The sequence below is a fragment of the Urocitellus parryii genome, chromosome 9 (genome assembly GCF_045843805.1).
Source record: "Urocitellus parryii isolate mUroPar1 chromosome 9, mUroPar1.hap1, whole genome shotgun sequence".
Classification (NCBI taxonomy): Eukaryota; Metazoa; Chordata; class Mammalia; order Rodentia; family Sciuridae; genus Urocitellus; species Urocitellus parryii.
The window spans coordinates 31,088,884-31,160,972 of NC_135539.1; the positions used below are offsets into that span (position 1 = coordinate 31,088,884).

At 37.3% G+C, this 72,089-nt stretch overlaps 3 protein-coding genes across 3 annotated transcripts in view; 1 reads left to right on the forward strand and 2 right to left on the reverse strand.

Annotated features, from left to right (window-relative positions):
- The first annotated feature begins 15,206 nt into the window (after nucleotides 1-15,206).
- LOC144256842 (cytochrome P450 3A9-like) lies at nucleotides 15,207-43,062 on the forward strand. Its single transcript, XM_077802454.1, has 13 exons — nucleotides 15,207-15,309; nucleotides 17,813-17,906; nucleotides 20,627-20,679; nucleotides 22,273-22,372; nucleotides 26,304-26,417; nucleotides 26,865-26,953; nucleotides 28,310-28,458; nucleotides 33,360-33,487; nucleotides 34,624-34,690; nucleotides 37,434-37,594; nucleotides 37,820-38,046; nucleotides 40,086-40,248; nucleotides 42,547-43,062. The coding sequence occupies exons 1-13, from the start codon at nucleotides 15,239-15,241 to the stop codon at nucleotides 42,634-42,636; spliced, it is 1,506 nt and encodes a 501-aa protein (XP_077658580.1). The 5' UTR covers nucleotides 15,207-15,238; the 3' UTR covers nucleotides 42,637-43,062.
- Nucleotides 43,063-43,413: 351 nt separating this feature from the next.
- LOC144256839 (olfactory receptor 2AE1-like) lies at nucleotides 43,414-44,352 on the reverse strand. The gene has a single exon (XM_077802452.1). It carries the CDS (start codon nucleotides 44,350-44,352, stop codon nucleotides 43,414-43,416), a length of 939 nt encoding a protein of 312 aa, XP_077658578.1.
- Nucleotides 44,353-62,753: 18,401 nt separating this feature from the next.
- The window catches only part of LOC144256841 (cytochrome P450 3A21-like), a 13,720-nt gene continuing 4,384 nt past the window's right edge, over nucleotides 62,754-72,089 (reverse strand). The window contains exons 3-7 of the mRNA XM_077802453.1: nucleotides 71,003-71,055; nucleotides 69,310-69,409; nucleotides 65,249-65,362; nucleotides 64,712-64,800; nucleotides 62,754-63,355 (exon numbers count right to left, since the gene is read on the reverse strand). Coding sequence (XP_077658579.1) covers nucleotides 63,169-63,355; nucleotides 64,712-64,800; nucleotides 65,249-65,362; nucleotides 69,310-69,409; nucleotides 71,003-71,055 — 543 coding nt within the window. The 3' untranslated portion in view covers nucleotides 62,754-63,168. The remainder of the gene's footprint in view (nucleotides 63,356-64,711; nucleotides 64,801-65,248; nucleotides 65,363-69,309; nucleotides 69,410-71,002; nucleotides 71,056-72,089) is intronic.

A 72,089-nucleotide genomic window follows, 5' to 3' on the forward strand; every position in this document is an offset into this window, starting at 1 on the left:
ATGTAGATGGGACAGTACACCCACCGGTGCACCCACACAAAGCAAACAGACAAACAAAAGCCTTGTAACTTATTTTTTAAAACCGATTAGATTGAGAGTTAACTCTTGTAAATTTGCCTTAGAATAAAGCAGAGTGTAATCAGAAAAACATATTAATCTAGGCATATTGGATCAAAATTATCAATTTGACAAATATAGAATTTTAAAAGTTTTTCTGACCTTTTCCTTGAGGAGGTCCTATTCATCAAAGCTGAAAAAGTTAAGGGAATATAGACAAATGAAAGGGTCTTATTTTTTTCCTGAAGGAACTTCCCAAAGATGCAGCTCCACTGGTCTCCTAGGGAGAGTCCCCAGGTGGGGGACACATTCTAAACTGGTTTTTCTGGTTTCTTAAATTGTGGCCACCAAATTTTAGCCTGACATGGAAAAATCTTTGGACCACTTTTTTAATAGTTGGGAGTTATTCATGCTTGCAAATACTGAGAGACAAAAGCCAAACTTCCTAGACAAAATTATGCTTTTTGTTATACAATTTAGGAATAATAACTTTATAAAACACTTTAGTTTTAATCTGTCCTCTATAGGAACTGACATGATTTACCCAGTTGGTCACCTGGTCTAGTTCCTAAGTGAAGGCAATCTCCAGAATGCTTTTTTTTTTTTTTTTTTTTTTTTTTTTTTTTTACCTTTAGCTTTTACTATTGACAATTCTTTTAGTCCTGTTGGCAGCACTTTACATTTTAATGAAAACTGTAGTGAGCACACTTAAAACCATTTTAACCATTTTTTTTCTCATTTGAAACAAATTGAGGTAGAAATTAACATAGAACACAAAGGGAACAAACAAAAACAAACCAACAAAAAAAGTTCTGAAAATTGTTAAGAAAATAAGTTAAAGGGGTCCAGGTAGAGATCTCTATAGAGCTTCCTTGTCCCATGATGATGGTGAAGAGAAGGAGTCCTGATGAGAGAAGAGCAGTTGTGAGAACAAAAAAAAGGGCCTATGCACAACACAGGGACAGATAAATACAAGACAGATGGCTGGCAAACAGACACTGGACAAATGACAAATAGGAAGGCAGAAGCTGGGGAAATGACAAACAGCAGAACAGATGCAGGACAAGCAACAATCGGTAAGGTCACACAGGGAGACCACTAATGGGGCAGAAACCACATTTCATTATGCCCCCAGGAACAGATGAGGCCCCACAGGGAGGCATCCAGGGGGACAGAGACAATGTCTCCTCATGCCCCCAGATACAGACAGATGAGGTCACACAGGGAGTCCTCCAATGGGGCAGAGTCATGACTCATCCTGCCCCAGGCAAAGGTAAGAGCCCACTAGGAGGCCTCCAGGGAGACAGTGACAACATCTCCTCCTGTCCCAGGAAAGGTGTAAGCAACTGCATCCAATCTGGCCTTTTCCCCAGAGGAGTCCACTCACCATATCTGACAGGCCAGCAGGAGGAGCATCCTAGAATGCTATAGCCCCCAGATGTTATAGTTAAAGCTTCATCCTGGGGTTACACAAACTGACTTCCAGACCACTCTTGTATAATCGAATCGAGCCTTTATTGCAGCACACTAGTGGCCACTGAACAGAATATAAAGCTGTTTCCTTCATCAGCCCTGAACAATTGCAAGGGTGCTCCTTATTACCCTGAAAACCACAAAAGGGATGTTTGGGGGTCCAGCCAATGCAAGCAAGCCAGGTTTCAGAAGCAGAAGAGTGCAGTCAAGTGGTAGGAAGCCTAACCAATCACAGTTGGCTCAGTCACCCCGGTTACAGAAACAGAGCCCTGTTACCCTAGTTATAGAAACCATGCCCCATTAGGTAGTTACATGTCCTTAAAGGTTTTGATATCAAAAGGAAAAGAACATCTTGACCCAGTCATGACCCTTCTACTTGGCATGGTCATTTTATAGAATGGAGGCACAAAACAAAATGGAGTCACATTTGATTTTACTATCACAGTATTTAATGGCAGGATTTGTAAGAATATATGAAACCTACACTGCCTTAAAGATTCTCCTCTAAAAAGCAGCAGCAAGATCTTATTGCAACTGTCTGGAACACATTATGGGTTCTTATTTTACATTGCATATTTTCTTCTCATTCAACAGGACAGTTCCTGAACTTTGGAGGGTCCCCCTCCATGTAGATGAGAGGAATTACAGAGCATGCTGGGCCATTTATCCATGCCACAGTTTTCTCCTCTGCCACTATGGGGCCACTTTTGCAGAACTAGCTGTTTCATGGTTAAAAAAAGCTGCTAGGACTCTCTTGTACACCATTTCTTTTTTTCGTGTTTCTCTCATTTTTTGGGATGGTGGGGCAGGGGTTGTATGACATAGAACACTCTGGCATGGGGCTGTGAGTATGACACACCTGAGTTGCTGGCCAGCCAGGCCAAAGGAGCACCACCCTTTCTGGATTTTCATACAAAGGGAGTTGATGCATGGGGGCAATAAACAAAGTGTGCTGTGACTGGCCACCTTGATGAACATGAGCATGCCTGGCTCTGTGCTGCCATCTGAGCATCACAGTTGGAGGAACAGACTTAATGAGAGGGAGAATGGCCTGGAGATGATTCCTCAGTCATTCATTCCTCGCTGTAGCACTCAGAGGACATAGGGAACTCAGTCTTCCCTCTGGCTCAAGGCAACCAGATTGTCTGACTACAGATTTGGGTGACACTCAACATGGCTCACATTTGTGTGAGGTAGAGGGAAGTCTCATTGTTTCAAAATGGTGCATTTGCCATTCAACAGAAGGATATTATTACTGCTTCCAAGGATCCATATAAAGTCAATTTTAAAGAAGGGCTGGATGCTGAACTGGGAGCATTGCAGAGAGAGAAGGAAAAGCCCCAAAGTTTTATGACCAAGTTGTAAAAGAAAAAAATGTCACCAGAAGCTCTCAATGGGCCCTCTGTGATTGAATAGACTGTGTTAAGCAAAATCTCTTCATCAAAGTAACTTCAAAATATCACCCCCCTTTTTAGACTGGGAAATACTACATTAAGGAAGGGCCAATATACCAAAGAGACATGCAAATGAAATGCCCTGGCAGAATGCCAGGCTGGACCTTGCAGGAGCACTCAAGTCTGGGAATGTGCGCTGAGTATAAACCTAATAATTGGGGCATAAAATCTCAACTTCTCTTAGCTCATCATTATGACTTTGGTGTAAGGAGGGGCTTTCTAAATGGAGTTGGGAAAGAGCGAATGTGCCCACTTTCTCTCACTGTGAGTTGGAGTTGTTGTTATATATCACCTACATGTTACCTCCCTCATTGCCTGGTCCAGTTTCTGAGTCAGAGACTGCTCAGCCTCTTTTGTCTCTCACTTTATAGATGTAGAACCTATTCACATGTGCTGTTTGAGAAGCTGGGAATTTCTGAGCCAACACCTTTGTCTTTCTTTGGAATGTTTCTGCACTACTGCAAGGCGAGTATGGTTGAGTTCCCTCTTTTTTATTTGGCAAAAAGAAAATACCAGTTTAATGTCATTGGTAAATATGCACTTCTTTTGGAGGAAGTTCCCAGCTCTCATCCTTTTTGAAACAGTGTGCAAGCTCCACCCTGAGCATGGCCAGATTTTTCCCTGGGGCTCTGCTGTCAACTTTTCAAGAGCCTCAGTGAAACAGCTCAGATATCTAGTTCATCTGCATTATATGCTCATGATGTTGTTCAGACTTGTACATATCATAAAGGGGATGTTTAATTTGCCTTTGCACATTTCCAGGAAATTTATATTGTATTTAATATTTGATCAAAAATCTGTGAAAGAGAAGACATCAAGCACATTCAAACACTCCTATTCATAACTAGATCTCATGAGTAGCTATTTAAAAAATGTTCATGGATAGATTTGAAACTACAATTTCTTGGGCAATGCAAGTATTCATAGTTTGATAATTTGCACATACATAATTTCTTAATGTCTAAATTTGTGATTATTTCTAAGGAACTACTCAAGTTTTACTACTGAAGTTACATTTAGAGGATTTGAGAGATGAAACAAAAGCATTCTGCATTTTTATTATCCTCCAAAGATAATACCCTGTCTGTAAGTCTTAGAAGGAAAAAATTATGAATGAGATCAGACAGTTCTTATCTATGGACTTCACATAATTAAACACAAGATGAGTATTGTTTTTTCAACAAAGACACATTTAGTGATTTCAAATGAGCAGAAATTGGGTGATTTAAAAATTATTAAAATTTAAGACAACTGAATGGAATGTTCCAAAAGAAATGTGAAATTGTGGCTTGCATTTGGGACTAACCTGGTTAGGTATTTGACTACTGGACAGAAGTTAAGTCTTGACTACTGGACAGAAATTCATGAGCTCAAAACCAGAGGCCAGAAAAAAAGGCTACACTCTGCTCAGATTATCTCTCCCAAACACTGAGGCTTGTTTATCATATTCTAATTCTAAAATTCTGAGACCTAATGACCATCTGAGAATTCCATACTGCTATTCCTGCTGAAAAGGCATTATTTGTCTATTCACATTTTTCCGTTCAACAGTATACTAGACAGGCTGTAAGATCCACATAATTGGGGGTCTCCCTGTGCATCATAAAAATATCACCCCTGAAACATAGAAACAGGAAGATTTATTTTTAAGGGTTAGAAGCAAAAACTTAGAGTACTTAATTTGCTGACTCCCATGGGTAGAGTGGCATCTCCCCATCTTTTCCACATTGAGCTGGAAAACTGGAAGGTTACCCCATTTTGTCAATCCTCACTTATTCTTTCTCACTCCACAACATACATGAGAATCACTGTTATGGTGTTGGTGTCCTTCAGAAGATCATGTGTGAGGCAATGCAAGAAAGTTCAGAAATAAAGTGATTGGATCGTGAAAGCCTTAATCTACTCAGTACACTATTTCCTCAGTAAGAATTAACTGGGTTCAACTGTAGGCAGGTAGGATATTGGTGGAAGAGGTGGGTCTCTGAGGGCCTGGCTTCAGGGCATACATTTTGTCCCTGGTTAGTGGAGTTTCTGTCGGCTTTCTAGTGCCATTTCCTAAACTTCTTTATTCCTTTACACTCTTCTGCCATGTTACTCTGCCTCACTGCAGACCACAGCAACAGAGTAAGCCGTGTATGAATTGAGATCTCTGAAACTGTGAGTCCAGTGGTTCTTGTCAGGGTCACAGTAATGAAGAAGCCAACTAAACTAATCACATCAACATGGTTAACTAAAGAGGTGATTTGTGCCTTTAATTTCCTAATTTCCCCATGATTCTAGAAGGATTCATGAAAGAAATGAAAAAGATCGGGGGAAAATATGAGTGAAGTGTCCTTGAGAATGTCCCTGGGAAACTCACTCACTTTCTCTCAGCTTTGATTTTTTCACATCCAGGTGGAGGGAATGATTCAAAGTTGGCAGGATTTCAAAAACAGTTCATGCACATGAGAAAATGATACAGAAAACTAGACTTGCTTCATATTCCAACTCAAGGACAACTAGCGAAACTGTGGCACCAACTGTAGTCCCAACCACTCTGGAGGCTGAGGCAGGAGAATTGCAAATCCAGGAGTCATTCTTAGGACCTTTAAGAAGATATATCTGCCATTTGTCCCAGATATCCCACTCCTCGGTCTATACGCAACATAGAGAACATGGCAAAATCTTATCTCAAAGAAAAAAGAGAATAATTACTTCATTATATACAATACTTCAAGAAAATTCAAGATTGACTCTAAATTCCCTTTTCTAATATCTCTTTTCTTTTTTATTTTTTGCTTTTAGATGTCTTAGAATAAGATCTTCCCTCTAATCTTCCCTTTTTAGCAAGAAAGTAAAGAAGGTGGCATCACCATATTAGAACTTAAACCATAATACAGAGCAATAGTAACAAAAACAGCATGGTATTGGCACCAAGATAGACTGGTAGACCAATGATACAGAATGGAGGACACAGAAACTAACCCACATAATTGCAGTCACCTTACATTAGACAAAGGCACCAAAACAAACATTGGAGAAAAAAAAAAAAAAACCTTTTCCACAAATGGTGCTGGAGAAACTGGCAATCTATATGCATCAAAATGAAATTAAAACCCTATTTCTCACCATGCACAAAACTCAACTCAAAGTAAATAAAGGACGTAGGAATTAAATCAGAGTCACCGTGCGTATTATAAGAAAAAGAAGGCCAAAATCTCCATCATGCCAGATTAGACCCCAACTTCCTTAATTACACTCCTATAGCACAAGAATTAAAACCAAGAATCAATAAGTGGGGTGGATTCAAACTAAAAAGTTTCTTCTCAGCAAAAGAAACAGTGAGGTGAATAGAGAGTCTACATCTTGGTAGCAAAGTTTTACCTGTCACACATCAGATAGAGCACTAATCTCTAGGGTGTATAAAGAACGCAAAAAGCTAAAGACCAAAAAAACTAATATCTCAACCAATAAATGGGCCAAGGAACTGAAGAGGCACCTCTCAGAAGATGATTTATAATCAACTAACAAATATATATAAATGTTCAACATGCCTAGCAATTAGAGAAATACAAATCAAAACTACTCTAAGATTTCATCTCACTCCATTCAGAATGCAACTATTAAGAATACAAACAACAATAAGTGTTGGTGAGGATGTGGGGAAAAAGGTACATTCATACATTGCTTATAGGGCTGTAAATTGGTACAGCCAATATAAACAATAGTATGGAGATTCCTTGGAAATCTGGGAATATAATCACCATTTGATCCAGCTATTGCTCTCCTTGGTCTATACCCAAAGGACTTAAAAACAGCATACTTCAGGGACACAGCCACATCAAAGTGTATAGCAGCACAACTTACAATAGCCAAACTGTGGAACCAACATAGACGCCTTTTAGTAGGTGAATGGATAAAGAAAATGTGATATATATATACACAATGGAATATTAGTCAGCAATAAAAGAGAATAAAATCATGACATTTTCAGGTAAATGTATAGAGTTTGAGAAGATAATGCTCAGTAAAGTTAGCTAATCCCAGAAAAACAAATGTCAAATGTTTTCTCTGATATAAAGAGGGTGATTCATAATGGGGCTTGGGGGGAGCATGGGAGAATTTAGACAAACTCTAGATAGAACAAAGGGGTGGGAGTGCTAAGGAGGGGGCATGGAGGAATAAAAAGATGGCGGAATGAGATGAATATCATAACCTTAAATACATATATGAAGACCTTAAAGGTGTAAATATACTTTCTATAAAACCAGAGATATGAAAAAATGTGCTTTATATGTGTACTATGAATTGTAACTCATTCTTCTGTCATATATAACAAGTTAAAATAAAAATAAATAAAACAGAGGATTCAGAGTGGGAGTAATAAACCAACTTTGTCTTGCAGTAGAGTGCACTGGGACCTGGACTTCATGTATGAGAAGATGCATTGCACCAAACAAGAGAGAGACCACAGTGAGGTGGGAGCTGCAAGTGGCAAAGGAATTTGTCTTACAATGTGCAGGATGAAGCCATAGGATGTAGAAATCAGGATGATATTGTATTTATCCTGAGACCCTGGGGAAATAAGGAGTGGAGACCAAATGAGATGCCAGAAATATGGGATAATGTGTTCATAGTGATAAGAAACTTTTGATCCAAGAAAACAAATTGTAAGAAAATTTTTTTCTGTCTCTAATGATCTAGCAGCTAAAATTATTGAAATATGCTTTTTTCAAAACAAGAGAAATCTAAAATCTGCCTTCATGATCATGATCACTCTGAAATTGCAAAATTTCTGGACTTTATTAAAGACCAAAATTTATGTCTCCTCTCAGTAAAAAAAAATGCATAAGTATATGTGTGTATATGTATACATATTGTGTGTGTGTGTGTATGTGTGAGTCTGTATATGTGGGGTTGTTATGTGTGTGAGCATGTGTGTGATTTATATGGTTTGCTTGGGTTTGTTGCTCACTTTATGAGTCTGAGTTTAAGAAAAGGAGCTTAGCAACTAATATGTGTGTGTGTGTGTGTGTGTGTGTGTGTGTGTGTGCATGTGTGTGTTCTAGATTATGTTACAGAATTTTGGTCAAATACTGCTGCCCACAACCAGTGCGGACAGCTAAACTTAAGGTCACTCGTGGTAATTTCCAGGGATACCAAATAAAACACAGACACACACTTTACCTTTGAATCAAGCTTCAAGATGGCTCCCCTGCTCTCGGCCTCAAGCTCCCCAAATGGGAGAGTGAGGAAAGTCACCAGAGGCTGGCAAGAGAGAGAGCTAGCCTGTTCAGAAGTGAGCTTCTATTGGGGGGAGGGAGGGACCCTCATTGTTTAAAAAGTTTCATCCAAGAAAGGTAAAGAGGGGCAGGGTTACACGTGAGAAATTCAACCCCTGGGGCTGTGGGAAGGAACACCTACCTATGAAGACACATTTGGCTACTTCAAGGATTCAGGCAATATCTAGGTCCCTACAAAAGTAACCGACAGAATCTCTTCCAATCACAAGAAGGAGAATGCCGGTCATTCAGCCCAACAGCCCCCCTAATATTCCCACTTTTTTCTTTGAAAAAGCAGGCGATGGGTCACTTTTTTGAATCCCTGAATCCTTATTTTGAAGGCTCACCATCCAACTATTACAATAGAGAATTAGTAGAGAGAATTAGTAGCAAAGAGAACAACACAAGAATATAACATGCAGAATGTTTAAGAATGTTTCCAGGGTTTTTTGATCAGCTAAAAAGTAGGATCTTTTAGTAGAGAGAATTAGTAGCAAAGAGAACAATACAAGAATATAACATGCAGAATGTTTAAGAATGTTTCCAGGGTTGTTTATTTGATCAGCTAAAAAGTAGGATCCGAAAAATCAATTTTACTATTTTTTACATCTTGAATATAATGATGGAGCTCCAAAAGATCCAAGCTGTTATTATTATTTTGCCAAATACCCAACAAATGGTTTTTAACCTTCTTCCAATCCCATTGGGAAGCATTGTATTTGGTTAGCATGACATTTAAGTCTTTCCTTGAATTTCAAATCTGAAAGTTCATTACTAATATTGATGACAGTAGCCTCTAAAGCATTTACTTAGTCTCAATCTTTCATCAATATTTATTTGATTATGAAGAGCCTTGGAAGTATTCTGAGCCAAATTATTAAGAAAATTTGCATGTTGAATATTTTGAGATATGGCCACTGAAGCTGTGACCATTGAAGCAATAAAAGAAACCAAGGCAACAACTCCCACTATTATGAGCACATTTAGATCTCACTAGCTGGGCATGTATTTGTTGTAAGACTTGAAAACCAGCTTCAGTGTACCATGGCTCTGAAATATTAGCTGGTAATAAGATAAAAGAAGGCTGATGGAGTATTCCTTTTCCTCTAATATATCTGGTGATACAGTTAGTTAAATTACATTTACTACATGTTACAAGATATCTATAATCTTTCCATTTAATTTTTACATTCCAGTAATTAAGACATAAGGAGATTGAACACAGGCTCATAAGCCATAGCAAGAACCTTCCTTACAGTTCTTGCCTACAAAGTCTGGTAAAGGCTTGTCAATAAAATGTAAGAATTATGAGGCAGCAATTAAGTACCAAACATCTTTCTGAATGCCATCTTTGCTGAAAGTCAAGATGTTGCTAACAAATCCTCCAGGAGTTGGCAGTACTCTTGCATGACTGCATTTTATCAATTTTAGGAGACCAGTACAAAATATACCCACCATTTTTTGACACTTTATGTTGTAGTGGAAAAGTATTTATACAATCTATCCACTTAGGAAAACTGCCAATTTCTATTGCAGAACCGTTAGGACAATGAGGTATTATTCATGGACGTTCTGGTGAGATGACTGGTTTGTTATGGAAAAGTCCCATTTTAATAACTCATCTAATATAAGGTTTTAAGTCTCCAATAACAATACAATTAGTTGGTCTAAGTCTCCTAATTCTGTCTTTCCCTCAAATAACACTTTTAGACAGTCAGCATGTTTATCATGGAACCAACACAACATAGCCAGAATAATTAAATCCAGTCACATCATTGAGAGTAATATGAGTATCTGTAAGTCCTCCCATCATATGTGAGTCATTAGTAAATACTGGGATGGATTCTCCAGTCCACACAGCTGGGTGTACTAGAGGTGGATCTGGAAAATATGTACAATAAGTTTCTCTCTGATTCCCTTTCACCCAACACCTCAATAGAGCTGTTACTGCAGCAAGCATCACCATTGGAGTTTTAGCTTTCCCTTGCTGTCAAATCATTCCTGTAGCCCATATTGTCAATTTCTTCAGGTCCTTCCATGAGATTAGCTTCCTTGTTTGGTTTCTCAGGGTCCCTCTTCTTCTCCTTTCGAGTATTTTTTAAAATTGTTTTTAGTTGTAGATGGACACAATATCATGTTTTCTAACTTTTGAGTGAAGGCTTCTCTGGGTTGATCTTCAGTCATTTGAATCTAGGTTCTAAGTCCTCCATGCCTGATGGTGTGTTCAGGTACCCAAATAGGACAAAAAGCACCTTCTGGAAAAATACAAGCATGACCTCTGCCCCACATAATCACTGGGTCTTGTCCTTTCCATTGATCAGTCTGTAAGTCCTAAAGGGCCTGTTGCTGTGGAAGACATGTGTCACTCAGTGCAGTGTGACCTTCTGAGTCATAATTTAGAAAATTTAAAACAAATAGAGCATTATTGAGATTATGTTGGGGAGTCATAGTCCTATACCCCCCTTTTAGTTTTTGTAATTGTAGCTTAATAGATAAATGAGCTCATTCTACAATGGCTTGACCTTGAGGGAATATGGAATATTCCTTATGGAATAACTGCTTTATGGTAAATCCAAAACTCTTGGTGAAATTGTTGAAAAGAAGAGCTTACATAAGCCAGTGGATTATCAGTTTTAATCTGTATCATAGTGAGGTACTAAGCAACTTAGCAAGACTCTGTTTCAAAATCAAAAGAACCGGGTAACAAAATCAGTAAGAAATGTTAAAAGATCCATTTTACAGGGATCTGCATGGGGGTGAGCAGGTGATTACCTGGATAAGGCCAGCCTGCAGTCCCACCAGGCAAGTTAGAAAGTCACTGGCCCACATAGAGGGGCAGTGTGCAGGCTTTTCAGGCTTTTTCAACATAACCCCATGATGCACATTTTGTCCTCACTGATTAATTCTCTCAGTTCTCTTTGATTTATTGGTTTTGACCTCTTTTCCTTCTTGTTTTCCTGACTATTGGAATGATTCTGATTGCAAAATGGCTGAACTCCTTTTACCTCTGACTGTCTGCTGACTCATAGAATTCAGTGACTTCACATTTAGTAATAAATTTTAAAAAAGGTCGTCTGTGGATTTGTGTTTACAAGCAGTTCTGCAGCATTTTGTAACTGTGTTGGGAGTGTTCTGGGAGATGTGGAAAGAAATATGTAACCCATGTGAGGTTGAAACATCAACCAGGTTTTTTAGAAGGTCTCTTGAACTTTCAATAGAAAATGAAATTACAAGATTTTGCTCCAGGGCCCTGCTTTTTGATGGTAGTAATTAGCTATGTAACTGTATACAGTGAGTTAAAAATTCTGGGGCTTAGTTGCTCTTTCATAAAATGATAATTATAGCCATACATATCTCATAGAATTGTTGGATGGGTTGTGCCAGTTAATGAAGGAGAAGTCCTTACAACAACAACAACAACAAAATATTAGAAAAGAAAGTAGAAGGAATTGGATGCCACTTTCCTATGTTCATATATGAATACATGACCAGTAAAATTCCACATCATGTACAACCACAAAAATGGTATCCTGATTTGAATAAGATATACTCCATGTATGTATAATGTCAAAATACAATCTTCTTTCATATATATCAAAAAAACCCAAATAAAAATTTAAAGAGTTAAAAAATAAACACTAGCTATTTTTCTTGAGGTAAGGGGTGTGTGGGGGTGTGGTGTACTTCTCTCTCTGCACTCCCAATTGAGAAACCTCTGTAGACTTTAGGGCTCAGAGCTTCCATGGCAGGTGTGTCTTCTTTGAGATCCTGCCTATTCCACTTTTGTGCATCATGATCATAGGATCTCTTGGTTCCTGACTGGACTGCAGGAACTTGTGGACTTTAATATACAAAATAAGTAGAATAATGAGGAAGGGGTGTGTTTTATATCAATCCTGAGAGAGGCAGGAAGTCCTGAGCAAGTCCTGTGATTCAGATAATAAGACCCGGGGACATCTTAAGTCAATTCTAGGCAATATCCACCACCTACATGAGGAAAGAAGTCTAGGCACACCCAACAGCTCACACTTCCCTTCTCTTTAGTTTTGTTGATTCTGCTGTTTTTATATTTTTTGAAAAAGGAGTAAGTTTAAAAAAGGAAAGAATAAGTGAGTCAAATACTGCTACAAGTTTCAGTAAAGTATTCTTTAACTTCACAGAACTCATCCAAATTTATAATTCAAAATCTATATGTGTGGGTCTTTTTCATCTTGCTGTTTAGTGTTTCATTCTCCCAACAAAGGTTAAAATTCATGAAAGCCAAGTTTCTGGATAGTTCATGTGTAATGCTTGACACAGGTCCTGAACACAGTGGGCATACATCTCATTCAACCTGCAGTGACTATGGTGTGAGGAGCATTCCTCCTTCAGTCCAAGAGGATGTGTTCCTGGACCTGACAGTCTTCACACGACTCCAAACACAAGGCCCAGAATACTTGGCTATTCCCTCTCCCCGCCACAAAGCTTAGATACTTCTGCCTCCCAAAGTTGGCAAGATGAAAATAGTCCCTACTTAAAAGAAAGAGCATTTGAGAGCTGAGTTTAAAAAATCATCTTTCTTTTTTTTCTTTCATTCCATTCTTTTTTTCTTTTTGCATACTTAATATGTGAGTTAAACCTGTGAGTTTTGAATGTAAAACAAAAGCCAGAACCATGAGCAATTTATTTGCCAGTAAAAGTAATAACAGGCTTCTCAAAAGAGATATTATGTGGGCTGACGATGCACAAGAGAATGGACTGTCCCATGCCAAGAAAGAAGCTCCACCTTTAAAATTGATAAGAATGTTTTTTCTCATACCTCTATGATTACTTTATTTGGCATCCTACAATTGCCTGTTCATGTGTGCCCCTCTCAAATCAGCATGGTATCTGGGGCTGAGTCTCTATATAACCATGTACTTAGAGCAGATATTTATACTTAAACTATGGAACAAATGTAGGTGTCTTTCAACACATGAATATATAAAGAAAATGTGATAGATAGATACACACACACACACACAATGAAATATGACTCAGCCTTAAAGAAGAATAAAATGGCATTTACTGGTAAATGGATTTACCAGTAAATTTTTTTTACCAGCAATATTATGTTAAGCAAAATAAGACAATGCCCCCCAAACCAAATTTCAAATGTTTTCTCTGATATCTGGATGCTAATTCACAATAGAGGGGGGTATAGACAAGAATAGAACTACTTTGGATTAAGTAGAAGTGTGTGAAGGGAACAAAGGGGGTTTATGAGTAGGAAGTATAGTAGAATGAATCTCTTGGTTGTATATGATGTAGAGTTACCTGGATTGTGTAATTATATATGCACATAAAGTAATACTGCCTGATTCATTTTATTATCCTTCCCTTTTTGTATTTTATTTTGAGAGAGGGTCTATCTAAGTGGCATAGGGCTCAATGAATTTCTGAGGCTGGTTTTAAACTTGCAATTCTCCTTCCTCAGCTTCCAGAGTCTTGGAGATCACAGCAAGGAATAAGTTGTCCTACTGCTCAAGATAAATTAGGAAAGACTATACCAAAGTAGGTGCTGTGGGACCTGGGTTTTGAAGGGTAAGCTGAAGTCTTTGTGAGGCACAAAAACATTCTAGGTGCAGGAACCTGTATAGCCAGATATTTATGGATATAGCTTGTTTTGATGAAGGTCTCATGTATTATCATGTCAGCAGCTATGATGCCATGAACGCTTAAGGCAATTAAATGCTAATGGCTTTGCTTGAGTTCTCATAATATAAAATAACGTTTGACATTATTGATTACACAGTGATGTATTGATTTTTCCACCAAATATGAACTAAGCATACTACAGAAGTTCCAGGCCAGATACAAAATCTAGGTCTGGCCACTCACCCCCAAAATCAAACGCAAAGGGTAATTGTAAAAAGCAAGTAAAGTACTTTAATCTGTGTAGCCACCCCAGGAAGACATATTTTTAGGCATGTCTTCAGGGTGCTGACTTGACCTGAAGGCTTTAATAGAATAAGAATTAGGGCAGTGGGGAAGAAGTATGCATTGTTAAGCAATCTTGCCCAAACTGTAGTCTCATGGATCACTATCTCAGTTCTAGCACTGTGAGGTGGCTCCTGAGAAGTCCTAATCACTTGAAAGGGCTAAATTTTTACTGCTCAGGATGTTCATCTACCAGACCTGGAATCCTAGAAGAGGCAATGTAGATGTCATGATATGATTCCTTTTATTGAGGGGACAGTCTCTTCATAGTGATCTGTCTACAAGGCTCTGCCATTCCTGGAAGGAATTGAAAAAAAAATAAGAAATTCTAGGCACCACTCTGGGGCTCTGAAAAAAGCTACTGTAAAAGCTGACAATCAGGGCTGGGGCTATAGCTCAGTTGGTAGAGTGCTTGCCTTGCATGCACAAGGCCCTGGGTTTGATCCTCAGCACCAAAACAAACAAACAAAAAACAAACAAAACAAGACAAAACAAAACAAAAAAATCCCCCAAAAGGTGACAATCAAATGTCCCTTCAATCTTGCTTCAATCTCCAAGATGGTATCAGATTAGGTATATTTGGGGCTAAAAATTCTTATTTTGCTAGTTTTTATATAAGCACTCCTTAAATGATTAACATGTCTTGTGCAAAGCTGTGTAGTCACAAATATTAGGTTAGTAAAGGATACCTAATGAAGGCAGAATGCCAAGATTTATTCTGCTTTTAGTTACCCATTGGAAAGCTGCTGGCTTCAAAGTTAATGAAATTACCAAAGGAAGTTTGTTTAAGTCAATGGTTTAAAAGATCAAAGGAGGAGAGTGCATGATTCTTTGTCAACTGCAAAGAGGACACCTGACCCTCCAATTCCAGGAGATGCATAGGTGCCCTTTTCACTGGCTGCATGCCTGGCCCCACCTCCTTTCCTAGCACATAAATTGGCTTCACTGAATTACAGCTTGACACATTTTGGCAAAAAAAAGCCCACATAGCAGAAAAAACAATTCAGAAGACAGAACTGCTGAAGAAAAGTGGTGATGGACCTGATCCCCAATTCTTCCATAGAGACCTGGGTCCTCCTGGCTATCTTCCTGGTGCTCCTATATCTGTGAGTAGTTGTCCAGTCTCCTCTCCTCTGTAACCCTGGAGGTGGGGACCTAATCATGTTCCTCTTTCCCTTGTCTATTTGAAGATCAAAAGAGATGATGGAAATGAAATTTCTATAAACACTTAAAAAGATCCTATTGAGCTTAAGCAGACCACTTGAGCTCCCTGCCCTCAAATCCATATTCCTGTGGATAGGGCAACTGGTGTTGAGATTTGTTTCTGGGTTTATCTGATTGGCTCTGTGTTTGCATCTAGAGGAATAAACCAGAATTCAGCATATACAGCTAAATAATAACTATTATAATATGCAGTGGGAACCTCACTCCCTTTCAAACTTAGGGAATTCTGGGAACAACCAGTTTACTTGGTTTTTGTCCCTTTATCTTCTTGGATTTCTGCCTATTGCAGAAGACATGCAAGAGGACTATCCCCTGTGCATGTGGTGACTCCTGCCCCCTCTAGCCCCCAGCACCATCTATACAACACACCAATTTCCCCACAGACTCCCTGGAAGGTTGACTGCATAATTCCCTCTTTTTATCCTGGCACTTCCCTCCCTTGTAAAACTCAATTATTTCACCCTGAAATCCACAGAACTGTTTCATTCTAAATGATAAGTGTCTAGAGCAGAGAATACCTGACAGAAATTTTAAGAAGTTTTATTCTTTCCTTTTGTATTATTTTTGCTCTCTCTGAGATATTAGCCTCATAAAGAGACTTATTTCCCCTCAATATGGAATCTTCTGGCAACCTGAACAACATCACAAAGCCAATTTGGCTTTACTTTTTTTCCTCTACACGCCAACATGAACGCATGAATGAATATCATCTAGTAGGGAAATTGCTTTTACTAATGGGATCCTGACATCATGAAGCAGAGGAAAAAAGGTTATTTTGATTGTGGGTAGGAGAGATTCCACACAGGTCACGTCTGACATTTGTCTCAATTTCACTCTTAAAAGTAACTAATCAAAATAGCATGAAATGAAAATATAGATCTGGCTTTTATTCTCTGAAAGAAAAGGTAATAATTCAGGGTGTTGTGGCAGCATAATCCTCTCTCTGCAGACATTTTCTAGTGAATCAATGTAGTTTAATTTTACTGTATGTAATGACAGGATTTGTACAGAGTATGTGAAAACTATACTGCCTTAAACATTCTCCTCCAAAGAAGCAGCAAGTGCTTATTCAACTGTATGGAACACATTATGGGTTCTTATTTTATGTTGCATATTGTCTGCTCTGTCATCAGGACTGTAACTGAAATTTGAAAGGTCACCTTCCATGTATCTAAAAGGAATTGCTGGTCATGTTAAGCTATTTAAACATGCCAGACTTTTCTCTTCTGTGCTACTATGGGGCAATCTTTGCAAAACTGGTTGTTTCGTGATTGAAATAGCTGCCAGGAATCTCTTGTTCACCATTTTTCCTTTACCTAGTCTTTCATCTATTATCAATGCTGATAGGGGTGAAGATTTTAGGATCCAGAACCCTCAGGCATGGGGCTGTGAACATGACACATCTGTGTTACAGGTTGGCCAGCCCAAGGAAGCACCAGCCTTTGTGGGTTTTCATACAAGGAGAGTTGATGCGTAGAAGCAATAAACAAAACTATTTTGTGATTGACTGCCTTGGTAACATGAATATGCCTGACTCTGTGCTGCCATCTGAGCATCACCAGTTGGAGGATCAGACTCAATGAGAGGAGGAATGGCCTGGAGATGATTCCTCAGTCATTTATTCCTCACAGTAGCACTCAGAGTATAAGGGAACTCAGTCTTCCTTCTTGCTCAAGTCACTTAGATTGTCTGGCAATGGACTTGGGTGGCACTCAACATGGCTCACATTGGTATGAAGCCAATGGAAGTCTCAGTTTTCTTAAATGTCACATTTGTCATTCAACAGAAATAAGAATACTATGACTGCTTCCAAATATCCATTTGAAGTCAAATTTAAAGAAGGGCTGAATGCTGAACCAGAGACATGGCATAGAAAGAAGGAAAAGTATGAAAGGTTTATGTCCAAATTGCAAGAAACAATGTTACCATAGGTTCTCAGTGGACACTCTGTGCTTCAATGGATTTGGTTGCCCAAAATCTCATAATGAAAATCATGTCAAAGCATTGGCCCTTTTTTACTAGGAATCTCTACGTTAAGGAAAGGTTAACATACCAAATACACATAGCAACTGCGATGCCCTGGCAGAATGCCAGCCTGAACTTCTCAGGCGCATTCAAGGCTGGGAATATTTATTAAGAACAAACCCAATTATTGGGGCCATGAAGACTCAAGTTCATTTACCTAATCATTGTGCCTCTTGTGGCAGGAAGTTATCTCTAAGTGGTGTTGGAATACAGAATGTGCCAGTTGGAGTTTTTGTTGGTCTGTATCACCTACATGTTACCTATCTCATTGCCTGGTCCAGTTTCTGAGTCAGAGACTGGTCAGGCCCTTATCTATACAATGACAATCAGGGTGACCTGGCTTTCTATTTCACTTTATAGATATGGAACCTATTCTCATGGGCTATTTAAGACGCTGGGAATACCTGGGCCAACACCTCTGCCTTTATTTGGAACTCTTCTGTACTACTGCAAGGTGAGTGTGCTTGAGCTCCCTCTATTTTTTCTCCTGAGTACAAATGCCAGTTAAGTGCCATCAGTAAAAATGTTCATCTTCAGGAGAAATTTAGTAGTTTTTATCCTTTGAGAAACAATGTTCAGGCCCCTCCTGGAGCATGGCCAGGTGTTCCCTGGAGCTCTGATGTCAACTCTTCAAGAGCCTCAGTGGAACAGCTTGGATCTCTGGTACATCTGCATTTGATCTTCATGATGTTGTTCAGACTTTGAATTCGTCATAAAAAAGATGCTTAACTTGCTGGGTGCACATTTCCAGGACGATTATATTGTGCTTGGTATTTGAGCAAAAAGTCTGTGAAAGAGGGCATGGTAAACAACTTCAAACACTCCTATTCTTTGCAAGATCTCATGAGTCCCTTTGTAAATAAAAAATCCTCATTAATGTCTTTGAAACTACAGTATCTGAAGTACCCCAAGCATTCGTAAGTTGATAATTTGCACATACTTAATTTTTGAATGTGCAAATACCCTGTGGTCATTTCCATGGCTTCACCCAAGTTTTACTTCCTGTGACATATTTGGGGGATTTACCAGATGAAACGACAGCATTCTGCATTTCTTCTTATCATTCAAAGAGAGCACCCTAGCAGTGAGTCTTAGCAACGAATAAGTATGAATGGGATAAGGTAGCCCTTATCTATGGATTTCACATAATTAAACACAAGATGTGTATTGTTTTTTAACAAAGGCAGTATCACATATAAAATGAGCAGTAATCACATGATTTAAAAAAAATTAAAACAAGTTAACTGAATGGAATGTAACATGTTCCACAAGAAATGTGAATTTTCATCAAGCTTTTGTCATTAACCCATTTAGATATCTGACTCTGGGCCAGAAAAATAGGCTACACTCTGCTCAGATTATCTCTTCCAAACACTGAGGCTTATTTATCATACTCTAATTCTATAATTCTGAGCAGAATTATAGACCCCCCTGAGAATTATAGACCCCCTGACCCCCTGAGAATTCCATTCTGCTATTCCTGCTGAAAAGGCATTATTTCCTATTCACGCTTTCCAGATCAACAGTATACTAGACAGGCTGTAAGATCCACATAATTGGGGGTCTCCCTGTGCATCATGGAAACATCATCCCTGAAACATAGCAATAGGAAGATTACATTTTATGTGTTAGAAGAAAAAACTTAGAGAAAGTACTTAATTTGTTGACTCCCATGGGTAGGAGTGGCATCTCTCCATCTTTTCCACGTTGAGCTGGAAAAACGGAAGGTGATGCCATTTTTGACAATCCTTACTTATCCTTTCTCACTCCACAAAATGCATGAGAATCACTGTTATGGTCATGGTATCCCTCAGAAGCTCATGTGTGAGGCAATGTAAAAAAGTTCAGAAATAAAGTGATTGAATTGTGAAAGCCTTAATCTACTCTACACTATTTCCTCAGTAAGGATTAACTGGGGGCAACTGTAAGCAGGTAGGGTGTTGGTGGAAGAGGTGGGTCACTGGGGGCCTGGCTTCAGGGCATACATTTTGTCCCTGGTTAGTGGAGTTTCTGTCTGCTTCCTGATGCCACGTCCTGAGCTGCTTTATTCCTTCACACTCTTCTGCCATGTTATTCTGCCTCACCTCAGACCACAGCAACAGAGGAAGCGATGTATTAACTGAGACCTCTGAAAATGTGAGCCCAGTAAATCTTAGTTTTCTACATGGTTCTTATCAGGGTCACAGTAGTGAAATAGCCAGCTAAACTACTCACATCAACATGGTCAACTTAGAGGTGACTAGTGCCTTGAACTTCCTCATTTCCCCAGTATTCTAGGGAGATTCATGAGAGAAATGAAAAAAGATCTGGGGAAAAATGAGTGAAGTGGCCTTGAAAATGTCCCTGGGAAACTCACTCACTTTCACTCAGCTTTGATTTTTTCACATCCAGGTAGAGGGAATGATTCAAAGTTGACAGGATTTCAGAAATACTCCATGCACATGAGAAAAGGATACAGAGAACTAGACTTGCTTCATATACATACTCAAGGACAACTAGTGAAACTGTGGCACACACCTGTAGTCCCAACCACTCTGGAGGCTGAGGCAGGAGAATCACAAATTCAAGGTCATTATAGGAAACAACAACAAAAAAAAAAGAGGATAATTTCTTCAATATGTACAATACTTCAAGAAAATTCAAGATGGACTCTAAATTCCCTTTTCTAATATGCCACAGTCTGGCTGGGCACAAATTAACCAAGAAGCCACAAAGCCTTGTAGGTTCAAACAGCAACTCTTTATTCCGGAACTCTCACCAGCACTCTACACACACTTCCTAGGAACACACTCCCTCTACAGGGCTCCATGCAGCCAATTCACTCTGAACCCTGAGAAAACTCAATGGGAACTCCAAAGTAGCCAGCGTCAGAGGCAGTAGGATCCGCCCTAATCGCAGAGGCACCCTAATCCCAGAGCAGGGTCACCTTTCAACCATTCCCTCTAGCAAAATGCCAGGCATCATTCCGACTAAACTGTGGCTCTCAACACTAATATCCCATTTATTTTCTCTTCTTTGCCTTTGGATGTCTTAGAATAAGAGCTTCCCTCTAACTGCCAGTGATGAATATATTTCAATCTGATTTCAAGGGATTCTAATCATTGGTTCCTGAATTAGAAGCAGGGTTCAATATTTTCAAAATAACAATATAAATTCCCTTGTTTCTCCACCCAGGGTTTTTGGCAGTATGATGTCCAATGTCATGAAAAGTATGGGAAAATGTGGGGGTGAGTATTTTGGAAACTTCCCTTGGGTAGACTTGTTGCATGAGGCACCCCAGGGCAAGAGGACAATGCCAGCCCAGAGCTATTACTGGTAATTAATTACATAAAGCTTTTAGAGGCTCCTCCTCCTGCCAAGAGTCCCATATTTCACCAGGTGTCAAGGTTCATGGCCAAGAATGTCATACTTTTGACTTTTCTCAGTCTCTGATGACCCCAAAACTCTTGGCCTCACCTTCTCTCCAGTGCCCAGCCTCTACCCCCTTTTCCATTTTGTCTTCATTAGGAGCCTTTAATACTGCATAGGAGGCATTAAGTCAGACCTTTCTAAAATGTGCATGGCTTTATCTTCTTTCAAGATTGCCACATTGAATAAAAGCGACCTTTATATAAATTTGGGGGTTATTATGTACATTTGAAAGAAAATCTGAGAGAGAGATGAACAGATTGGGAAATGATTTGACCTCTGCTTTCTTTTATTTTAACGTTCTCTGCAAGTGTAAAGTCTTGGGGATTTCATTTGTTTTACCATGTCAATTAGGAGTTTTCAATAGAAGTGTACACAGGGATTTCTCTGCCTACCTCATTCTACTGACTTTGAAGAATGGATGGCCAGTACATTTTAAACCACTATGTTCCCATGACCTTGTGTACTTCATAATCTGCTAGGTTGACATCAGCTAATTTCAGCAGCCATTTTCTTAATAATGCTTGGTGAAAGTAGCTCCAGAGGTATTATTGTAGTTCTTGTGTTCTATAAGCAAGTGGGAGATGGCTTTGCCTCTTCCTCCCTCTTCATCTTCTCTCATGAAGTCCTCAAAACTGCAAAGCTGGCCACATCATCCTGCCTAACTGGTGTGGCCCATAAAGGCCATTTTTTTGAGTGGAAAGAGCATACAGGGCTGAGTCCCCACTGATACAACCCCAGCTGTCTCTTGCATATTAAGCACTTGTAAGAACTTAATAATTTACTTGTCTATTTTTCTCTAATTTAATATCCTTTCACATCAGAAGAAACAATTAAAGCATAAAAAGAGAACCTTCAGAAGTGGATAAAATCTTTGCCTTCTGCACTTCATTTATGGTGTTAATATTCAAAATATAAAAACAATCCAATAAGCTTAACACCAAAAAATCAAATAACCCAATCAATAAATGGGCAAAAGAACTTAGCAGACCCTTCTCAAAAGAAGAAATACAAACGATCAATGAATATATGAAAAATGTTCAACATATCTAGCAATTAGAGAAGTGCAGATTAAAACTGCACTGATTATGAAATATTTTTAAATACAAAAATTATTGGAGAATGAGATAGAAAACATGTACGCACCATTTAGACATCTCTGACCAGGCTCTTCTTATAAAGAATTTTTTTCATTTTTAAATATCTCTTCCCTGCTTAAGTTACATGACCTTCATTTTATATGGCCAGAATCTTGTTGTGTGTCATCACCTACCTTGAACTTATATCTAGTGTCACTGTGCATTCTACAGTCAGGCATATGGATTATGGAATATCAGTTTGGATTTCTGGGTGTTGCTCCAACTGAAAAATATGGCTTAGTAGGTTTAATGAGCTCTTCTTTCCCAACACAGATTGTATCATGGTCAACAGCCTGTGTTGGTTATTACGGATCCAGAGATGATCAAAACAGTGCTGGTGAAAGAACATTATTCTGTTTTTACAAATCGGCCGGTAAGCATTCACTTTTTTAAATTTCTTTTCTCTTTTTTTATTGATTTTAAAAAAATAAATGACAGCAGAATGCGTTACAATTCTTATTACACATATGTAACACAATTTTTCATATCTATGGTTGTATATAAAGTATGTTGACACCAATTCATGTCTTCATGCATGTACTTTGGATAATGATGTGTATCGCATTGCATCATTTTTGCTAACCCCGCCCCTTTCCTTTCCCTGCAACCCCTCTGCCCTATCTAGAGTTCATCCATTTCTCCCATGCTCACCTTCCCTAACCCACTATGAATCAGCTTCCTTACATCAGAGAAAACATTCGAGCATTTGTTTTTTGGGGGATTGGTTAACTTCACTTAGCATTATCTTCTCCAATGCTAACCATTTACCTACAAATGCCATGATTTCATTCTCTTTTATTGTGGAGTAAAATTCCATTGTGTATATATTCCCACCCCTTTTTTTATCCTTTCATCCACTGAAAAGCATCTAGGTTGATTCTACAGTTTAGCTATTGTGAATTGTGCTGCTATAAACACTGATGTGGCTGTGTCCCTGTACCATGCTGATTTTAAGTCCTTTGGGTATAGACCAAGGAGAGGGATAGCTGGGTCAAATGGTGGTTCCATTTCCAGATTTCCAAGAAATCTCCATACTACTTTCCATATTGGCTACACCAATTTGCAATCCCACCAACAATGTATGACTGTGCCTTTTTCTCCCAACATTCATTGTTCTTTATCTTCATAATAATTGCCATTCTGACTGGAGTGACATGATAGTGGTTTTGATTTGCATTTCTCTGATTGCTAGAGATGATGAATAGTTTTTCATATATTTGTTGATTGAGTGTATGTCATTCTCTGTGAAGTGTATGCTCAGGTTATTTTAAAAAATACAAATATTTATTGATTAAATTTGTGTCTTGGAGTAATCACAGCTTCACAGACATTTGCTCCAAAACTGTTCAGGGAAGTTTCATATAACTTTTCTTCTGTTTTTCCCAATTGACATGCTTTGAATATCATATTACTTATCTCTGAATGTAGTCTATTCCTGTTACTAGAGCAACCAGAAATTGACATGGATACAATCCACAGGACTTATTTAGATTTCATCAGTTTTATGTGCCTGTGTATGTGTGTGCCTATGTACATTTGGGCAAAATTGCTGCTGTGGATAAATCCATATAATCATCAGCTTTCTTGAGATATAGTGATCTCCAAGGCTCCCTCTTGCTAGTCTTTTAAAGTCCTGATGGGTCACTTGTCATTTCCTCTTAACAGGGTCTCCATAAGAGCAAGTATTGTCTTTTATGGGGAAGGCTAATACATGAAAAGCTTTGCCTCTGACTTCTATATTGTTCTTGTTTCTCTCCTAAAAGTTATAGACTTTACAATTTACATAAAAACCTATGATCTATGTCATGCTCATTGTAAAACACGGTGAGGGTTCATTTGTTGTTGTTGTCTTGTTTTGTTGGCCTGTGGCTGTCCAGTTGTTTCAGTACCATCTTTAGAAAGACTGTCCTCCCTCTGATCATTCTGTTTTCACCATTGTCAAGCATCCATTTGGGCTGATAGGGTGTGTCTATTTCTCACTCTGTTTTATTTTAGTTGTGCCTGTGCTCTTCTCTCCATTGTGTTTTTTCTTGCAATGAGTCTCATTACCATTTTAAGTACCTACCTTGGAGGATGGTGACTATGTTAATAAAGCAAAGGAAAAAAATATGTTATCATCCTGGAACCAGGGTTGTGTGGCTCAGTGGTAGAGTGCTTGCCTAACATGTGTAAATTGCTGGGTTCAGTCCCCTGCACCACATAAAAAAAAAAAAACAAATAAAATAAAGGTATTGTGTCCATCTACAAATATGTATATATTCTAACCAAAAAGTTACCATCTTCACTTTTCTATGCATGCATTTGCCCCTTAGTTCAAAAAGATGTGACACCTCATCTGGGGGAGTCCCTAGTATTATTATCAGAACAGGGCAGACTAGTGGCCTCTCTCAGTGGGTTTTATTGAAATGACCTGGTCTTTGCCTCTGGCTTGTTGGTTTTTCTGATGACTTCATAGCCTCAGAATGCTGAGCTGACTTCTCAAACTCCTGTCTCCTAGTGTGTTAAGTTAGCATTAGAGACTATCATACTGTTTAACTCCTAATTTTCTGTTATGTTTGTTAACCTGCTAAGACTGACTCAATTTGTCTGTTTCACTCCCACTTAATTAATTAATTAATTAATTAATTTATTTATTTATTTTGAGAGGGAGAGAGACAGACAGAGAGAGAGAGAGACAGACAGAGAGAGAGAGAGAGAGAGAGAGAGAGAGAGAGAGAGATTTTTAATACTTATTTTTTTTAGTTTTTGGCAGACACAACATCTTTGTGTGTATGTGGTGCTGAGGATGGAACTTGGGCCGCATACATGCCAGGCGAGTGCGCTACCGCTTGAGCCACATCCCCAGCCCTCCCACTTTATTTATGTTGGTCCTTTAATTTTTCATACAAATTCAGAATAAGCTTGTCTGCAAAAACCCACTTGTTGAGATTTTAATAAGAATTCAATAAAATCTATAGATTAATTTGGAGAAAATCTGTATCTTTTCTGGGTTGAATCTTTCAATCCATGTTATGCTTCTCCATTTCTTGAGGTTTTCTTTAATATCTTTGATCAACATTTCATAGTTTTCACCATAGCAATCCTGTACTTGTTTTTATATCTGTTCCTAATGTGTTTCATTTTCTTTGGAGTGACAGTGAATACTATTGTGTTTTTAATGTTTTTTTTTCACATTTCCCTTGTTGTTATATAGAAATGTAGCTTGTTTTTGCATTTTAATACTGTATCTTACAACCTTGGTGAACTTATTTATTAGTTCTAGAAGTCTTAAAATATTCTTTGAGATTTTCCACATTGATAATTTTGTCCTCTGAAGACAGGGTCACTTCAGGTTCTTTCATTTCCAATTTTCATGCCTTTTGAAAAACATTCTCCAATTGCTCCAGTAAGTATTTACAGTATGATAATATTGGACAAGAATGATAAAAGTAGAAAACTTTAAATTGTTACTGATCTTAGGAGAATAGATTCACCATTGACCAGTAAATGTTATGTTAGCTGAAGGTCTTTGTTGTTGCTGTTGGGTTTTTTAGTATATAGAGTCTCTTTCAGATTGAAGAAGTTTTTTTTTTTCTTCCTAGTGTTTTGAGCTTTCATCATGAATGAGCACTGGATGTATACCTTTATAAACAAAACACAGTGTTGGAAGCTGAATGACAGCTTCAAGCAGGTTGGATTGACAGGCCAGTCTCAAGCTGGGAAACATAATTATCTTTCCTTTTCCTTCTGTCCCTCCATGTGTGTGTAGTGGGGGATGATTCAAAAAAAGTACTTCCATATAATTGCATTATTTTTTTTTCAGAATTGAGAAGAAGTTCCTAATCTTTTAAGTTATTAGCTACTATTTTTAAGTGGCTATATCCTAGCATCCCTTGCAAGATATTCATGCTGTACATATATGGAAAAGCATAACTGGTCTGGGCAACCTAGTTTTCCAAGGTTATCTGGATGACTGTCATCAATCAGTTTTTTCTTGTGCTGCCTGTATAGGATGCCCTAAGTCATAATGCTCTCTGTCCCCTGGGAGAACAGTTTACCTACCATGAGGGGCCTTTGTATTTACACAGCAGCTGTAATATAAATACTGAACATGCATCTGGTGGCTGGGTACCCCCTCTACCCTCACAAGAGAAGAGGAATTTCAGATAAAAGTTTATGGAGCATCTAGCACAGGGCCTGCCCCCTAGTAGACACTCAGTAAATAACTGATTAAAAAAACTGATGCCTGCTTAACAAGTTCTCTACAATGTGGAGACTTCCAAAACATACCTCATACAAAATGTCTTTTTCTTTGTGAACTTCAGGTAGTTTTGCCATTGGGATTTGTGCAAAAATCTCTCTTTGCAGCAAGGGATGAAGAGTGGAAGAGACTTCGAGTCTTGCTGTCGCCAGTGTTCTCCAGTGGGAAACTCAAGGAGGTAATAAACTAAGAGGACTTTAGTTCGAAACTTAAATAAGGATTTGGGGATGAGACAAACGTGAGAACATCATCGTTTTCCAAAGAATATTCAACTAAGTTTGAAATTCCAAATTAAAAAAAAAAACTAAAAGTAAATATCAGAAAGATCAATAGAGTAGAAGGAAGGGAACAGTGGGAAGGAAGAGAGGAGAGAAAGGGGAAGTATTGGGACTGAGTTAGAACAAATTATTTTTCTATGCTTTTATAATTATTTCAAAAGGAAACATTGTTGTGTATAAATAAAAAGAACTAATTAAAAATTTCAGATCACCTTTTGTCTTTATGTTCTAGAAGAGATATTATTTGATACATTATAAATATCTCATACTTTATAATCCTGAGAAAATCAGAGCCTTGGGGCCTCAATTCTCCTGTAACTGTGGGTGGAGTTGTGTTTTGTGCTTAGATGATCCCCATCATTAACCAATATGGAGACGCATTGGTGAAGTACCTGAGCCAGGAAGTGAAGAAAGGCGAGCCTGTCACTGTGAAAGAGTAAGTAGCAGGCAGCTCTGGGGTTGTGAGCTGTTTTAAGACCTTCCAGCAGCCTGCCAGGGAACTGAAATTACCACTGTTGAGCTACTCCCCTGACCAGACAAAAGTAAGTATGTGCTGTCACAACCAAAATGGGCCACCCAAGGAAAAGAGGCTCCCAGGATGAGGCAGGGTGCTGGGACATCTGTGTACAAAAACAGAATTAGTTTATCTGCTTGATCGTCAATGTGGATATTATGTAAGTCAAAACACATGTTTTACAATGAAGAACATGATCACTCAGAAGTTGAGGGTAGAGCCTAGGGAATGTTGGATGGGGGGAAGTTTCTGGTACCTACTGAGCAGGGATAGAAAGATATAACACAGGGCTAGGGTTGTAGCTCAGTGGCAGAACACTTGCCTAGCATGTGTAAGGCACTGAGTTTGATCCTCAGCACCACATAAAAATAAACTGATAAAATAAAGGCATGCTGTCCTCTACAACTAAAAAAAATTATTTAAAATTTTAAAAAAGAAAGATACAAAACAGGCTATGGAACAACAAATCTCTTCATGGTTGCACTGAGAATATCAGCAAAATATGAAATATTCTCACCACTTCTTCCTCCAGTCTCAACAGAGATAAGGTCCTGAAAGGATATGGATTACAACTACCATATCATTTGTTGTATAAAATGGGTTATTTTGACCCATGAACAACCACTGATACTGTCTTGGGAAATCTGAGAGAATATGTTCACCAAGTTGTGAGCTCATCCAAGTACATTTTGAGGAAATTTTCAATGTTTTAACTGAGGATATTCTTACTCATTCCCTTTTGTGAGATTCTGCCCTTGGGGCCACCTTGGGTCCTGGAGTGCAGGACCTCTCAGGAGCTGTAGCAGTGGGTGCAGAGACGGGGGGGACAATGTTTCTGCCTCTCAGAACAGGGTATTGCTTTTATGTGATGTGCTAGAGAGGAATCAGCTCTGGGCACAGACTGTGCTTAGGCAGGACCTAGGTCAAGGTCACCTATCTTGGATCCCCTACCAGGAGTCAATTATAACACCCTGGTCCTGCTGAAGATCCATACTTAATCATCTTTTATCATCTACAGTCCACTCACTGATGTAATTTATCTGATTATGGGTGTCTGTCTCTCTGTGACTGAACTCCTTGAGCTCACTACCCTAGTGTCCCTAACTCCCCTGGCACAGGGGCAGCTGCCTCATGGCATTTGATAGGAGCATGGACTAGTCATTTGATCAACAGATATTTCTGACAGTGTGTGAATGTGCTCATATCACTTCTTCCAGAATGTGTAGTAGGAGAGTAAAGCAGTGCAGATTAAAATTTTACATTTCTTTCTCTACTCAGAATTTTGGGGAGCTACAGCATGGACGTGATTGTTAGCACATCTTTTGGAGTTAATGTCAATTCCCTCAACAATCCACAAGATCCATTTGTGAAAAAAGCCAAGAAGGCCCTTGGTTCAGGTGACTTCCATCCAATTTTTCTTATAATTAGTATGTGGATCACCGTTTCTTTTTTTCTTTTAAAATAACAACTTCATTAAGATATTATTTACATACTATATGATTCCTTAAAATGTAAAATTCCATAATTTTTAGCAGGATTAATAATATGTGCAGCCCTCACCATTGTCAAAACTCAGAAAACTCATTATCTTTTAACTGTCAGCTTTCAAAATCATTTACCTTAAACAAACACTACTGTATTTTCTATTTCTTTAGCTTTGCATATGATGTATACATTATAAAAATGGAGACATGGAATATGTGTTTTTTGTGATGCAAAGTGACATCATTTAGCATTTTGTTTCCAAGTGAAATATATATCAGTACTTCATGTTTATGGCCAAATAATATTCCATTGTATAGATATACTACAATTTAGTTATCCTTTCATCAGTTGATAGACATTTATGTTATTTCGACCTTTTGGCTATTATGAATGGTGCCATTATGAATATTAGTGTGAAACTTCTTTGTGAACTCTAGTTTTCAATTTCATCTCAGTGTATACTCAGGAGTGAAATTGCTGCCTTACAAAGTACTTCTGTCAGTGTTTTCCATAATAGCTGTACCATTTAATATTCTTACCAAAAGTGTATGAGGGTCCCAATTACTTCACTTATTTTCTAACACTTCCTGTTTCCATCTCTTATTTTAGATATTGTAGTGGATGTGAGATGGCAACTTATGTGGTTTTGATTTGCATTTTCCTGTTGGTTACTGATAACAAGCAATGTTAATCACTTTTTTATTTGTTCTTTTTAGATATGCATGACATATTTGTAAAAACATAAAGTATACCTTATTCTAATTAGGATGCCAGGCTTGTGGAGTTACATGATGTGGAGATTCACTATGAGGTGTTCATCTATGTACATAGGAAAGATACTTCAGATTCATTATTTTAAAGAATGTCTATCCATATCTTTTCCCTACAATTACCTGAAGCATTTGTCTTTTTGTTTTGAGGCTTAAGAATTTTACTAGTGTGAGTCTGTACCATGTACAACCAGAGGAAGGAAATCTTGTGTTCCATTTGTGTACAATGTGTCAAAATGCATTCTACTTGTCATGTATAACTAATTGGAACAAATTAAAAATAAAAGAAAAAAGAATTTTTAAATAATTTAATTGAAAAAATACGTCTTCATGTATTCCTTACACAGTTTCTTATCAGATTATGATTTGTAACATGTTTTTCCTATTCTATAGATATCTTTTTACTTTCTTGATAGTGTCTTTTGAAGCACAAAGTTTTTAGTTTTTTGCAGTTTATTCCTATCATGAGAGGTACTACATATCCTAACCATTAAAACGAATGAGCTGGATTTCAAAATCTTAAAATATATTAATCTCAAAGCAGTAGTGTTCACAAAAGAAAAGCAATTGACAGTAGATGCATGAAATTGGATGCCATTTATATAAATGTTAGAAACTCAACAGATCTTGGAAACTTAACATTTAAATGATATATGATTTATGTCATTTCCTTTTATTGTTTGTACTTTAAGTATCAAATATAAGAATTGATTGAAACCATATGGACTTACATACTTTTTATGGTTTACTACTAAAAATTGTAGTTTAGCTCTGATATTAAGGTTGCCCAACCATTTTAATTTAAGTTTTACATTAAGGGCCAGGTGAGGACAACATGTTATTCTTTTTCATGTGGCTATGTAGTTGTTCCAGCACCATTTTTTGAAGAGTGTCTGCCCCATTCAATGGCCATGGCACATTTCTCAAAATGCCATGCGCCATAGACATGTGGGTTAATTTCTGGACTCTAAATCCTATTCCATTTATCTACATGTTTACCCATCTTGTAGGACCACATTTTATTTTTGCTTTGGAGTAGGTTTTGAAATCAAGAAATGTGAGTCCTACAACTTTAATCTCATTTTTCAACATCATTTTAGCTACTCTGTGTCCCTTTGAATTCTATGTGAATTTTAAATCAACTTGCCAATTCCTCTAAGAAGCCAGCTAAGATTCTGCTACAAAGTTCATTAGGATCTGCACATCAATTTCAATACTATTGCCATTGGGACAATATTAAGTTTCTGATCCACTAACCTGAGATGTTTTTCCTAGTCATGTAGATCCTCTTTCTTTTATTTCAACAATATTTTGTAGTTATTATTGTGCTTGTCTTGCACCTTTGTTAAATTGATTCCTATGAATTTTATTCTTTTTAATGTCATTGAATATAGAATTATTTTTTAATTTCTTAGTTTTTCTTTTGGATTGCTTATTACAGTGTAGAGAAATGCAGTTTATTTTTGTGTACTGATCTTGTATCATGAAATGCTGGTGAACTTGCTATTACTTACAATACTCCAAGAAAAGTGGTGAGAGAGGGATGCTTGTCATGTTCTTGATTTGGGGTGAAACTATTAAATTATTAAGCTACAAGTTTTCATAAATATCCTTTATCAGGTTTATAAAATTTCATCCCAGTCCTAATTTGCTGAGGGTTTTATCACAAAAGAATTATTTTGAGGATTATTTTTCCAGAGGGAAGTTTGGTTTTGATTTTTATCAAATGTTTTTTTTCTGCATCAATTGAAACAATCCTCTGTGTTGACATTTTATTTCATGGATTTGGTGTATTACACAACCATTTCCTCTGTTGTCTTTGCTTGGTGTTAGTATTAGGGTAATATTGGCCTTTTAGACTATATTCAGAAATGCTCTTTTAATTTTGGAAGTGTTTATGAATAATTGGTATTAGTTCTTTATTTTGTAGAATCTACTATTAAAACAATCCAGATCTGGGCTTGTATTTGTGAATAATTTTCTATTACTAATGCAATCATGTTACATTTTACAAGTTTATTCAGGTTGTATATTTACTTCTCAATCAATTTCTGTAGTTTGTATCTTTGGGAGTTTCTGCACAAATATATGTGAATAATCAAATTATTAGAATTCTTTCATAATCCCTCTCCAATGTTAGTAATAAATTATCCTTTCATTTTTCTTGCTATTCATTTCTTTTTAATATTTATTTTATTTTTTAATTAACATGTATGAGTTATGCAAATAAATAGGGTTCCATGTGATGTCTCAACTCATATACACAGCATATACAAGTGAAATAGAGCCTTTCTTTATCCACCTTCTGCCATAGCCCTTTCCAACCTTTAATAATCACTATTATACATTCAGGTCAAATATTTTTACCTTCCACATATGAGAAAGAACATGTGGTACTTGTACTGATGTGTCTAGTATAGTTCATAAGATGAATGTCCTCTAATTCCATCCACTTTTAGCTACAAAATACAGGATTTCATTCTTCTTTATGGATGAATGTTCCATTGGGCATATATGTATGTGTGGGTATATATATATTTTTATTATAATATATATTATAAATACATAAATTTTATATTATAATATATAATAAATATATATATATATATATCACTTTCTTTATACATGCATTGATGGATGCCTAAATTTAATGCACATCTCAGGTATTCAGAATAATATAGAAATAAATCTGGATGTACAGATGTTCCAATCATTTAGATAAAAAATAGATTAATATAAAATATGTTTTATATATCTATAGAGTATTACATTTATAAATGACATATATTTCCATAATATAACAAATTTTAAAAAAACTTAATGACCAAACCTCCAAGTAATCCAGTTTAAAAATAGGAAAATGCTCCAAATAGTTATTTCTCAAAAAAAAAAAAATACAAATGACTTAAAAATACATGAAAAAACTATTCAATATCACTTGGTGTCAGGGAAATGCAAATCAAAACTACAATAAGACATCATTGCACCCTGGTTAGAATGACCATTATCAAAAAAGAAAGAATGAATGAAAAAATAACAAATGCTGGTTAGATGTGGAGAAAAAGTTCTCTTACATATTGTAGGTAGAAATGTACAGCATTCTGGAAAAGAGTGTGAAGGACCCCCAAATAAATAAAAGTAGATATACCTTCTGATCCAGATGCCCACTTCTAGTACATATTGAGAGGAAATATCATCATATGAAACTGTTATCCCTTTGTATTTCGTGGTCAATCTGGCTAATGGTTTGGCGATTTTTATGATATTTTCAAAGGGGTAAGGTGACTTATAGACACCTTTTGTTTTTGTCAATTTTATTTCTTTTCTATTTCATTTGTTTCAACTTGGGTTTTTATGATTTTCTTTCTTATGCTTGCCGTTTGTTTAATTTTCTCTTTTCACCATTTTATGATTTAACTTAGACTATTGACTTGAGAACTCTCTTTTATAAAACCTATACATCTGTAGCTGTATGTTTATGAGCGCTACTTTTGCTACTTCTCCTAAGTGTGACATAACATGTCTTCACCTTAATTCACCTAAAAACAACTTCTAGTTGCCTTTGGATACCATCTTTTATGCTTCACAGTTGTATCTGGAAGTTTTATGATTAATTTGCATTTTTGTCTGAGTTTCCTGATTTTCCATCTGTTATTGATTTCTGGTTTCATTTCTTCACAGTTGAGGAACATAGGCCAAATTGTACCTATCCTGCCTACTTTACCTTGAATGCATAATTAAATATAGCACAGACAATTAACTGGTTTACCCAGAGACCCTATTCCAATACACAAAAGGGTAAGGGGCAAGGGAATTTAATCCTCTTCCTTTGCTCAGTCCAGTGGCATTGATGGGGCCACTGATCTCCTGCTATGGTGGCTGCAACCCTATGTATGAAGTGCCCTTGCTCAGCCATGAACCAGACACCAGGTACTGGCCACAGAGGGAATGGCTTCTGGTTGAGAAAACTGATGATTTTTCTCTTCTGTATTTTTTAGAAAATGATCAATGCTCCAGGGAAGTTGCCTTTTCATCAAGGTTTCTCTTTATTTTTTCTTTCACTTTCTTTCTAGTGATATTTCCATTCCTTAGACCAGTGTTTCAAGCATTAAATGTCTACAGGTTTTCAAAAAGTGTTCTGGATTTTTTTAAAAATGCTGTAATGAGGATGAAACAAAAACGCCTAGAAAATAAAGAAAAGGTAAAACCTGGTGGTGGTGACATGACAATGTTCGCTTTCTGATCATTTATTTGCTGTGTACATCTGACTTGTGCATATACAAATGTACATGTAATTTTGTAAGTGGTGCTGGGGATTGAATCCAAGGCCCCATATATGCTAGGCAAATACTGAATCACTGAGCTTCATCCCCCAGACCCTCTCTGTACATTTTTTAAAGTTGAAGGAATACTTTAAGATTTGCACTGGAGAATTTTTACATTTTCTTAGAATGAAGATCAAATTTTAAAAAGGCAAACTGATAATGAGTAAGATTGACAATGTTTGATACAATAATAGACATGATGTTATGTCTTGAAAGAAATATCATTCAAATAAAAACCTTATCATTTCCCTCCCATTCAGTAAACTGTCAAAATAAAAATCCGATTTCAAAATGATTTTACTGTTAAAAAGTATTCCCCAAATCTTAGACTGGTGAACAATCATTACAATTCCAAGCCCTTTACATCTTAGTTGGCACATTCTTTAAAGGAATGTCCTATTGGGCACCTGGTGAAGTATGTGTATGTTAAATCTGAGTCTTTTCCTGTCCACAATCAGGCTGTGCCCTTCAGTGACCATCAAGGTGATATGCTAACCCAGGTTTGCCTTCTGCTTTGCCTGGAGGTCAGCACAAGTATATCTCCAGGTCAGGGAGGCAGGACAGCCATCCCCAAGTGTGACTGAAGATTGAATCATGTACCTAATGGGTGGAGAATTTGATGATACACAAACAAAAGCTAGTAATCATCTTTGAAACTACCAAGTGTATTCAATGTGGCCATTGAATAAGAATGAAGGCAAACTAAAAGAATTTAAGTCCAGGACCACTTCCTGGGCAAGCAGGTGTGACAGGAGAAGGAGACAAATCCAGCATTAGGGAGAGCAAAGACCAACAGATATTGGACACCATAGCTGGATTTCTCTCAGGAAAATATCCTGTTTTCCATGGTTTATACATGCATGTTTTGTTCACTGGTGGGTTGTGCAACCCTAGCCAGACTTCTGGACTTAAAGGAGCCATACTCTAAGAAGGGAGGTGAAATGCTACATTCCAGATTTACTTCTGACTTTATGACTGATTTTGTCATTTCCATTTCCATTTCTGCTTCCAGCACCGCATTGATTTTCTCCAGTTAATGATTGATTCCCAGAATTCCCAAGACAAGGAGCCCTACCAAGGTAACCAAGAATGTTTCATGGTCCATTGACAGGGAAATTCAAATAAGCAAGTTATCCTGAAAATATACACGTTTTCTAGAGAAAATAGATTTCCACCAAATTGCAGGAAGATACACATTTGGATATTGCAAATGGTGCCCACATGTACTGTCTAGAATCATACAGGTGTAACAAGGCTCAAAAAATTGAAGGGAAACTAGGAGAAAGCATTTCAGTCATGAAGTTAGTCTGTTATCTTTTTACCATTGACATCAGAACAAATGCTGATTCGCAGCCTCATTCAGATGCACTGAATCAGAACCTCTGCCTGGATATTTGCATTTGTACATCCAATCCGGAGGTTCACTGTCCCAGTAGTGGTGAGGGTCAATGGCAGAACGGGGTGAAAATGTGTTCACTAGCTTTATCTGATATTAAGATTAGCTTTTCCCATGTAATTCATAAGAATGTTGTGGGGGAAACCTCTTATACTGTGTAAACATACTATTCCTCAGCATACTTTCACCAACTAGTTTTATCATACATGGAGGATTTTTGATAGAAAGCATTTGAATTATGATGTTTACAAACTGCTGTCTATCATCTACCGTACATTTATGAGTTGATATTAGACTGTAAGAGAGTTCCATTCTTATGTATGTCAGTATGATGTTATATACTATGAATTTATTCTCTTGCTATCATTTTTTATTTTGATGGTCAAATTCTCTTGGGCTTAAGTCTTTTAACAACTTCTCCCTTCTCCTTCTGTTCCTCCTCCCTCTCCTCTTCCTCATCTTATATTTTGATTGTTCAAATTGACTATATTTTATAGCAGTTTTAGTTTCATAGCAAAACTGAGAAGAAGGCATAGAGATTGCCCATATCCATTTTTTCTCTACATTCATATGTTTCCCCCATTACAAACATCCCTCACCAAAATGATATATTTGCCATAATCAATGAACCATCACAGATAAGTCACCTTACCCCTAAGTTCATAGGTGAACATAAGGGTTCTTGAGTTTGTACATTCTATCAGTCTTGATACCTATATAATGATATATATCCACATTGTAGAAACATACACAATATTGCATATGTTTTCTCATATTGTTTTGGGAGAACATTCTTGCTTTCTGGTGCAAGAAACTCTAGGTTCCTTGTCTATTTCCTCTGATCAGGCCTGGAATCACCCATTTTTTCTAGAAGCCCTGGCTCCTTTAAGTGAGAGACGGTATTAGAAACCAAAATCTGCAAGTGTAATGTGACCATTACTACTGTAGTTTCTTCTAGATCGTTTCTCTGAACAGAGATATGAGAATAAAATATATTAGTGCAGACTGAGCAATATAAATATTTCTATGTGAGTCCATATACATGGTTTAAGCAGTAATCCTCTCCCTGATTCCACTACAACTTTCTGTGGTGAATGAAGTACTAAATATACGTATTGTTCATACAGTAAGCACTGGACACGTGGCCATGGAGCTTTTGGCATGTAGGTAATGTTACTGAAGAAGTGTACTTTCTATTGTTATTTAGATTTAATTCATTACAATTTAAATTTAGATAGACACATATGGTTAGTGGCTACCAGATTGTACTGAACAATTGTAACTGAAGTTTATAATCCAATTTCATTTCAGTATCATTGGGTTTATGCCAGTAGTGGGGAAGACTCGGTTTGAGTTTTCCCACAATAGCATCATAGAAAGCTTCTGTAAGCTAGAACTCCATGTAGATGTTTCTCACACTCATTTTGCATTATTTTTTGTTATGAATTACATGGTTGGAATGTATACCATGTTTCTTTCAGGTATTTGAGTATCAACAAATCCTAATCATTTCTCCAATCAATGAGATGAATACTTGAATGTGACTTTTCAGGAGAAAAGTCAAGAGAAACAACACCTTCTATCACAAAGGCTGTTTGATGATTATGAAGTTCAGCAAATAGAGGGGATGTGTGCTAGGAAAGATGACATTCAGCCCAAGATTGATAAGCAATGTTAATTCCACTCACTGAACCCCATCTTCCTATGGCTTCTGCCTAATACCCTGTATCAACACATTCTTTCTTGTGTGATTTTAATACCACTCACTAGACTCTAGTTAATCACTACGCTTCTGGGTTTTTTTTACTCTGTATAGTTTCTGCACACCCTGAGATCATCCATTTTGAAGACTGGTGCCCCAGGTCTTCTATTACCTGATGATTCTTAGGCTAGTTTGTGAACAGAGTTGACCACATCTCGTGAAAGTTCAGATTTCAATTTGGTAGCTCTAGAGCGAAGCTTGAAACTCTGTGTTTCTAATAAGCTCCTTGAAGCTGTTGATGCTGCTGGTCCATGGACCACAGTTTGTGTAGAAAAATTTCTCTGTGGCTTAGTATAGTTCTGTCAATCATGGCCTTTATTTTCCCTGCAAAGATGCCAGTATTGCAAATGCTTTCAAGGTTCTTCAACCTACATTCTAGATAGAGTAAGTTTATTTTTTTCCCAGAGGAAGAGTGTTACCCAATAAACAACTTTCATGATATGCAAGGCACATTTGAAAAATACTGTTTGTTTGACATCCATACTGTCCCATGAAATCACCCAGTTGTGTTCGTGGTGGGATGGTGGCAGAATGAGAAACATTATGAATTGCTCTTCCAGTTTTTCCTCATGGGATTTTGGATCATCATTCTGATTTATGTTCATGTAAACGGTAACGTGTGCATGGACCTGCTTAGACAAAATTGTCTTTCCTCTCCTTTTAGGTCTATCTGATCTGGAGATTGCAGCCCAGTCTATTATCTTTATCTTGGCTGGCTATGAAACCACTAGCACCACTCTTTCATTTATTATGTATGTACTGGCCACCCGCCCTGATGTCCAGAAGAAGCTTCAGCAGGAGATTGATGAGACTTTGCCCAATAAGGTGAGTGAATGGCACCTGGAGGGGAGAGGAGAGGTAAAATCTCTGGGCATCTCAGTGTGCCATTGGGCAGTTCTAAAATCATGATGGTTATTAAATGCTTTGTAAATGCTATGGTATTTTACCAATATGAGTTATTTGAGGAGCTCTGAAAACATCAGTGTACTGTGTCAACAGAGTTTTAAGTCATTTCCAAATCTTAATTTACAAAAATTTCTTTCTTGCCAGGCACCTGTTACATACGATGTACTATTTGAGATGAAGTATCTGGACATGGTGGTGAATGAAACTCTCAGATTATATCCAATTATTGAGAGAATTGTGAGAGTCTGTAAAAAAGATGTTGAACTCAATGGGGTGCTCATTCCCAAAGGAACAATCGTGGCTATACCAACATATAGTCTTCATCAAAACTCCACGTACTGGCCAGAACCTGAAAAGTTCTACCCTGAAAGGTACAGGGCTCCTGAGAAAGGAAATCCACCCTTAAGAGGCTGTTTCACACATATTCTGAGGTCTTTTAGTGCAGATGGCATACACGTGATTTTAAAATTTTCTTGTTTTAAGAAAATTTTAAGAAGTCTTTTACAAAGTAGTAATTGTTTTAGAAAACAAACATTAGAAAAAATAAATGACTATAGCCATTTAAGGCCCTAGAATATCAAGATAAGCCCTATCTATTATTAATGTGATAAATGTCAGTATGGACATTTTTATATAAATGTGTAGTTTTTAAGGACTGAAATGCTATCACATTTCATTTGATGTTGAACTGTTTTTTTATTTTATTTAACAGTAATCTATAAACCTTTCTGCCACTTGAGCATTCTCTTATTTTAGGTGCTTATCTTTTTTAATCATTTTAGGGTTTTTGTCCTGTTCACTTTAGCTCCTTGAATTTTCTACCAGCTTTAGGAAGCACTTCTATCTTCCACTTGATTAAACATTGCTTCCTGGTTCCTCCAGCACAATTGTTAAATACAAGTTAAGGCCTGAGAACCCCACCACCACCCAGATTGTTTAAGCAGCCTCACTGAGGATGGAGAGAGCTCAGATCCTCTGTGTCTTGTCTCTGGAGTGTTCTGGGCCAGCTTTTCATACTATCCACAATTGATGACTCTTTCAAAGCCAAGTAACCTGCCCCCCAAGACACCTGAGATATTCATCCTTAAATAAGTCTTGTCCTTGGTCTTCTGAAAATTTGGATCCAACCTCACAGTTTGCACTCTGGAAAGAGTTACTGTTTTCCTGTTGTTGTACTGAAGAGCAAAATAGAGAAAGTTTTCAGGGTAGTGTCTGGGGGGTCAGGTGGCATGGGAACAAGACTTCTCTTGGCCCCTAACTTTACACTTCTTGATTAGAGTGACCTTGTCTTGTTGGTTATGAGTTCCTCAATGCCAGTTTCCTCCAATTTCAGCACTTCCAACTTTTGAACTTCACAGATACAAAATCAGAGATCACACATCTCTTTGATTCACTGAGGCCTGATAAGATACTAAGTGCTTAAGGTGCATCAGGGACTAGACCAGGATGAGGAAAATTACAAAGATGTATGGTATGGAGGACTCCTGACATACACGCAAGCATAATCTACAGACAGTAGTTTGGAAAACGCTTTCAATGCTTCTGCATCTGCTCATCATCTGCCCAAACAACTATCAACCAACCTCATCAGACCTTCCACACACCACACACCCTCCAATAGATTCCATATTACTTTGAATCACAATCACCTATAAATTTGCCAAAATGTTCTCAAATATATAAGAATACATTTAAAAACAATCACAATGTCTTTATCACTTTCTCCAAATCAACACTTTCTCCTTAAAGTAATCAAATAACTAGGGCTCAATTTGAATAAAACCTGGGTTCAACATTCCAGGAATTATTTGTAACCTGATGAGACAGACTCAGAAGACAATGATAATATTCTATGGGGAGAGAGGCAGAGACAGAAGGAGAAGGAGAAAAAAGATGAATGAGGAGGAGGTAGAGGAAGAGAGGAATTGGGAAAAGGAAGGGAGAGAGGAAGGAACGGAGACAAGAAGATCCAGAAAAAACGGAGTATAGAGAAGAGAGGTAATTATAGTGGGAGCATTTTCTCCTCCTTCATCAATAAAAATATGAAATGCAGGAGTGGGAGTTAAGGCAGGAACACACTTTTCTTCATTTATGTGCTCATTTTCTAATTTTTTCAGAGTGTGTATGGGTCACAATCCTGAATATAATTTCAGTACTTAAAGACATATTTTCTTTTAAATAGCATTCATCACATCTTAACAAGACAGAGAGCTCCTCTAGTGTAAGGAGAATGAAAAAGTTCTGTAGGTTTCAATTCTTATAAGCAAAGTCACAGCAGGATTTCAGTGACCATTCCACAAAAGAATCCTGTGTTTTGCTGCTTATGAATGTTTGGGAGACAACCCCAATTATGTAGGTTTCATAGATTTATGTCTCAATAACTTGTTTTCATCTACTATTGTGGAATCAGGTTCAGTAAGAAGAACAAGGACAGCATCAATCCTTATGTATTCATGCCTTTTGGAAATGGACCCAGAAACTGCATTGGCATGAGGTTTGCTCTCATGAGCATGAAACTTGCTCTCATCAGATTACTGCAGAACTTCTCCTTCCATCCTTGCAAGGAAACACAGGTCAGGACACTTTATGAAAAAGTAAGGTCTTGTGGGTAGTTACATTTAGTTGAGGAATCTATTTAAAGAAAATTTATCTGCTCATTCAAAGAATCTCTTTTGAGACATTTGTGCGATGTTAGGCTTCTTCAGTTTTGGAGCTCTATATCTGTGGCTTTATAAAAAACAAGAGTTTAAAGATCAGGTAGAGTCCATTGAGATTAGGTTGACATGCTTATGTGCAGTGTTTTTGAACTTTATCAAATATAAACTCGATTATAATTCAAATGAGGATAAGGCTGCTTTACATAATCAATCCTGAACTGTGAAAATCATGTTTGGATGATGTCAAGTGCTGTTTTCCTCAACAGAACTTATGGAAATTTTGTGACAGTTTTTCTCAACTATTTTCTAAACATTGAAATCAACATAGAATTTTAAAAATACAAGATATTTGGGTCATCTCCAAAATTCTAAAATCACTTGCCTAGAGTTTGACTCTAAAAGTTCCCTATTGGTCTCATTCTCAGACAAAGTTAAGAAACATTGACATCAATCATTTCTTAAAGATAGGAAGGATTTATGCAGTTCAGCGTTTTCCTAAGTGATCCAACCTTCCTGGAGTCCTGTTGCAGAAAAACTATTTTTACATTTCAATAGTAACTCTTTGAATCTTATTTCCCCATTTTCCTCATTCTATTCTCATCTTTCAACTTCTAGTTCAATCCCCATACTCTTCTAAGGAGTCCTCCCATCAGTGTAGACCCATTCATTCCTCTCCTTTGATATTGGTTACTCCAAACTTTTATGATCATCGAAGTTAACATTTTGTCCCCAAAGCATCCCATCTGGAAGCCCATTTTTTTGTATATTAACTACATCATTACCACTTAACTACATCACCTCATTTTTGCCCTTCATGAACTCTCAATGGTGATTTAGAGGGAAACTTGTTCATGGAAGTATTCAGGAAATATTTAAGGAGAGACTTATCATTGATTTAGAGTACTTGGCTGTCAATTTTTTGCTTTTATTAATTTTAAAATTTAACAAATGACATTTCCCCCTCTCCCTCCCCCCTCTCTCCCTCTTTCTCTTTGAATCTAATGTCAACCTAATCTAATGTTTGTGTTTCTCCCTATGCAGAAAATATTTGCAAACTATCTGAAATTTAAGAATAGTAATGTGTTACATTTATGGAACTATGTGGACTCTCTCCTGTGAAGAATACACTTTTCATTGAGTCACAAAAAGCAAGGTTCTATATGGCTTATTTCTAGGGATTGATCATTTATTATGCAATTTCTTTCCCATTTGTTCGTGTTCCATGTGGGAAAGGAGGAGACAGAAGGGGTGACCATTTTATTTGAGAAGTCAGGGCAGTCAGGTAGCTACCCTCTAAGCAGGAAGGAACTTAAATCTCAGAGAAAGTAGGTCTCTAGTACATCTGAGATGGGGCAGGTACTTTCTCAAGCTCCTTGTATTTCCCAGATTGGAACTTCTCAATCTCCATGACAATTGTCTTCCCTTCTCTCTCTTGGGTGTAGAAGATTACTCTGTTGGATGTACCCCCAACACTAAAGGAATGCCTTCGTGAGAATGGGACTAAAGGGGTACTCAAAACTATGTAGGACTCCAATGTTCCCCATTTGCACTTCAAGGAGGAAGAGAAACTTTAGGGGGAGAAAGCATGGTGTTCCCTGAAGGTCTTTTCCATCTTTAAACTTCATGGGTTCTATCAAGAGGCATGCCTGGACTCTTACAAGGGAAGGACTGCTCATAGAGTTCAAATTATAAAACCTGATCAGGGTTACCTATGTAACCCTTCCATGAAGAAACCTGAGCAAACATCCATGAAATTCGCTTTATTTAGCTTTACAAAAAAAGTGTTTGAAATAATACCAAAAATCTAGTTTAAGTTATTTAAATTCATCTATTTTGCTGAAAAATTTTTATTTGTGTTGCTGGGGAACCAAGGGCATCACACATGCTAGGCAAATGTTCTACCACTCAGGCTCATCATCACCTGTTTTCAAAAATTTAAATTAAAAGAACACAAGTGAACATTATTTTATCTCAGCGATGGTAGAGAATAGATGTTCATGAAATACTTCTTTAAATGGACAGATGCATGTATGCTTTCATTCTACAATACTGCCAAAGCTTAAAGAATAAATGTAAGGAATCCCAGACACATGAGGCTGAAAGTAGTTTTTACATGTTTGTATAGATTTATTGTTTGAAATGTACCTTTTCCGATTCTTTCTGTTGTTTGGGTTTCATTTACTACATCTAAATATACTTGCTTAATGTTTGCAGATTCCTTTGAAATTAAGCAAGACACCACGTCTTCAACCAGAAAAACCCATTGTTCTAAAGGTTGTGTCAAGAGATGAGCCCGGAAAGTAGAGTCTAAATCTCCCTAAAAATCTCTGCTCTGTTCTTCAAAGAATATATATCTCAGAACAAAAGACATACTGATTTCTCTGTGAATAAAAATTGGTATTGAAGATGGATTTATGGGTGGATGCTGCTCTTGAGTTACTAGGGATGCTGGACCTTTGCTGGGCTTGTTCAGTGTCTGTGCACAGTATTATGTGTTGTGTGATGGAAAGGAGGTGACCATCTGTGTGCCAGATATGAAGATTCAGCCTCTCTGGTTTTGGGGGGATTCTATCCACCCACCTCTGCACCCTCACCTCTTCATATCTGCCCTTATAAATTCTTAAACACTGATTCAGTAACTCAAAAGATCTGAGTACATATATTTTATCATCAACTCTGTCTTTCAAAACAATCTTTACTTCACAGGATTCTAATATTAATCAACACATTCTAATTTTATACTCCCTAAATAGTCTTTGCTGTCATGATTCACATATGTATTATCAATAAAAATAACGATAGAAAAGGTCTTTATATATTTATCTATATTTTTAGAGTATCATTTAACTTCATATATCTACTTTAAGTTGGATTTGTAAAGGTTTTTCCATAATACTCTGAAGGATTATAGACACATACACAATGCTACTTGAATTCCTGCAACTCAGTTAAAATAGTGAAGGTATATGTAAACCACTTTATTCTTGGGATAGTCAAAGTACGTCATGGATCTGGATTCTTGAAAATTCTTAGAGGTTTACCCATAATAACACTCTATACTTGGGCCAACTACAGGTGTAGTCATTGGGTGATAATACCTCTCCTCAACACTCTCCTCAGAGCCTTAGCTACATCCTTATTCCGGAGAGTATAAATCAGAGGATTCAGTGTGGGAGTAATGATGCTATAGAACACAGAACCAACTTTGTCTTGCAGTGGAGTGCGCTGGGACCTGGGCCTCATGTATGAGAAGATGCAGGCACCAAACCAGAGAGACACCACAATGAAGTGGGAGCTACAAGTGGCAAAAGCATTTCTCTTACTCCCAGCTGAACGCATCTCAATGACACTGTGCAGGATGAAGCCATAGGATGTAGAAACCAGGATGATGGGGAGGAGGAGAAGCACGATGCTACAGATATACACTGTGGTCTCATAGACAGTGACATCACCACATACCAACTTCACAACAGCTGGATACTCACAGTAGAAGTGGTACATTTTCCGAGATCCACAGAAGGGAAAGTGCATCAAGATGACTGTGTGAATTAGGGAGTTCAGAGATGCCCCCAACCATGAGGTGAGGGCCATCATCAGTGCCACCTTCCTGCTCATGAGCACAGTGTAACGCAGAGGATGACAGATGGCAACATACCTGTCATAGGACATGAGAGCTAGCAGAAGACACTCAGCGCCACCCAGAGACAAATAGAGGAAGTGCTGGGTGGCACATCCCAGGAAGGAGATGGACTTGCTGCCAGACAGGTAGTTGGTAGCCATCTTGGGGATGGTTGTGCAGACGTGCATCAGGTCCATGAGGGAGAGCTGGCTGAGCAGGAAGTACATGGGGGTGTGAAGCTCACGATCCACACAGATGAGGAGGATGGTGAGGGTGTTGCCACTCAGTGCAACAAGGTAGACCACCATGGTCAGGCAGAAAAGGAAAAGGTGGGTCGGGGAGTCATTGAAGAGCCCTTCAAGGATGAAGTCTGCCAGAGACGTCTGATTCCTCAGCCACATGGTCCCTTCAAAGTCCTTGGGGAAACAGGGAGTGGAGACAAAGTGTGATGTCAGAAATATGGGATCCTGTGTACAGGGTGATAAGCTCTCTTGATCCAAGAAAACAATTGTGAAGAGATTTTTCTCTATTTGTAAGTATCCAGAAACTGAAATTATTGAAATTCATTTTTTTTTCAAAACAAGACAAACCTAAAATTTGTCATCACGATCATGGTCATTTGAAATTCCAAGACTCTTTTAAGGGCCAGAATTTATGACTCTTCTTACTAAATATAGGCATATGTGTGTGTAATCATGTGTATGATTTGTGTTAGTGTGTGTCTGTGTTTGTATGGTTGTTGGATGATGTTTCCTATTTTACCAGGCAGGTTCTAACAAGAGCAGCTGAACCACTAAGATGTTTCTAGTTATGCATGTAATTGTTAATGGTTGTGTTCCAGAACTTTGGCCTTATTTCTTTGTGGAAGCTGCTTAAGGAGTTGGTATACTGCTGTCATGTTTATGTCTGATGTGGAAACTTAAAGTCTACAGGACAAACAGTAGAAAGGGAAGACAGTACAAAGCAGGGCAGACAAGAGACAGACAAAATCCCAAAGCATGAGCTGTGACCCGACAAGAGAAAACAAAAAGAGTCAGTCTGTTTGCCTATAGAATTAGGCACTAAGGTTCTCTTTTTGTATTGGCTCTTTTGAATTCTACAAAATATTAGGGTTTCTTTTGACATAATTAAAAAGCATAAAATAGGCCTCAATTCAGTCCCCATACTTCCCCTTTCCCTCTCCTCCTCCCTTCCTCTGCTCCCTTCCCTCTGCTCTTCTGATCTGCTATTTATTTATGGGTTTTTATTAGTTACTTGTGGTTATACATAAAGATGAGATCCATATGGTATGTTCATACAGGCACATTGGAAATTTAGGTCTGATTTCTAATGAAGCTGAATGCACACCCCTAGCCCAGAATTCCAAGAGCCTAAAGGAGAATCCTGGGGAAGGTAGAGCAACTGCAGGCCCAGCCACTGCTCCCTACCAGTGAGGTGTGAGCCAGCAGACCAGCAAAAATGTATTAGTACTACAGGATGGCTGCTTCCCTTCTGCCCTCTAATCTCCCAGGAAGCTCCTCTTGAGACCCACCTTAAACAGAAATGATGGATTAGAGGGAATTTGGTGAGATGTAGTTCATCCTAGAAGATGTCACACATCGCAAAGTCATTGCAGTCCATCTTCTGCCCTTTTGGTACACATGCACACCTCCATCAGTCAGGTTAACCTCCAAATACAAAAATGATACCTGTGTAACTAAATAGAATACATCCAGCATGAAGGCAAACACGTTAACCCTTTCTCCAGAAGAAAATCCAAAGTTCTTTATTTTGCCTAGGGGAGACATTCATTCCTCTGATACATGTGTTCCCTTTAATATCCTGTAACTTCAAAATTTTCTGGATAATATATATGAAAAATATTCTTATGGAAACCACCCATGTGATAGAGATTCTTATTCAAAAAAGGGTTAACCAGTAGTTTGGATATCAGCCCCTGTTTCCTCACTCAGTCCTGGCATCTGCCCAAAATATACATGAACAAACTGGACATGGCATCAGGGGTAAAGCTTATCCCTGGATTCATCATGATAAACTTACACTCACCGAGGCCAATCTGTCTGAAGCCACTGCTGAATACCCATGGCTAACAGCAAAGACCATCGTGAGTTCCCAACATCGCTCCATTCCCTGGGGTGATCAGCCAGCCACTGCATAGCACATTGATGACATTGGACCACATTCAACATGAAAGGGACACTCCTTTTTTTTCTGGACTGGACACTCACCCTTGGTATGGATTTTGCTGCTGCCAGAACTACCATCTCTGGACTCACAGAATGCTTTATTCACCATAAGGGTATTCCATGCAGCATTGCTTCTGAACAAGGAGCTCGATTCACAGCAAACAAGTGTGTAATGTGGCCTGTGTTCATGGGATTTGTTATACTTAACATAGGTCCTCCATCTTCCTGAAACACAGAACCTGATAGAATTGTAAAATACCCTTGGAAGTCTCTGCCTCAAGCAACACCTAGGTGGCAACACCTCTCATTGCTGGAGCCATGTCCTCCAGGATGTGATACATGCTCGACGTCTGCATCTAATTTATGGTACTGCTTCTCCCACAGCAAGAATTCATAGGATCAGACCCCCAAGAATTCAATGGATAGAAATGACAGTGTGTTCTCTCCCTGTAAGATTGATGCCTATGAACCACTAGCATTTCTGTTGTGCTGCTTTAGAAAACTCTTAGCCACAAAGGGAGAGATTCTTCCACCCAGACACAAAGTGATTCCATTTTCTTATGGAAACAAGAAAGAAAAACTCATTACTACCACCCACTGAATAGAGATTCTTATGCAAAAAAGGGTTAACCTGAACTTTGGATATCAGCCCCTGTTTCCTCACTCAGTCCTGGCATCTGCCCAATAGATCCGTGAACAAACGGGACATGGCATCAAGGGTAAAATTTATCCCTGAGAGTTGAGGGAGCTACTTTATGATGCTCATTATAGCTGAATCAACAGGTGAAGAAGAAGGTCACTCTGTGGCATGGAGTGATTGATTCTGACTAGGAAGGGAAACTGAGTTGCTACTACACAATACAGAGAGGAAGAGCAAGTGTATCTCCTAGGCGAGGGCTATTGTAAAGGGAAAAAAATTCCTTTTAGACAATTATGGAGAAGGATTTCTAGTAGATTGATCTTGAAGAAGTAATGTCATGTAATATTGTCAAAAGTGTTTATTCCCAACAAAATTAAGTTGGTGAGAGAGTCTATTTTAAAAGCAATTCAATACACGAGTTTATACAAACAAGGACTAAAGGAAGCAATTTCAAGCGGGAGTAATAGCCCACACTCCATATAAATCAGCCATCACAAATTGATGCTTCTGCAAATTAGGTGTCATATGCTCATCATCAAAATATATACATTTATAAATATACACATGTATAAGTATATACACATAAAAATGCATGCAAAATATATCAAACAATATGCATCTACCTAATTAGCCTGTTTGTAAAGTATTAAAGTAATAATGAATGAAAACCTAGGTGGCCCCCTGCCCTGATTAAGAACTCACACAGCGTTGGTACCTTTAAATTCTACACATCCTATCGAGATCCCTTCTGTTGTTGTTAGCTTGCTTGCCTTCACAGCTTTGTCATGTATTTATAGATGTACAAATTATTCTTAGTTGATTTTCTGTTAACAAAATTCCTGAGACTGGGTAATTTACAAAGAAAAGAGGTTTATTATGACTCATCATTCTGGAGGCTGGCAAGACCAAGAACTTGGTGTCAGCATCTACTTGGTTTCTGGCCATAGCTTCCCAATGCTTTAATTGATGCCAGGAAGTGGAAGGTCTAAGTGGGTACATGCAGAAGCAGCATCATGATGGATGATGGACAGCCAGCCTGTCTTTACAATGACCCTCCCTTGTGGTAACCAATCCTGACCCAGGAGAACAAGAACTCACCATGTGTGAAAGGTATTCATGCAATCAGAAGGGCCCCGCCCCTATGGCCCTCTCACCCCCACCCTTCCCACCTCTCAACACCTGAACTGAGGACCAAGCCTCACCAGTGGGGCAGTCTATATTGCAGTCATAGCCATTTATATTTTTATTTAATATATATTTATATTTAATTTTTATCAAATATATTTATATTTGAATTTATGTTTTATATGACATTCAGCTGTGTGCTTCTTTTCATAGAAGTAAATCATAATACAGACTTTTGCATGACTTGCCTATTGTTGTTCTGCAAAACTGCATTCATTTTTGCTCTTGAGCAGTATTCGCACTTATTTTTCTAATCCTCTGATGATTGAGTTGTATCCTGTTTTTGTTATGGTGACATTGCTGTTCTGAACATTTTTCTCAGCATGTCTCTAGATGCTGATGTGGAAGAGATTCTTAGAAATTGTTAAATACATATCATAGAGGATCAAAAGTTGGTATAACTTGAAAATTTTACAAATTGAACATTTTAATATTCTTAAAAACAAATGATTTTTCAAGGTCAAGTAACTGTGAAGTGATTAAAAATATCAAACATTCCTGTGGTGGGTTGAATGGTACCTTCCTTTAAAAAAAAAAAATGTGAGCACCATTTTAAGTTCCAGAAACTGTAAATGTGGCCTTATTTAGGAAAAGTGTTGTTATAGATCTTGTTATGAGATAATCCTGGATTATCTGGGTGGTGCCTAAATCCAATCACAAGGGTCCTTATAAGAAACACTCAGAGACTCAAGGATTAGGAGAGGGCCCTGTGACTAACAGAAAGCATGTTGGAATATTGCAACCCTAAACCAAGGAGTGGCTGGAAGAGACAAACAAAATTCCCTCCCAGAGGTTTTGGAATAAACACAGCCCTGCCAACACCTTATTTCAGACTCTGGCCTCCAGAACTGTGAGATAATCAATTTCTACTGTCTAAGTCAATCAGTCTGTGATCGGTTGTTGTAGCAGCCAACGGAAACTTATACACCTTCCTACAACAGGCATAGTTGAAGGAAGGGGATGAAGAAAGATCATTTCAAAATCATACAAGATTTTAAAAAATTATTATAATTAACACAACTAAATTACACAAATTGGTGGGTTTCACTGTGATAGCTCATATACACATATACACATAATCATGTTCATCCAGCCTTTCTCTACCCTCTTTCCTGCTTCATTCTTCCCCTCAAAGTTCCCAATAATCATTATTCTACACTGCCAGGAATCTTTCTGTGTCTGCCTTATTTGCCTTATTTCTCTTTAACATGGTGTTCTCCAGTACCATATATTTTACTGCAAATGACAGGATTTTATTATTCTTTATGGCTAAATAATATCCCACTATGTAAAATAATACTCCATTATGTGATATATACCATCGTTTCATCTGTTGACTGGCATCGAGGCTGATTTTGAATCTTGACTATGATGAAGATTGCCTCGTAAATGTGGGTATGCAGGGATCTTATTTACATGCTGATTTATTTTCCTTCAGACATATACCAAGACGTGGGATAACTGGATCATATGGTAGTTCAAGCATCTTCAGATAGAGGTTGTACTAATTGACATTCCCACCAGCACATTTTCACTATTGTGTTATTTATTCATTCATTCATTCATTCATTCATTCATTTTTCTTAATAGACATTCTAATTGTGATGGGATGGAATCTCATTGTTATTTCAATGTGTAAATCCCTGGTGCCTAAATATACTGAGGGATTTTTCTTACATTTAATGGCCTGTTTGTATTTTTTTTCTTCTAAGAGGCATTTGTTCAAATAATTTGTCCATTAAAATTTTTTTATTTCTTTTTTGGATATTAAGTTTTTTGAGTTTCTTATTCAGAATATTAATCGTCTGTCAGATGAATAACCCATGAAGATTTTTGTTCCCTTTGTAGGTGATATCTTCAGCCTGTTGAGTGTTCTCTTTGCTGTCTGGAAGCTTTTCAGTTTGGTCTATTCCCATTTGTTGATTCCTGCATTTATTTCCTGAGCTATTGGAGTCTTATCCAGGAAATTTTTGCCTGTGTCAATATCTTGAAGTTTTCTTCTTAAAAGTCCCAAGGTTCCAGGTTTCACATTAAGATCTTTGATACATTATGAGTTGCTTTTTGTACAGGGTTAGAGATGCAGTCTCAGTATTCTACATGTGAATATCCAGTTTTCCCAGAAATATTTGATGAAGTAACTGTCTTTTATGTAAAACACAATTTGGGCAACTTTGTTGAATCAGTTGACAGCCGATACTTGGATTTATTTCTGGGTTCTCTAATCTGTTCTGTGGGTTTATGGGTCTGTTTTTATTTGAATGCCTTACTCTTTTTGTTTCTATGTATCTGTTTTTCAAATCAGGTATTGTGGCGCCTCCATCATTGCTTTTTTTCTGAGTCAGAATTTCTTTGGCTACTGGGGGAATCTTTCTCTTCCATATAGATTTTAGGATTGTTTGTCCTGGCTCTGTAAAGAATTTCATTGGTATTTTGAAAGAGATTGCACTGCCTTTGTAGGTTGCTTTGGGAATATGGCCATTTTAATGGTATTATTTCCCCCAGTGCATGAACTTGGGGGGTCTTTTCACCCTCTAGCATATTTTCCGTTTTCTTCAGTGTTTGTAATTTTTATTATAGAGATCTTTCACAGATGTAGTTAGGTTTCTTCCTAGGTACCTTATTTTTGTATGGTGGCTCCTTGTGAAGGGGATTCCATTCCTGATTTCTTTCTTGGTGAATTCCTCATTGGTAGATAGAAAAGCTATTGAATTTTGTATGATAATTTTGTATCCTACTACTTTGTTGAATTTTTCTCAGTTCCAAAAAATCTTTTGGTGGCATCTACGGGATTTTCTATGTATAGAATCATATCATCTGCAAACAAGGATAATTTGACTTCTTTCTTTCCTACTTATATGCCTTTTATTCCTTTCACTTGCTTGATTGCTCTGGCTAGGATTTCTAGTACGGTACTCATTAAGAATGGTAAGAATAGACATTGTTGTCTCATTCCTAACCTCAGAAAAAACTAATTTACTGAATATATTGCATTTAGACTTTATTATATTGAGCTATGATCCTCCTAGACCTAATTTATTCGGGGTTTTATCATGAAAGGACGTTGAATTTTGTCAAATACTTTTTCTACATCTGTTGAGATGATTACATGATTTTTATCCTTGATTCTATTTGTGCGTTATATTATGTTGACTGATTTACATATGTAGAATCATCCTTGCATCTCTAGAATAAAACTGAATTGATCAGGGTGTATAATCTTTGTAATGTGGATTTGAATTTGATTTGTAAGTATTTTGTTGAAGATTTTTGAATGTATATAACATCAAGGATATTAATCTATTGTTTCCTTTTTTGTTGTTGTTATTGTATCCACAACAGGTTTTAGTGGCAGGATAACAGTGGTTTTGTAGAGTGAGTTTGGAGGGATCTTTTTCTTTTTCTATTTTATGGAAAATTTGAATTTCAATGGTGTTAGTTCTTTAAGAGTTTTGTAAAATTCAACAGTGAAGCTATCCAGTACTTGACTTTACTTTGTTGGGGAACTTTTTACTCTTTAAACTCAATACTTATTATTGGTATATTTAGGTAAGTTTTTTTTTTATACATTCTTGATTCAATTTTGACATGTCATATGATTCTAAAAATTTTCCATTTCTTCTCTATTTTTCAATTGATTGGCATATAGTTTCTCAAAATATTCCCTAACAATCTTTGAATTTCTGTGGTATCAGTTGGAATGTCTTGTTTTCTTGTTTTTAATTTCTAATTTTATTTATTTGTGTACTCTTTATTTGAGTATTTGAGTATTCTTTGGGTTTGTCAATTTTATTTACCATTTCAAAGAACCCACTCCTTGTTTCATTGATCCTTTGTTCTTTTAGTTCCCAGTTCATTTATTTTTGCTGTGATCTTTGTTATTTCTTTTCTTGTACTAATTTTGGTTTTGGCTTGGCCTTGTTTTTCTGAGACCTTGACATGCATCATTAGTTTTTTTTTTTTTTTTTGAGAACATTCTATTTTTTGATTAAGCACTCATTGCTGTAATCTTTCCTGTTAGTACTGATTTTGCTTTATCCCAAGGGTTTTGGTAGGTTATATTTCCATTTTCATTTGATTCTGGAATTCTTAAATTTCCCCTCTGACTTCTTTAATGATATACTGTCACTCTAACGTGTTTTGTTTAATCTCCATGTGTATAGTTTTAATAGTTTCTCTTTCCCTAGTTTATTTCAGTTTTGATTAGAGAAGATGCAGGTTATTATTTCAATTGTTTTGAATTTGTTAAGGCTTACTTTATGACCTAATGTATGATATGTATTGGAAAATATTCTGTACACTTATGAAAACAAATGTATTTTGTAGCTGTTGGATGCAATACTCTGTAAATGTCTATAAAGTTCATTGGATAATGTAATTTTACTCTGATGTTTCTTTGATTTTTTTTTTTTGGTCTGGATGATCTCTCTGTTGGTATGAAAGGAGGTATTGAAGTCACCCACTGTTATTTTATTGGGGCCTATCTCTCCCATCATGTTTAGTAGTATTAGTTGTATAAAATTGGGTGCTCCAACATTTGGTACATATATATTTCTAAGGACCACATCTCCTTGATAAATTGTTATCTTCATCATGACATAGTGACATTTGGGGGGCTCTTCTAACTAATTTGTCTTAAAGTCTATTTTTTCTATTTTGTCAATATAAGTATAGCTGTTCCTGCTTGCCTTCAGCTTCCATTTAGTTGGAATATAGTTTTCTAGTCTTTCACTTTTAGTCTGTATGATTTTGCAGGTAAGATGAGTTTCTCGTATGCAGCATATTGTTGGGTCTTGTTTTTTAATCCATTGTGTTAGTCTGTGTCTTTTAATTGGAGAATTAAGACGATTTACAGTAAATATTATTATCAAAAGGTACATGTTTATTCCTATCATTTAGTTACTTTTCTTCTGGTTTTGAATATTCTTTGTTCATTTATTCTTTTGTTATTCATCTTTGATGGTTTACTCTACTGTTAATGTTTAATTATTTCTTATTTATTTCTCATTAGTGTATCTCAATCAACTTCGGCTGGAAATTTTCCTTAGACATGCTCTTGTGATACTTTGGTAGTGATTATTCCTCTTCTGAGAGTATTATTCCCTAAAATAACTTTATGAAGTACCCACTAGTACTCAGGAATTCCTTTATTTTATTCTTATTTTTGAATATTTTTATTTCTTCTTCAATTCTGAAAAAAATAGTTTTGCTGGATATAGTAGTCTTGATTGGCAAAATTTTTGTTGTTTTTGTTCTTGTTTTGATTTTTCAGGACTTGAAATACATAATTCCATACCCTCCTGTTCTTTAGGGTTTCTGCTGATAAATTTGCTGCTAGTCTAATGGGATTGCATTTAAATATGACTTGTATTTCTCTCTTGCTGACTTTAACATTCTTTCTTTGTCCAATACTTTTGGCAATTTAAGTACCATATGTCTTTGAGATGTTCTTTTCTGGTGCTTCCTTTTCCTGAATGTTCATCTCTTTCCCCCAATTTGGGAAACCTTCAGCTATGATTTGATTGAATCAGTTTTCTGTGCCCTCAACGTGTAGCTCTTCTTCTTTGGGTCTACCCATTAGTTGAACGTTTGATCTTTCATTGCTGTCCCAGGCATCTTGTATGTTTTTCTTAGTTTTTCTCCATTACTGTCTGAATGTAACATTTCTATAGAATTTTCTTTAAGCTCTGATATTCTTTCCTCTGCTGGATCTAGTCTATTGTTGAAGCTTTCAACTGAGTTTTTTTTTTTTAATCTGACTTGTTGAGCTTTTTTTATTTCCAAGATTTCTGTTTTTCTTTTTTTTTTTCAAAATCTTTCTTTAGTGAATTTATCATTCATTTATTGCTGTATCTTCTTTAGCTCACTCAACTGTTTATCTGTTTTTCAGATTTTATTGAGCCTTCTTAAGATCATTCATTGGAATTTTATCTGGTATTTAATCTACTTTAATCTCTTTGGACACTACTTAGAAAATTATGAACTTCAGGAGGTGTCATAGCATCTTGGAGTGTGTGTGTGTGTGTGTGTGTGTGTGTATTTGTGTTGTTTGTGTATTGGGATTGATATAACTCCTACTTTTATATCATGGTTTTCTTGGTATGCGGCTTTCTCCTGACAAGTGTCTTAGAGTATCAGTTTACTGTGTGATGATGTGATTTCTTCCCACTGAATATCACAGTGTAATCCCCTTGTAGTTTCTTTGGTTGTGATTTGTGGGTTTGGCCCAGAGTGTACTGTATCCGAGTTGTAGAGCCCTCTGGTCTCTGCAGATTTTGTTCCAGTAGGGACACTCTGGTACTCAGGCCGATGTGGTGTGGACAGCAGAGGATGTGGGATGCACCTTCTGTGGCTACTCCTACAAGGAGAGCTGGACCCTGTCAGGTTAAAGGGCTTCCCACAGGCACTGTTGATATTGGCTCTGCTATTTGAAAGCAATTCCGATGCTGGTTGTTCTGTTAACATAGTGAAGGGTTTGAACTCTTTTCTTCTGTTGCAGATGGGTACAGATCTGGATGCATCAGAGGGAGGGTAAGGAGCTGGAATCATAGCTCCCCCTCTGTAGGATTCACTTTCATCCATCTGTGAACTGACAAGGTTGGTGCAGTGAATGGAAAGGAGTCATGTAGATGCAGTGGCAGCAACTGTTGTATTTTTCCTCTCTGCTGCTACTGTGGAGGTGTCTACCTGGAGCTGAACCTCAGTTTTCCCTTAGCTGTGACTGCCTGGGATCAGGTCAGCAGCTGGCACTTGTGACTTCTCTAGTTTTTAAGTGGAAGTGTGGCTCAGAGTTTGGGGCACTCTTTCTCTCAGTTGGGCTGGGAGTGCAACTCAGTGACAGCCCCCTCCTGACGTGAATGGACCCAAGACTTGTACTTCAGCACTGAAGAAAAGAAAGAAAAAAGGGGAAAATATGAAAAAAAAAGAAAAGAAAATTTAAAAATATAAAATAAAAAATATTTTAAAAGACAAAGTTTGCTGGGGTAAATGGAGAAGCCTTGGGTATCCCTTCTTGCCAAAGGACGCATGGTGGAATGAGAACCATGATGGGTACACACTTTCTCCAGTTCGTTGAGATAGTACAACCAGGCGCCTGGCAGATGCAGATGCCCCCAGACAAATCCCTCCCATCTCAGGAGTAAGAATGGAAGGTCCTGCCAGGTATATATTTCTCTCAAGGGCTCCTTAGGCTATATACCTGGGGATGGAGCAAATACCAAAGCCATGTTGGGTTCCCGGATGCTTCCATGGGGTGGTGACAATGAAACCATCAACTTGTTTGCTAGAGGCTATGGGAACTGAGCATGCTGCAACTCTCTCCCTCTCCTATCCAGTGTCTGTAGTCCAGGATTCCATACAAGACTGGTCCTGCCTGTGTCTCAGACAGTCTTGCCATCTGCAGTAATTCCAGAGCGCAGTATCTTCTGTTTCTTCCCATGTCATAGTCAGTCTTCTCCTTTGCATAGAACATCCAGTAGATTCATGTCAGCAACCATACTCTGAGTCAAAACTGTCTCAGGAGGCCATCTCCTACCCACTCAGTGCTGCAGAGTATCCCCCGGGGTCCCAGAGATAGAAATATTCTGGGGATTTTGATAGCTTAAGTAGTGCAGTCTCAGAGAATAGGACCCTTCTCAAATTGGCTTCTCATTACAGCACTGTGAGAGTATGCTAGAAGATGCTGAATCAATTCTTCCTTATAACTAATGGAGACTCTATGGAGACTCTAGCTTTCTTACTTATTTAAGCTGTGGTTCTGCAGGGTGTAGACATTTGCATCAAGCTCTGATACTCTCTTCCATTTTTACCCTCTGGGAGGAGAGAGTCCCCTTCCCTTGACAGTAGAGCTGGGATATCCTGCATTTTTTGCTCTATTGTTATCCCTAGTCTCTGGTTTTCACCAGGGTTCCATCTCTCTGCTTTTGAAGTCCAGTACTCACCCACATTCACTCTCCTCCTTGTGCAGTTACACACCTGTTGTTTTGGTTCTATCCATGCCAGGACACATGGGGTGCCTTCCCCACAGGAGTTTTTAATTGAAAATGTTCTAAAGATCATTCAAATATAGAACTCTGGTCCTTCTAAACCTGAGATCACATAAGGAAACCTCAAAACCTCGCAGGGCTAAAGCAGACCATGCAGTCTGCAGAGAGACAGGTTGAATGCAGGTTGCCAGGTAGAGTGTGTGTGTGTGTGTGTGTGTGTGTGTGTGTGTGTAGGGGGGAGGGACTAGCTTTTCATCTGGAACAACCATGGCCAAGGGAAGGAGCCCAGGCGTCCCTCCACCTCAGGGTGTCTAGATCTTCTGATTATTTACAATGGATAGAAATCTAGCTCTAGGTGCAATTTCCTGATTTTCAGTGTCAGTTACACATTAAAAACCAATATATCCTCTGGGTTTTAAGACCTTAATATTAGATTTGGTCCTACAATCTGTTTTCGTGTGATAATTTCTTCCCCCCCCTCCCGAAATGTTATTCAATCTGTGAAGTTACATACCATTAGTAAGGTCTTAGAATCTAGGAAACGGGGCCAACAGGCATTTTTACAAACTCAAATAACTAAATAGTATTCTTAGTGGGTAGAGGAAAAAATAATGCAATATTTATGAAATCAAGTTTTGGCATTATGTAAGAATAAAGGTATCCGAAGGGGTAGATAGGAAAAGGGCACTGAGGGAGTGGGCTCTGAAAGCTAAAGTAATTATTCAATGTTTTTTTATGCAGATTTTTTTGAGCTTTGAAAAATGATTAAATAGCTAGCGAGTAAGATTCCATAAATCTGTTTCCTAGATTGGTTTAATTTCCTCCCTGTTAAAGGTTGCCATTCATTAGTAGACTCTTAGAGCTGAACAGTTTAGCATAATAAAGACTCAGGAAAAGGAAACTGGAATCAGATTAAAATAACTTTCTAGAGGACTTGGGAAGTTGAAAACCAGGGTCCTGGGTAGAGAGCCAATATTATCTTCATTCCCCCACATGGAGAACAACAAAAAAAAAATGCCAATATCGAGAAGGGAGCAATTTGCAACTTTAGGTGTATCCAATGATCTGAGAGATAGCAACACATCAGGTGAATAACAAATTCATATGCTGCAAGCTTTCTTAACATCTCTATTTAGTGCTTGAATGCATCTTTCTATTTTATTCTCCTATCTCCTACTCTCCCTAAGTATTGAGTACTACACAAAATCTAAAGTTATCATTTCCAAGGCTAACAGCATCTAATTCTTAGCATGCATTGCGTAGACTAACTCTAAGAAAAAACTGTGTTTCCACATCTCATTTTTTTTTTGGCCATATCACAGTGCAAATGTAAATTGCAAATCTTTCTTCCTCTTTGATTGTGTGCTGGGTCCCCTGCAGCTACAGAAATAATACCCTGTTATCATCAGAAGGTCAGAGTCTTCTAACCCACACCATGGAAAGCAGTTCCCTGCTTTCCAAATTGGATCCTTTCCTTTAAAAGCAAGGTCCTCTCTGCCTTCAGGTGCTCCTCCCTCGGATACTCACATATTTCAAAGAGATCTTCATTATCCAGAAGAGAAAAAAATTACGATTGTTTCTGTTTCTTGGAAACTCTAAGGCCTTACAAGCACCTAGTCTAGGTCAAGTTCTCTGACTTTTTTCCCCATTGGGTAACAGATTTATTCAATGAAACTATATAGGACTGTCTCTCAGAGACGTTCCCTTTCTAGAAAGACAGTATCAGAATTCCGAGACCCTTTTCAGACGGGCCTTCTCTCTCCCAGGCTCACCACCCACCATGGTGAATATTATGTGTCACCTCGGATAGGTCAGGGTAAATATTTGTTGGAACACCAATTTAGGTGTTCCTCTAAAGTTATTTTGACCCTATTGATTTCAGTAACTCTGGGGAGAGCAGTATTTCCCTTCCCTATGTGAATGGACTGTATTCAATCAGTCAAAGGCCCTTAAGAGGGAATTCTGTCAACTGACTTCCTTCAGACTGGAGTCAAGCTAGAACATCAATTTCACCCTGGTCCCCAGCATACCAGCCTGCTCTGCAAATCTCGAAGCTTGCTAGCCCCGTTCCATTAATCTCTATTTCTATCCCTATCTGTAGATCTCTGCTTATCTATAACTCTAGAGAGATCTCTAGACATGGATATAGACACAGATACAGATGTGATATTCTTCTGGTTCTACTTTTCTGGAGAACTCTCTTACATGGCCCCCTCTGATTCTTTCAGCATGTTTTAAATATATTGAAGGAGATGGTCTTGACATGACCCTCAGCTTAACTAAACTTTATACAGGTCTCTTTCCAACTCTAGGGTCTTGACCTCCATTTTCAAAGTATCGACTTTACAGAACATATGAATTTTTCTTTGCCCCTTTGTTGAGATGGCCTCTTGCCATCACCTTAAATGTATACCAAGGAAGACAGCCCTCTCTCGCAGTTTCCACGGGAGCATGGGACACTGACTTTGGTGGGTGCCTTACTACTCGTTAGGAAGTGGAGCTCAGACTGCATTCTGACCACCTTCCCCTGGGCAGTAGCCTTAGAAACAACCTCCCTGGTCCTTTCAGCTTAGCCTGGGGCAATTCAGCCTCCTCTTTCCCGAGTTCGATATTGATGCTAAGAGTTGGCTAGAGGTTTCTGTGATATATTTAGATGTCTTTAATTATTCAGAAATGGTGTACCTGCCCAAAAAGATGAAGGTGAACTTAAGTCTTATTAATAAGAAAATGTAAAAGTTCCCTGTACAGGGAAGAAGTAAGCAGCAAAAACCCAGGAGTTTAAAAGCAGTTTACAGTAAAACAACGGTGGACCTAGAGAAAATCAAGTCACCCCATGTGTTGAACATTAGTCCTGTCTCGACTCTACCTTCCTCAGCGTACCCTGGTTATTATTAAATCCATTTTCCCCCAACCCCACTTTCCTCACTTTGTTTCACTGGTCGAAACTTCTCAATTTCTTCTCATGAACAAGGATCAAAACCAAATGTTTTAGCCCAACAGTTTCTCTTAATTCTCCCCCACCCCAAATTATGTAATTCTAAGAAATGAAGTCAAGAGTCTTTCTACTATTGAAAGACACCGTTTTATTTGTGAATGCTGATTGGTACATGCTAATGTTGGTTTCTTTAAGATTATTATTTTTTTCCCCTAGCAGGCCAATCTAATTCTCCAGAGATAAAAATGCAAATCTTTTGTCTGTTGAGTTGAAGTGCTGTAAGTTGAACATTTACAAATTGCCTACTAGAACTCTCTTCTTATTGTCAAGTAATAAAATACAAATTGGTACTTCAAGTGGCTGCTCCATGCATCGTCCTGTTCATCCTATCTAAGAGGCCCATGTCCACTGTCAGGACCAAACAGTGGGTGGCATGTTTTCCCTGACTTGGTTTGAATCTGAAGATGACTAAAAGATGTCATTTCTTAAAGTCATGCATACCCTTCTTTTTTTTATTGTTGGTTGTTCAAAACATTACATAGTTCTTGATATATCATATTTCACACTTTGATTCAAGTGGGTTATGAACTCCCATTTTTAAGTCATTTGTATTTTTTTTTTGAGAAATAACTATTTGGAGCATTTTCCTATTTTTAAACTGGATTACTTGGAGGTTTGGTCATTAAGTTTTTTTAAAATTTGTTATATTATGGAAATATATGTCATTTATAAATGTAATACTCTATAGATATATAAAACATATTTTATATTAATCTATTTTTTATCTAAATGATTGGAACATCTGTACATCCAGATTTATTTCTATATTATTCTGAATACCTGAGATGTGCATTAAATTTAGGCATCCATCAATGCATGTATAAAGAAAGCGATATATATATATATTTATTATATATTATAATATAAAATTTATGTATTTATAATATATATTATAATAAAAATATATATATACCCACACATACATATATGCCCAATGGAACATTCATCCATAAAGAAGAATGAAATCCTGTATTTTGTAGCTAAAAGTGGATGGAATTAGAGGACATTCATCTTATGAACTAAACTAGACACATCAGTACAAGTACCACATGTTCTTTCTCATATGTGGAAGGTAAAAATATTTGACCTGAATGTATAATAGTGATTATTAAAGGTTGGAAAGGACTATGGCAGAAGGTGGATAAAGAAAGGCTCTATTTCACTTGTATATGCTGTGTATATGAGTTGAGACATCACATGGAACCCCATTTATTTGCATAACTCATACATGTTAATTAAAAAATAAAATAAATATTAAAAAGAAATGAATAGCAAGAAAAATGAAAGGATAATTTATTACTAACATTGGAGAGGGATTATGAAAGAATTCTAATAATTTGATTATTCACATATATTTGTGCAGAAACTCCCAAAGATACAAACTACAGAAATTGATTGAGAAGTAAATATACAACCTGAATAAACTTGTAAAATGTAACATGATTGCATTAGTAATAGAAAATTATTCACAAATACAAGCCCAGATCTGGATTGTTTTAATAGTAGATTCTACAAAATAAAGAACTAATACCAATTATTCATAAACACTTCCAAAATTAAAAGAGCATTTCTGAATATAGTCTAAAAGGCCAATATTACCCTAATACTAACACCAAGCAAAGACAACAGAGGAAATGGTTGTGTAATACACCAAATCCATGAAATAAAATGTCAACACAGAGGATTGTTTCAATTGATGCAGAAAAAAAACATTTGATAAAAATCAAAACCAAACTTCCCTCTGGAAAAATAATCCTCAAAATAATTCTTTTGTGATAAAACCCTCAGCAAATTAGGACTGGGATGAAATTTTATAAACCTGATAAAGGATATTTATGAAAACTTGTAGCTTAATAATTTAATAGTTTCACCCCAAATCAAGAACATGACAAGCATCCCTCTCTCACCACTTTTCTTGGAGTATTGTAAGTAATAGCAAGTTCACCAGCATTTCATGATACAAGATCAGTACACAAAAATAAACTGCATTTCTCTACACTGTAATAAGCAATCCAAAAGAAAAACTAAGAAATTAAAAAATAATTCTATATTCAATGACATTAAAAAGAATAAAATTCATAGGAATCAATTTAACAAAGGTGCAAGACAAGCACAATAATAACTACAAAATATTGTTGAAATAAAAGAAAGAGGATCTACATGACTAGGAAAAACATCTCAGGTTAGTGGATCAGAAACTTAATATTGTCCCAATGGCAATAGTATTGAAATTGATGTGCAGATCCTAATGAACTTTGTAGCAGAATCTTAGCTGGCTTCTTAGAGGAATTGGCAAGTTGATTTAAAATTCACATAGAATTCAAAGGGACACAGAGTAGCTAAAATGATGTTGAAAAATGAGATTAAAGTTGTAGGACTCACATTTCTTGATTTCAAAACCTACTCCAAAGCAAAAATAAAATGTGGTCCTACAAGATGGGTAAACATGTAGATAAATGGAATAGGATTTAGAGTCCAGAAATTAACCCACATGTCTATGGCGCATGGCATTTTGAGAAATGTGCCATGGCCATTGAATGGGGCAGACACTCTTCAAAAAATGGTGCTGGAACAACTACATAGCCACATGAAAAAGAATAACATGTTGTCCTCACCTGGCCCTTAATGTAAAACTTAAATTAAAATGGTTGGGCAACCTTAATATCAGAGCTAAACTACAATTTTTAGTAGTACACCATAAAAAGTATGTAAGTCCATATGGTTTCAATCAATTCTTATATTTGATACTTAAAGTACAAACAATAGAAGGAAATGACATAAATCATATATCATTTAAATGTTAAGTTTCCAAGATCTGTTGAGTTTCTAACATTTATATAAATGGCATCCAATTTCATGCATCTACTGTCAATTGCTTTTCTTTTGTGAACACTACTGCTTTGAGATTAATATATTTTAAGATTTTGAAATCCAGCTCATTCGTTTTAATGGTTAGGATATGTAGTACCTCTCATGATAGGAATAAACTGCAAAAAACTAAAAACTTTGTGCTTCAAAAGACACTATCAAGAAAGTAAAAAGATATCTATAGAATAGGAAAAACATGTTACAAATCATAATCTGATAAGAAACTGTGTAAGGAATACATGAAGACGTATTTTTTCAATTAAATTATTTAAAAATTCTTTTTTCTTTTATTTTTAATTTGTTCCAATTAGTTATACATGACAAGTAGAATGCATTTTGACACATTGTACACAAATGGAACACAAGATTTCCTTCCTCTGGTTGTACATGGTACAGACTCACACTAGTAAAATTCTTAAGCCTCAAAACAAAAAGACAAATGCTTCAGGTAATTGTAGGGAAAAGATATGGATAGACATTCTTTAAAATAATGAATCTGAAGTATCTTTCCTATGTACATAGATGAACACCTCATAGTGAATCTCCACATCATGTAACTCCACAAGCCTGGCATCCTAATTAGAATAAGGTATACTTTATGTTTTTACAAATATGTCATGCATATCTAAAAAGAACAAATAAAAAAGTGATTAACATTGCTTGTTATCAGTAACCAACAGGAAAATGCAAATCAAAACCACATAAGTTGCCAACTCACATCCACTACAATATCTAAAATAAGAGATGGAAACAGGAAGTGTTAGAAAATAAGTGAAGTAATTGGGACCCTCATACACTTTTGGTAAGAATATTAAATGGTACAGCTATTATGGAAAACACTGACAGAAGTACTTTGTAAGGCAGCAATTTCACTCCTGAGTATACACTGAGATGAAATTGAAAACTAGAGTTCACAAAGAAGTTTCACACTAATGTTCATAATGGCACCATTCATAATAGCCAAAAGGTCGAAATAACATAAATGTCTATCAACTGATGAAAGGATAACTAAATTGTAGTATATCTATACAATGGAATATTATTTGGCCATAAACATGAAGTACTGATATATATTTCACTTGGAAACAAAATGCTAAATGATGTCACTTTGCATCACAAAAAACACATATTCCATGTCTCCATTTTTATAATGTATACATCATATGCAAAGCTAAAGAAATAGAAAATACAGTAGTGTTTGTTTAAGGTAAATGATTTTGAAAGCTGACAGTTAAAAGATAATGAGTTTTCTGAGTTTTGACAATGGTGAGGGCTGCACATATTATTAATCCTGCTAAAAATTATGGAATTTTACATTTTAAGGAATCATATAGTATGTAAATAATATCTTAATGAAGTTGTTATTTTAAAAGAAAAAAAGAAACGGTGATCCACATACTAATTATAAGAAAAATTGGATGGAAGTCACCTGAACCAAGGGCCTTCTTGGCTTTTTTCACAAATGGATCTTGTGGATTGTTGAGGGAATTGACATTAACTCCAAAAGATGTGCTAACAATCACGTCCATGCTGTAGCTCCCCAAAATTCTGAGTAGAGAAAGAAATGTAAAATTTTAATCTGCACTGCTTTACTCTCCTACTACACATTCTGGAAGAAGTGATATGAGCACATTCACACACTGTCAGAAATATCTGTTGATCAAATGACTAGTCCATGCTCCTATCAAATGCCATGAGGCAGCTGCCCCTGTGCCAGGGGAGTTAGGGACACTAGGGTAGTGAGCTCAAGGAGTTCAGTCACAGAGAGACAGACACCCATAATCAGATAAATTACATCAGTGAGTGGACTGTAGATGATAAAAGATGATTAAGTATGGATCTTCAGCAGGACCAGGGTGTTATAATTGACTCCTGGTAGGGGATCCAAGATAGGTGACCTTGACCTAGGTCCTGCCTAAGCACAGTCTGTGCCCAGAGCTGATTCCTCTCTAGCACATCACATAAAAGCAATACCCTGTTCTGAGAGGCAGAAACATTGTCCCCCCCGTCTCTGCACCCACTGCTACAGCTCCTGAGAGGTCCTGCACTCCAGGACCCAAGGTGGCCCCAAGGGCAGAATCTCACAAAAGGGAATGAGTAAGAATATCCTCAGTTAAAACATTGAAAATTTCCTCAAAATGTACTTGGATGAGCTCACAACTTGGTGAACATATTCTCTCAGATTTCCCAAGACAGTATCAGTGGTTGTTCATGGGTCAAAATAACCCATTTTATACAACAAATGATATGGTAGTTGTAATCCATATCCTTTCAGGACCTTATCTCTGTTGAGACTGGAGGAAGAAGTGGTGAGAATATTTCATATTTTGCTGATATTCTCAGTGCAACCATGAAGAGATTTGTTGTTCCATAGCCTGTTTTGTATCTTTCTTTTTTAAAATTTTAAATAATTTTTTTTAGTTGTAGAGGACAGCATGCCTTTATTTTATCAGTTTATTTTTATGTGGTGCTGAGGATCAAACTCAGTGCCTTACACATGCTAGGCAAGTGTTCTGCCACTGAGCTACAACCCTAGCCCTGTGTTATATCTTTCTATCCCTGCTCAGTAGGTACCAGAAACTTCCCCCCATCCAACATTCCCTAGGCTCTACCCTCAACTTCTGAGTGATCATGTTCTTCATTGTAAAACATGTGTTTTGACTTACATAATATCCACATTGACGATCAAGCAGATAAACTAATTCTGTTTTTGTACACAGATGTCCCAGCACCCTGCCTCATCCTGGGAGCCTCTTTTCCTTGGGTGGCCCATTTTGGTTGTGACAGCACATACTTACTTTTGTCTGGTCAGGGGAGTAGCTCAACAGTGGTAATTTCAGTTCCCTGGCAGGCTGCTGGAAGGTCTTAAAACAGCTCACAACCCCAGAGCTGCCTGCTACTTACTCTTTCACAGTGACAGGCTCGCCTTTCTTCACTTCCTGGCTCAGGTACTTCACCAATGCGTCTCCATATTGGTTAATGATGGGGATCATCTAAGCACAAAACACAACTCCACCCACAGTTACAGGAGAATTGAGGCCCCAAGGCTCTGATTTTCTCAGGATTATAAAGTATGAGATATTTATAATGTATCAAATAATATCTCTTCTAGAACATAAAGACAAAAGGTGATCTGAAATTTTTAATTAGTTCTTTTTATTTATACACAACAATGTTTCCTTTTGAAATAATTATAAAAGCATAGAAAAATAATTTGTTCTAACTCAGTCCCAATACTTCCCCTTTCTCTCCTCTCTTCCTTCCCACTGTTCCCTTCCTTCTACTCTATTGATCTTTCTGATATTTACTTTTAGTTTTTTTTTTTTAATTTGGAATTTCAAACTTAGTTGAATATTCTTTGGAAAACGATGATGTTCTCACGTTTGTCTCATCCCCAAATCCTTATTTAAGTTTCGAACTAAAGTCCTCTTAGTTTATTACCTCCTTGAGTTTCCCACTGGAGAACACTGGCGACAGCAAGACTCGAAGTCTCTTCCACTCTTCATCCCTTGCTGCAAAGAGAGATTTTTGCACAAATCCCAATGGCAAAACTACCTGAAGTTCACAAAGAAAAAGACATTTTGTATGAGGTATGTTTTGGAAGTCTCCACATTGTAGAGAACTTGTTAAGCAGGCATCAGTTTTTTTAATCAGTTATTTACTGAGTGTCTACTAGGGGGCAGGCCCTGTGCTAGATGCTCCATAAACTTTTATCTGAAATTCCTCTTCTCTTGTGAGGGTAGAGGGGGTACCCAGCCACCAGATGCATGTTCAGTATTTATATTACAGCTGCTGTGTAAATACAAAGGCCCCTCATGGTAGGTAAACTGTTCTCCCAGGGGACAGAGAGCATTATGACTTAGGGCATCCTATACAGGCAGCACAAGAAAAAACTGATTGATGACAGTCATCCAGATAACCTTGGAAAACTAGGTTGCCCAGACCAGTTATGCTTTTCCATATATGTACAGCATGAATATCTTGCAAGGGATGCTAGGATATAGCCACTTAAAAATAGTAGCTAATAACTTAAAAGATTAGGAACTTCTTCTCAATTCTGAAAAAAAAATAATGCAATTATATGGAAGTACTTTTTTTGAATCATCCCCCACTACACACACATGGAGGGACAGAAGGAAAAGGAAAGATAATTATGTTTCCCAGCTTGAGACTGGCCTGTCAATCCAACCTGCTTGAAGCTGTCATTCAGCTTCCAACACTGTGTTTTGTTTATAAAGGTATACATCCAGTGCTCATTCATGATGAAAGCTCAAAACACTAGGAAGAAAAAAAAAACTTCTTCAATCTGAAAGAGACTCTATATACTAAAAAACCCAACAGCAACAACAAAGACCTTCAGCTAACATAACATTTACTGGTCAATGGTGAATCTATTCTCCTAAGATCAGTAACAATTTAAAGTTTTCTACTTTTATCATTCTTGTCCAATATTATCATACTGTAAATACTTACTGGAGCAATTGGAGAATGTTTTTCAAAAGGCATGAAAATTGGAAATGAAAGAACCTGAAGTGACCCTGTCTTCAGAGGACAAAATTATCAATGTGGAAAATCTCAAAGAATATTTTAAGACTTCTAGAACTAATAAATAAGTTCACCAAGGTTGTAAGATACAGTATTAACATGCAAAAACAAGCTACATTTCTATATAACAACAAGGGAAATGTGAAAAAAAACATTAAAAACACAATAGTATTCACTGTCACTCCAAAGAAAATGAAACACATTAGGAACAGATATAAAAACAAGTACAGGATTGCTATGGTGAAAACTATGAAATGTTGATCAAAGATATTAAAGAAAACCTCAAGAAATGGAGAAGCATAACATGGATTGAAAGATTCAACCCAGAAAAGATACAGATTTTCTCCAAATTAATCTATAGATTTTATTGAATTCTTATTAAAATCTCAACAAGTGGGTTTTTGCAGACAAGCTTATTCTGAATTTGTATGAAAAATTAAAGGACCAACATAAATAAAGTGGGAGGGCTGGGGATGTGGCTCAAGCGGTAGCGCACTCGCCTGGCATGTATGCGGCCCAAGTTCCATCCTCAGCACCACATACACACAAAGATGTTGTGTCTGCCAAAAACTAAAAAAAATAAGTATTAAAAATCTCTCTCTCTCTCTCTCTCTCTCTCTCTCTCTCTCTCTCTCTCTCTCTGTCTCTCTCTCTGTCTCTCTCTCTCTCTGTCTGTCTCTCTCCCTCTCAAAATAAATAAATAAATTAATTAATTAATTAATTAATTAAGTGGGAGTGAAACAGACAAATTGAGTCAGTCTTAGCAGGTTAACAAACATAACAGAAAATTAGGAGTTAAACAGTATGATAGTCTCTAATGCTAACTTAACACACTAGGAGACAGGAGTTTGAGAAGTCAGCTCAGCATTCTGAGGCTATGAAGTCATCAGAAAAACCAACAAGCCAGAGGCAAAGACCAGGTCATTTCAATAAAACCCACTGAGAGAGGCCACTAGTCTGCCCTGTTCTGATAATAATACTAGGGACTCCCCCAGATGAGGTGTCACATCTTTTTGAACTAAGGGGCAAATGCATGCATAGAAAAGTGAAGATGGTAACTTTTTGGTTAGAATATATACATATTTGTAGATGGACACAATACCTTTATTTTATTTGTTTTTTTTTTTTTATGTGGTGCAGGGGACTGAACCCAGCAATTTACACATGTTAGGCAAGCACTCTACCACTGAGCCACACAACCCTGGTTCCAGGATGATAACATATTTTTTTCCTTTGCTTTATTAACATAGTCACCATCCTCCAAGGTAGGTACTTAAAATGGTAATGAGACTCATTGCAAGAAAAAACACAATGGAGAGAAGAGCACAGGCACAACTAAAATAAAACAGAGTGAGAAATAGACACACCCTATCAGCCCAAATGGATGCTTGACAATGGTGAAAACAGAATGATCAGAGGGAGGACAGTCTTTCTAAAGATGGTACTGAAACAACTGGACAGCCACAGGCCAACAAAACAAGACAACAACAACAAATGAACCCTCACCGTGTTTTACAATGAGCATGACATAGATCATAGGTTTTTATGTAAATTGTAAAGTCTATAACTTTTAGGAGAGAAACAAGAACAATATAGAAGTCAGAGGCAAAGCTTTTCATGTATTAGCCTTCCCCATAAAAGACAATACTTGCTCTTATGGAGACCCTGTTAAGAGGAAATGACAAGTGACCCATCAGGACTTTAAAAGACTAGCAAGAGGGAGCCTTGGAGATCACTATATCTCAAGAAAGCTGATGATTATATGGATTTATCCACAGCAGCAATTTTGCCCAAATGTACATAGGCACACACATACACAGGCACATAAAACTGATGAAATCTAAATAAGTCCTGTGGATTGTATCCATGTCAATTTCTGGTTGCTCTAGTAACAGGAATAGACTACATTCAGAGATAAGTAATATGATATTCAAAGCATGTCAATTGGGAAAAACAGAAGAAAAGTTATATGAAACTTCCCTGAACAGTTTTGGAGCAAATGTCTGTGAAGCTGTGATTACTCCAAGACACAAATTTAATCAATAAATATTTGTATTTTTTAAAATAACCTGAGCATACACTTCACAGAGAATGACATACACTCAATCAACAAATATATGAAAAACTATTCATCATCTCTAGCAATCAGAGAAATGCAAATCAAAACCACTATCATGTCACTCCAGTCAGAATGGCAATTATTATGAAGATAAAGAACAATGAATGTTGGGAGAAAAAGGCACAGTCATACATTGTTGGTGGGATTGCAAATTGGTGTAGCCAATATGGAAAGTAGTATGGAGATTTCTTGGAAATCTGGAAATGGAACCACCATTTGACCCAGCTATCCCTCTCCTTGGTCTATACCCAAAGGACTTAAAATCAGCATGGTACAGGGACACAGCCACATCAGTGTTTATAGCAGCACAATTCACAATAGCTAAACTGTAGAATCAACCTAGATGCTTTTCAGTGGATGAAAGGATAAAAAAAGGGGTGGGAATATATACACAATGGAATTTTACTCCACAATAAAAGAGAATGAAATCATGGCATTTGTAGGTAAATGGTTAGCATTGGAGAAGATAATGCTAAGTGAAGTTAACCAATCCCCCAAAAAACAAATGCTCGAATGTTTTCTCTGATGTAAGGAAGCTGATTCATAGTGGGTTAGGGAAGGTGAGCATGGGAGAAATGGATGAACTCTAGATAGGGCAGAGGGGTTGCAGGGAAAGGAAAGGGGCGGGGTTAGCAAAAATGATGCAATGCGATACACATCATTATCCAAAGTACATGCATGAAGACATGAATTGGTGTCAACATACTTTATATACAACCATAGATATGAAAAATTGTGTTACATATGTGTAATAAGAATTGTAACGCATTCTGCTGTCATTTATTTTTTTAAAATCAATAAAAAAAGAGAAAAGAAATTTAAAAAAGTGAATGCTTACCGGCCGATTTGTAAAAACAGAATAATGTTCTTTCACCAGCACTGTTTTGATCATCTCTGGATCCGTAATAACCAACACAGGCTGTTGACCATGATACAATCTGTGTTGGGAAAGAAGAGCTCATTAAACCTACTAAGCCATATTTTTCAGTTGGAGCAACACCCAGAAATCCAAACTGATATTCCATAATCCATATGCCTGACTGTAGAATGCACAGTGACACTAGATATAAGTTCAAGGTAGGTGATGACACACAACAAGATTCTGGCCATATAAAATGAAGGTCATGTAACTTAAGCAGGGAAGAGATATTTAAAAATGAAAAAAATTCTTTATAAGAAGAGCCTGGTCAGAGATGTCTAAATGGTGCGTACATGTTTTCTATCTCATTCTCCAATAATTTTTGTATTTAAAAATATTTCATAATCAGTGCAGTTTTAATCTGCACTTCTCTAATTGCTAGATATGTTGAACATTTTTCATATATTCATTGATCGTTTGTATTTCTTCTTTTGAGAAGGGTCTGCTAAGTTCTTTTGCCCATTTATTGATTGGGTTATTTGATTTTTTGGTGTTAAGCTTATTGGATTGTTTTTATATTTTGAATATTAACACCATAAATGAAGTGCAGAAGGCAAAGATTTTATCCACTTCTGAAGGTTCTCTTTTTATGCTTTAATTGTTTCTTCTGATGTGAAAGGATATTAAATTAGAGAAAAATAGACAAGTAAATTATTAAGTTCTTACAAGTGCTTAATATGCAAGAGACAGCTGGGGTTGTATCAGTGGGGACTCAGCCCTGTATGCTCTTTCCACTCAAAAAAATGGCCTTTATGGGCCACACCAGTTAGGCAGGATGATGTGGCCAGCTTTGCAGTTTTGAGGACTTCATGAGAGAAGATGAAGAGGGAGGAAGAGGCAAAGCCATCTCCCACTTGCTTATAGAACACAAGAACTACAATAATACCTCTGGAGCTACTTTCACCAAGCATTATTAAGAAAATGGCTGCTGAAATTAGCTGATGTCAACCTAGCAGATTATGAAGTACACAAGGTCATGGGAACATAGTGGTTTAAAATGTACTGGCCATCCATTCTTCAAAGTCAGTAGAATGAGGTAGGCAGAGAAATCCCTGTGTACACTTCTATTGAAAACTCCTAATTGACATGGTAAAACAAATGAAATCCCCAAGACTTTACACTTGCAGAGAACGTTAAAATAAAAGAAAGCAGAGGTCAAATCATTTCCCAATCTGTTCATCTCTCTCTCAGATTTTCTTTCAAATGTACATAATAACCCCCAAATTTATATAAAGGTCGCTTTTATTCAATGTGGCAATCTTGAAAGAAGATAAAGCCATGCACATTTTAGAAAGGTCTGACTTAATGCCTCCTATGCAGTATTAAAGGCTCCTAATGAAGACAAAATGGAAAAGGGGGTAGAGGCTGGGCACTGGAGAGAAGGTGAGGCCAAGAGTTTTGGGGTCATCAGAGACTGAGAAAAGTCAAAAGTATGACATTCTTGGCCATGAACCTTGACACCTGGTGAAATATGGGACTCTTGGCAGGAGGAGGAGCCTCTAAAAGCTTTATGTAATTAATTACCAGTAATAGCTCTGGGCTGGCATTGTCCTCTTGCCCTGGGGTGCCTCATGCAACAAGTCTACCCAAGGGAAGTTTCCAAAATACTCACCCCCACATTTTCCCATACTTTTCATGACATTGGACATCATACTGCCAAAAACCCTGGGTGGAGAAACAAGGGAATTTATATTGTTATTTTGAAAATATTGAACCCTGCTTCTAATTCAGGAACCAATGATTAGAATCCCTTGAAATCAGATTGAAATATATTCATCACTGGCAGTTAGAGGGAAGCTCTTATTCTAAGACATCCAAAGGCAAAGAAGAGAAAATAAATGGGATATTAGTGTTGAGAGCCACAGTTTAGTCGGAATGATGCCTGGCATTTTGCTAGAGGGAATGGTTGAAAGGTGACCCTGCTCTGGGATTAGGGTGCCTCTGCGATTAGGGCGGATCCTACTGCCTCTGACGCTGGCTACTTTGGAGTTCCCATTGAGTTTTCTCAGGGTTCAGAGTGAATTGGCTGCATGGAGCCCTGTAGAGGGAGTGTGTTCCTAGGAAGTGTGTGTAGAGTGCTGGTGAGAGTTCCGGAATAAAGAGTTGCTGTTTGAACCTACAAGGCTTTGTGGCTTCTTGGTTAATTTGTGCCCAGCCAGACTGTGGCATATTAGAAAAGGGAATTTAGAGTCCATCTTGAATTTTCTTGAAGTATTGTACATATTGAAGAAATTATCCTCTTTTTTTTTTGTTGTTGTTTCCTATAATGACCTTGAATTTGTGATTCTCCTGCCTCAGCCTCCAGAGTGGTTGGGACTACAGGTGTGTGCCACAGTTTCACTAGTTGTCCTTGAGTATGTATATGAAGCAAGTCTAGTTCTCTGTATCCTTTTCTCATGTGCATGGAGTATTTCTGAAATCCTGTCAACTTTGAATCATTCCCTCTACCTGGATGTGAAAAAATCAAAGCTGAGTGAAAGTGAGTGAGTTTCCCAGGGACATTTTCAAGGCCACTTCACTCATTTTTCCCCAGATCTTTTTTCATTTCTCTCATGAATCTCCCTAGAATACTGGGGAAATGAGGAAGTTCAAGGCACTAGTCACCTCTAAGTTGACCATGTTGATGTGAGTAGTTTAGCTGGCTATTTCACTACTGTGACCCTGATAAGAACCATGTAGAAAACTAAGATTTACTGGGC

Bases quoted from the DNA above. Each gene is read 5' to 3' on its own strand.
- LOC144256842 (XM_077802454.1), top strand. From the start codon at position 15,239: ATGGACCTGATCCCCAATTCTTCCATAGAGACCTGGGTCCTCCTGGCT. The intron at 26,954-28,309 runs GTAAGTAGCAGG...TTCTCTACTCAG, and splicing joins GAGCCTGTCACTGTGAAAGA to AATTTTGGGGAGCTACAGCA. The intron at 40,249-42,546 runs GTCAGGACACTT...TAATGTTTGCAG, and splicing joins ATCCTTGCAAGGAAACACAG to ATTCCTTTGAAATTAAGCAA.
- LOC144256839 (XM_077802452.1), bottom strand. From the start codon at position 44,352: ATGTGGCTGAGGAATCAGACGTCTCTGGCAGACTTCATCCTTGAAGGG.